This window comes from Aethalodelphis obliquidens, unplaced genomic scaffold (genome assembly GCF_003676395.1).
Source record: "Aethalodelphis obliquidens isolate GAN/ISIS:26980383/991018 unplaced genomic scaffold, ASM367639v1 scaffold100, whole genome shotgun sequence".
Taxonomy (NCBI): domain Eukaryota; kingdom Metazoa; phylum Chordata; class Mammalia; order Artiodactyla; family Delphinidae; genus Aethalodelphis; species Aethalodelphis obliquidens.
This window is the reverse complement of record NW_020838044.1, coordinates 928,899-1,000,987: the sequence shown is the minus strand read 5'-3', so window position 1 is coordinate 1,000,987 and position 72,089 is coordinate 928,899. Positions and strand designations below refer to the sequence as shown.

The following is a 72,089-nucleotide window of genomic DNA, read 5'->3' as shown; positions in this document are numbered from 1 at the left end:
ATCTGGGAAAAGTAAATTGAAAACCTTCTGGAAAGGATTCACCATTCTAGATGCCATTAAGAACATTTGTGATTCATGGAAAGAGGGCAAAATATCAATATTAAGGAGAATTTGGAAGAAGTTCATTCCAACGCTCATGGATAACTTTGAGAGGTCCAAAACTTCAGTGGAGGAAATAACTGCAGATGTGGTGTAAATAGCAAGAGAACTAGAATTAGAAATGGACCCTGAAGATGTGACTGAACTGCTGCAATCTCATGATAAAACTTGAACAGATGAGGAGTTGCTTCCTATGGATGAGCAAAGAAAGTGGTTTCTTGAGAAGGAATCTACTCCTGGTGAAGATGCTGTGAAGATTGTTGAAATGACAACAAAGGATTTAGAATATTATATAAACTTAGTTGTTAAAACAGCAACAGGTATGAGAGGATTGACTCCAGTTTTGAAAGAAGTCCTATTGTGGGTAAAATGATATCAAACAGGCTTGCATGCTACAGAGTAATTGTTCATGAAAGGTGGAGTCAATCTATGTGGCAAACTTCTTTGTTGTCTTATTTTAAGAAATTGTGACAGCCACCTCAGCCTTCAACAAACACCACCCTGATAAGTCAGAAGTCATCAAGATAAGAGGCAAGACCATCTACCAGCAAAAATATTATGACTTGCTGAAGGCACAGATGATGGTTAACATTTTTTTAAGCAATAAAGTATTTTTAATTAAGATATGTACGTTTTTTAAGACATAATGCTACTGCATACTTAATAGACTACAGTATAGTGTAAACATAACTTTTATATGCACTGGAAAACCAAAAGACTTCTGTGACTTGCTTTATTTCAATACTTGTTTTATCATGGTTGTCTGGAACTGAACCCACAATATCTCCAAGGTATGCCTGTAATACCTTAGTCTAAATGCTGAGCATATTCATCTTTGTTAATCATAGTTGAAGGAGATGGAAATTTCTGGATTAGAAGTCCCAGCGGGGTTGGTAGGGGAGGCCAAGGTAACTTTCCAAGCTTCATAGCTCAGGGGAACAACTTAAAATACCTGCCTTTGTATAGTCATATCTCCTCTTCCTCTCAGAAACCAGCTTAGTTTAGGACCCCTGGGCCTCCACACATTCTCTATAGGTTTCCATCACCAGGAAACAAAGTAATCACCTTCCAAGATGCTGCACTCAATTTTAGAAATTTTGGTGTGTGGGAACTTTGTGAGATCTGCCCCTTCAGAGCCTCAGTCCATCAGCATTTTCTGAGCATTCTCTCTTCGCCTCTCCCCCTGGTGTCCTATCTAGTTTCAGTCTTGCTCTCAATAGTTTATTCTACACATAGGGCCCTCTTTTAGAATACAGCATTTCGTGGAGATTTCTGATATCTCCTACTGCTGAGTCCTCTGTTCTTCCCTAGGACATGTGTTACAAACACCTACGCCAACTTCTTAGGGAGCAGCACTCATGCCCATTTTTGAGTTTTCAGATTTTTGCTGTCTCCTATTTCACTGAAATGTATTTAAGGGAATTTATTTCCTCTTTCTTTTCCTCGGGTTTCTAGGAGAAGTAGGACAACTAAAAACTTAGTATCTACCTCATTCCAGTGGAACCCAGAACTCCAAGTAGGACAAAATATATTCAGTTGAACATTTAGACAATTTTTCCTTGTATTTGACATTTGAAATAAAGGAAAAGTAAGCATATTTGTATACATACATAGAATTGTGCAAATGTGATAACAACAGATGCAGAGTAACACAGAGATGTTGCTTTGGCAGCTCAAATACCACAAGCAGTGCTACCATCAGTGACATTATTTTCCAAAATGGTAAACATTGCTTGGTAACATTCTGAAAAACAGAAGTATAATTTTTCCTTAATTTACATGATACTTACATTCTTGAAATGTTTAATGAAAATTATAACTGTAAAAATAGATAATAAACAGGTTTTACTTGAATAGATGGTCAGTGGGACATTTAAAAGTCATATATGCAATATTTTGTGAGAATTGTGCATTGTATTTCAGGACATTTAGCATTCCTGAGTCCTTCCTTGTAAATGTCAGAGCCACCATTACAAACATTATGACAATCAAAAGTGCCACCACAAGTCTGTTAAGACTAAAGGCAAAAGGAACTGCACATGAGCACAATATTATAGTTGATGACAGTTGATTTCCACAGGGGTACAGTTTAACAATTCTGAAAACACTATACATGTATACTGAAATTTAACAGTTAAGTAAATGATGGCAGATGGTGGGAGCCACCTTTGTCACTGTTGGAGTGAGAGATTACAGATAAACAAGGGCAGAAGGCCTTGTACTGTGCAGTAAGGACTACTGCTGGAGACATCAGTAAGAACTCATGTTTATCTTAATATAGATAGAGATAGTTACATATAGGGAGCATTTGTAGTTAGGTGTATTTACACAGGTCAGCATACACATGTATATTTCTTTGCATTGTCAGCTGAAATGGCCTCAAAGAAACAACACCCCAGTAGCAATCAGCACACCATATGCCCAAATCTTGGTTTCTAATACCGTTCTCCAATAAAGAAAACAGGACTCGTGGAATTAACTGATTCTAGGACTGGAGAAATAAATACCTATGATGAGCCTGAAGTGTCTTGTAGTGCCAGAAATTAAAGTGCTCACAAATCCAAATAAAACAAAAAACCCACCCCCACACACACATTGAAGGAGATATGTCAAAGGGGCACAGGAGCCCATAGAAAGTGTTCCAAATCACCAAAACTGGAAAAATTTGAGCAACAAAATGAAGTAGTATTGCATTATAACCCAATATAAGATATTCATGAGTCCATACTAATGTAAATTAATGATTGAATAAATCAATAAATGGAGGAGAATAGACAAACCTCCTTTGCAGGAGAATTCCACATAATTTATGTGGATACTTCTCCCTCAACTCCCCACTCATTAAGTGTGGGCTATGCATAGTGACTTCCAAGGAGAGTAATATGGAAATGGGGAAAAAGTTACTTAGCTTTTTTTTTTTTTTTTTTGCGGTACGCGGGCCTTTCATGTTGTGGCCTCGCCCGTTGCGGAGCACAGGCTCTGGACGCGCAGGCTCAGCGGCCATGGCTCACGGGCCCAGCCGCTCCGCGGCATGTGGGATCTTCCCGGACCGGGGCACGAACCCGTGTCCCCTGCATCGGCAGGCGGACCCTCAACCACTGCGCCACCAGGGAAGCCCCACTGGAGAACTCTGACAAACATTGCCTCAGCCAGGTAATCAAAGTCAATATAGACTAAGTTATATTAATACGATGTACTGCTGATACCATGTGATGAGAACGGCACTTTACCTCTGTGTCTTCCTTCCAAAAATCCCATAATTATGAGAAAAACATCAGAGAAATCCCAATTGAGAGGCAGTTTGCAAAATTCTTGTTTAGTACTCCACAAAACTGTCAAGGTCATCAAAAACAAGGAAAGTCTGAGAACTCTCACAGCTAAGCCAAGAGAAAGTTTAAGGAGACATGATGACTGAATAGAATGTGGTATCTTGGGTGGGATCCTGGAAACTAGAAAGGACATTAGGTTAAAACCTAAAGAAATGTGAATAAAGTATGGGTTTCAGTTGATAGTAATTTATCAGTATTTCTTCTCTGTGACACATGTACCTTACTAATTGCAAATGCTAATAATAGGGGGAAACTGGGCATGGGGTACCTGGGTATTCCCTGTATTATCTTCACAACTTTCCTGTAAATCAAATACTATTCTAAAGTTAATATTTTATTAAAAAATAATTTTAAAATTCTCTCACAAATTTCCAAGTTGCTTCCTACGAGCTGGTGTTACTCTTATTGAACACCTACTGAGTTAGTCCCATACTTTAAGCTCTGATGTCTTCCCTCTCCGTGCTCACTTAGAAAAATTGAAGGTAAGATGGAATGCATACACATTTTTTAAAGGAATAGCTAAGGACACTTTCACTTGCCGTGGGGTTTGTGTGAAATATTTTTACTAGGTAATTTGATTTTCTGCCCAGTACATAATTGTAGTGATGATACTAATTATATTAATAATATTGATGACAGGATATTAATAACAAACTACAGAGTGAGGTAGGGAGCAACTCCTGAATAGCTGAGAGTAATACACTTGGGGTAGGATTCTCAGACCTATTACTGGAAAGACAAGGGAAAACTGTCATTGGTGTGATTTTCCTGTAAGCAGTTAGTGTAGTTGACTTTCCTTGCTGTCTAGAGTAGAAACTGAGCTTTAAGAAAAGTAAAATTGTTCTGTTAGAGTACATACTGATGCCAGCCCCGCAGAGTTTTTTTTCATAGCAAAGGTAGTTGATCTATAATCAGAGAGGAAAAGCCTTAAGGGGAAGGAATGAATTTCTGACCTGACATCTGCTATATCTCCTTTAAAATAATTATAATCACTGAAAATATCAGGAAGGAAAGGATAGAAAAAAGTCCCTTCTATAAAAGCTATGGGTTCTCTGAATGACTAAAAAAAGTCTGGTTAAGCAAGACACAGGGCTGTTTGAAAATGTCAAATTTCACCTTATCACTGGAAAAGTCAAACCAATAGAACACTGGCATAAGAAAGTAGAAGATTATGTCAAGGGAAGGACCATATGAGTGTAATAACCTCATAGTACAGTAGCCACACCAGGGAAGGATAGAATAAGCATACCAAGAAGTAGTGGTGCAGCAGACACACTATGAAGCAGAAGGTTATTAGAGACTTCAGTGGAACAGCTCATACAGGTGATTCTAGAAAGAAAAGCTTACTCTAAATTTTGTGGGTTTCTAAAGTTTTTTTTTTTTTTTTTTTTGTGGTACTCGGGCCTCTCACTGTCGTGGCCTCTCCCGTTGCGGAGCACAGGCTCCGGACACGCAGGCTCAGCGGCCATGGCTCACGGGCCCAGCTGCTCCGCGGCATGTGGGATCTTCCCGGACCGGGGCACGAACCTGCGCCCCCTGCATCGGCAGGAAAGCCAGGAAAGCCCTCTAAAGTTTTTTTAAGGCATTGCGACACTTTAGCCTCCTATAATTTTTCTTTTGCAAAAATATATACTGCTTAATGCTTTTTTTAAAAAATAAAACTTCCTATAGATTTTTGCTTGTAAATTAAGGAGTTAATTTCAGAATACTGAACTATCCAGAGGAAAAATTTTCCTCAGGTTTCTTCATAGTACTGAGTTAGAGATGTCTAGCTGTCCAAAAAGTATGTAATCTCCCCTTCTTCCTTGAAATGCACCTAAAGATTTCTCAGCACCCCTGGTAATTAGGGTGGACATGTGACAAAGTTCTTTCCAATGGAATGTGAGTGGAAATGATGTGTACAATTTCTGGGCCTGAAATTAGATTTCCTGAAACAGCATGGAGGAGAGCTACCTGTGACTGGAACACCTGTGTAGTACTATTATGAGAGTGAGAAATAATTACTTTTAAATTTGGGCAGTTACAGTTTTGGGCCTATTTGTTAATGCAAGGTAGCCTATCAATACACGTTTGTTGTTGAATATTTAGTGAATTAATGAAAGAAAAATCATTTATAGGGCTAATACCCTTTTAAGATGTGGGCATTTTATGTAGGAAATATTCACTTAATGCAAGACAAAGCAGTAAAGGAAGAGAGGAACAAAAAGGACACAAGACAACTAGCAAACAGAAGTGGTAGGTGTAAATTCAGCTCTATCATTAATAACATTAATGTGAATTAAACAATCAAAGCCAGAGAATATTAGACTGAATTTTTAGAAAAGATCCAACTATATACTCACTAAAAGGAGACATGCATTAGATCAAAAGATAACAAATAGGTTGAAAGTAAAATAATGGAAAAAGAGGCATTACATAAATAGCAGTCAAGAAAGCTAAAGTGGTTATACTAATATCAGACAAAATAGACTTTAAAACAACAAATATTAATAGAGATAAAGAGGACCATTTATACTAAATAGGTTAATTTATCAGGATGCTAGAACAATCAAAAACATATATGCACCTAACAACAGAGGCCCAAAAGATATGAAACAAAAATTGTCAGAACTGAAGAGACATAGGCAATTCAACCATAATAGTTGGACACTTTAATGCACACTTTCAATAAAGGATATAAAAACTAAGCAGATCAACAAGGAAACAGAACACTTGAACATTATACACAAACTAGACCTAACATATATAGAACACTCCACTCAAAAACAGCAGAATACACATTCTTTTTTTAAAAAAAATTTACTTATTTTCTTAATTTTTTTGGCTGCATCGGGTCTTAGTTGCAGCATGCTGAATCTTGGTTGAGGCATGCGGGATCTTTCGTTGTGGCGCTCAAGCTTCTCTCTAGTTGTGGCACACGGGCTCCAGGGTGCATGAGCTCTGTAGTTTTGTGGCACAAGGGCTCTCTCGTTGAGGCGTGTGAGCTCAGTAGTTGTGGTGCGCGGGTTTAGTTGCTGCATGGCATGTGGGATCTTAGCTCCCCGACCAGGGATCGAACTTGCATATTCTGCATTGGAAGGTGGATTCTTTACCACTGGATCACCAGGGAAGTCCCAGGATACATATTCTTAAGTGCACATGCACCTTCTCCAGGATAGAGCATATGCTAGGTCATAAAATAGGTCAATAACTTGAAAAGGATTAAAATTATACAAAGTATGTTCTCTGATCTCAGCGGAGTGAAATTCGAAATTTCAATCCATTGTGACCATCCTAGGCTATCCTGAACAATTTTGAAGAACAAAGTACGAGGACTCATACTATATGATTTAAAAACTACTCTAATGCTACAGTGACAAGACAGGGTGGTATTGGCATAAGGATAGATATTCAGATTAATGAAACAAATTAGAGATCCTAGAAATAGACTTACACATGTATGGTCAATTGACTCTTGATAAAGTGCCAAGGTTATTCAATGGGGGAAAGGACAGTCTCCTCAACAAATGGCTCTAGAACAATTGGATATTCATATGGAATAATGTGAACCTCAATGCCCCTACCTTACACGATACACAAAAAGTTAGTTGAAGTAGATGACAGCTTTATGTAAAAGCTAAAACAATGTTACTCAAAGTATTGTGGATTAAAGTAAGACACAGTTTTCACCTCTTTAATTATGGAAGTTTATAATAGTCTAATACCCAGTACTTGCATTTTTTAATTAAATAATCTCATACACTGCCTATGGAAATGTAAATTAGTCCAAACTTACTGAAGGACCATTTGACAATACTTAGCAAAAGCAGAAAAAGCCATAACTGAGGAATTTCATTTCTAGAAATTTATCCTAAGGAAAACATCATGGCTGTTAAAAAAGATTTATCTTTTAGAGTGTTTATATTTTCCACTGTTTATAATAGTGAAGAATTGTAATAATGAATATGTTTAACAAAATATTAGTTTAAATCTCACACAGTACAGTATTAAACAGTTCTTTGAAATAATGATATAGGAGAATGTTAGTGACACGGGAAAATGTCTATACTATATTAACTAGGAAAAGCAGTATTCAAAATAGTATATATAATCTGAGATTATTTTAATAAAAAATGGAACATGCAGGGACTTCCCTGGTGGCACAGTGGTTAAGAATCCACCTGCCAATGCAGGGAACACAGGTTTGAGCCCTGGTTGGGGAAAATCGCACATGCCGCAGAGCAGCTAAGCCCGTGCGCCACAACTACTGAGCCTGCTCTCTAGAGCCCGTGAGCCACAACTACTTAGCCCATGTGCTGCAACTACTGAAGCCCGTGTGCCTACAGCCCACGCTCCTCAACAAGAGAAGCCACTGCAATGAGAATCCCTTACACCACAACAAAGAGTAGCCCCGCTCAACACAACTAGAGAAAGCACACACGCAGCAATGGAGACCCAACGCAACCAAAAATAAATAAATTTATTTTAAAAAATGGAATATGCAATAAAGTAGTTATCCAAAAAAGAAGAGAGAGAGAGAGAGAGAAAGTGAAAGGTTTCACATCTAAATTAAATCTCTGGACAGTGAGATCATGTGTATTTTTTTTCTTCTGTGATTTTCTGTATTTTCCATACAATAAACATGTATCATTTTGTAATCAGAAATCAAAGTGTATAGGTCATTTAAAAATAGCAAAAGAAATTGGTATAAAGGAGAGAATTTTAAGTTGGCTGAAAAAGTTTTAGCATAACATAGGTAGCTAATGAAGCCTTGCGTTTAAGATTAAATGCCTTAATACATTTAAACAGAATAAAAATGTAAGACTAAAATGGGCATATTTTAATACATTTTTAAAAACTTAGTAATTTTATAATAGTTGATTTTCTTAGTCATCCTCTCTTTCTTATGAATAACCTTTGTTTTCCTAGGGAGAGGATGGTAATGCCTCAGTGCAAGTTGAAGTGTTGTTTATAATTTTGTTTAGTTACTCACCCTGTCAGATCACAAAAGGCTACCAGGAAGTCAGTGCAGGATGTTGTGTGGGCAGCAGGAAGTTCTAATGAGGTTTAACAAATTTGGCCAAAGAAAATTCAAATAGGTGCACATAGTGGCCAGCCTTGCTCCACTTCATTCATGTGCAATCTGGATTACTTCAGCCAAGATAATTAGGTTGGTCATGATTTGTATAATCAAAATACATTTTTTGATTCAATGAAACAAATGAAAAGGAATGGTTTCCATTCTCTACTTCTGTTTTTTACTGGTAATGGTGTTATGTGTTTAGATCAATAAATTTATATTTAAAGCAAGCATTTCCATTTTGAAATTTTTTTCAGGGAAGATATAATGACTTTTAGTGTTAGTATATCACAAGCAATTTATGAGTATGATTTATGATCCCCCATATGATTACCTCCAATACAATTCTTCTGTCTGCAGAAGAAGGAACAATAATGTATTGTTTCTCTCCTCTTTGTAGTATATTATCTCATGATTCTTCCAATAACCCTGGAAGAAGGGAGAACAGGCTTTTTTTTTTTTTTTTTTTTTTTTGCGGTACGCGGGCCTCTCACTGTTGTGGCCTCTCCGTTGGGGAGCACAAGCTCCGGACGCGCAGGCTCAGTGGCCATGGCTCACGGGCCTAGCCGCTCCGCGGCATGTGGGATCTTTCCAGACCAGGGATCGAACTCCCATCCCCTGCATTGGCAGGCAGATTCTCAACCACTGCGCCACCAGGGAAGTCCTGGTTTGGTTTGTTGAATTATTTTATTTGTTTGTTTACATTCCACATAAGAGTGAAATCATATGGTATTTGTCTTTCTCTGTCTGACTTATTTCACTTAGCATAATACATCCATGTTGTTGCAACTGGCAAGATTTCATCTTTTTTATGGCTGAGTAGTATTCCACTGTATATATATATACACCACATCTTCTTTATCCGTTCATCCATTGATAGGCATTCAGGTTGTTTCCATATCTTGGCTATTGTAAATAATGCTGCAATGAACATAGGGGTGCATATATCTTTTTGGATTGGTGTTTTTATGTTCTTTGGATAAATACCGAAAAGTGGGATAACTGGGTCATATGGTAGTTCTATTCTTAGTTTTTTTGAGGAATTCCATACTGTTTTCCTTAATGGCTGCACTAGTTTACATTCCCACTAATAGTGCATGAGGGTTCCCTTTTCTCCACACCCTAACCAACACACATTATTCTTGCCTTTTTGATAATAGCCATTCTAACAGGTGTGAGGTGATATTGTTGCTGAGTATTTTATGTATGGAAACAAGCATAACTTGTGGGATGTAATTACCAGGGCTTTGTAACTGTTTCCCAGAGTCACTCTGAACTCATTTTGTGAGGCTGATTCTTCCCTTGTTCTAGATGAAATTCAGGGCAGATTGCACAATTTATCACTTTCAGTTAATGAAAGGTTCTTCAAGGGAGTAATTAGTGTGTTTGGCCCAGTGTAGTCAACAAAACTTCAATCTCTATTTAAAGCTAAAATTTCTTCCTCTACCTCTGCTCAGGCCTGTTGCAGACAAAAGGCCTGTTAGGAAAGAGATGGACACTTTTGGCTTTTCTTTTTTTCCTTCTAGGATTCATTTTCTCTAGTTTGCTAATCCCATCAGAGTCACAATAGAATAGAAAGGAGAGGAAAGGGCCAGTGGGCCAGTTTTTACCTAATACCGTTGTGAGCAGCACTGAGTTTTCTGCCTTGACATCTTGTGAAACTCTTTCTTTCTCTTATCAGGTCTTTTGCAGGTTCTTTGGAGACCCACTCAGTTCCTAGGAAACTCTTTTCTATAGTTTCTTGGTGGATATCATGTATTCTCCCTGGTTGGTCACTTATATCTCCTTCTTCAATCTCTAGACATCTGTTGGTGCCTCCACCATTTTTTCTGCTGAAGCTCATTTATCTCTTCAGACAGCCCTTTAACCCTTTTAGACAGGATCTAGGACAACTCCACCTTGGCTTTTTTTTCACAGCCCACATCTTTTCACAGGGGAAATATTCACATATTCTTTGTTTCAACAAACTCTGAGAGTGTAACTTGCCTAAGGCAGCAGCTTCTCTCTCACTTTACTGTGAGAATGGTTAGCACACATTTCCTAAGCATGCATCAGATACCAGTTCACTGTGTCTTCAAAACCTATGAGATTTATATCAAACTTTTCAGGTAATCTCACTAAAGTTCCTTGCCCTAGGCTGCAGGTGAGGGACAGGTACCCTTTTCCCTGGGTGGGAGGTGGGGCTGAGTCGAAGGGGCACTCAGTACAGCAGCAGCTCTCTCTAAAAATCCTCTTCTAATTGAACCCCTTTTACCCTCAATGTGCGTGACAGGGGTTCAAGGGCCACAAAACTGACTTCTACTACTACTTCCTTTGAAAATTCTGCTTTATGGCCTTGCATTTCATTTTGTCTTAGGATATATGCTGTCTTGGTATCTTAGTTAAATTTCTATTTAACAGCCTGTTAATTCTGCATTACTTTATATAAAATGTATGTTCCTACAAAGTTGCTTATAAATTTGGTGTTTTTTTTTTTTTTTTCTTTTGCGGTACGCGGGCCCCTCACCGCTGTGGCCTCTCCCGCCGCGGAGCCCAGGCTCTGGACGCGCCGGCCCAGCGGCCATGGCTCACGGGCGCAGCCGCTCTGCGGCACGTGGGATCCTCCCGGACCGGGGCACAAACCCGCGTCCCCTGCATCGGCAGGCGGACTCCCAACCACTGCGCCACCAGGGAAGCCCAAAATTTGGTTTTTAATTGAATTCCATTTTGCCATCGACTTAAATAAGTCAGTTTCAGAGATGCTTTATTTTTCTGATTTGTTTTCAAGTGGAACTGACTTTTGAACATTTGACAAATTATATATAATCTGATACACTGAAACCTAAGTCAATTAAATTTAATAAGACAAATCTATTTGTACATCTAGATCCTCTTCCAGAAAATGCACTTCTCCACTTTCTTATTTGTATTCACTGGGAACTGCAATGCATTGACATAATCCTGGGCCCACGGACATTGTAATTTCTCCAGTGGTGAGCACCTAACCTAACCTAAGTCAAGGAGTCCCTCATGAGGATTTAGAGAACTTAGTACCAGAAAGAGCATTACAAACGGCTGTCTCTGGTGCCTGAGGTAGTAAGATATAAAACTGGGAGCTGTTAGTTACAACCATGTTTCCTACTATGTAAGGAAAACTGATCTGCATTGTGGGAGAAGACAGAAGCAGGAGCACAGATGGGGGAGCAGAGACACAACATTCAGAATCTTGAGGCTGTTCCAGTTCATGCTTCTTGTTTTACCTGAGTTCCAGCTGTAGTCCTTCTCTTCTTGCATAAGTTAGCTCAGACTGGGCTTCTGGTAGCTGGAGTCTCCAAACACTTTCTCTTTAGAGCCTACTAAGTTTCCTCAAATATTTTTTTGAAAATAGGAAATATGGAATTAGGGTATAATATGACTAAATTCATGTACACACACATAATATAATGACTTATACAGAGTCAACATCTAGAAGACATTTGAAGACATTAAAGGGGAAGGTTAATTAAAATGAACAACAATAACAAAGAAGAATCAACACTACAACAACTTTAAAAAGCAGTACATTTTGACAACAGAAGGTTTCAAGGTTTACAAAATGAACTTTAACCATCACTTGCCCTTTTTTTTTTTGTAGCACAAAGTTACATTATATACTTCAGGGCTTAAATAGATGATTGAGTCACTGAGAAATCATTCACAGGGATTATAAAGTTCCTGACTCCATATGAAACTTTGATTTTGTTATTGATAGTAGGATGCTGATGCAATAGATTGTGTGTGCAACATAAAAAATAATTTTTAAGATAAATATATTACATTTTTTTTGATTTACTTTTTTTTGATTTACTTTAGTTTTGATTTACTTTAGTCTTATTGGAGAGCATAGTGAGTGAATATGGACAGAGAATATTTGTTTAAAAAGACAAAAATATGTTGTGTTATACCCAGGTTTTAAATAATATTTTAGTTCTGTATATTTTTGAGTATATTTTAGGAATCCATAACTATTATATTGATTACTAAAAAAATAAAGACCCACTAATCTTCCTTCTTTCCTTTGATCTCCTCCTGCCTGCATTTCCCTCTCTGTTTTTACTAGTATTTATCCCAAAGCTATTCTTCATCTTTAAGTTGCAGCACCCTCTACTGAGTTGGTAGCAACATTACATTGTGGCTATTCTTCCAATAGTGGATCCTTTTCCTTCGAAAGGAAAAATAACACTTCGAAAATGTACTAAAAAGATGGACTTCCTGCAAATTGAATTGCTTGCAGACTATTTCAAACTTATTAAAAAGATACAAGTACAGTCACGTTACTACAAAGAAACAAGTGATCATGAGTTTGAAGGTATTATGAAGACACAAGCAAACAATGTAAAAGACATTTAATTTTTGAGTATGTATAGCAATAAGGTATGGATGAAATTAAAAAATCATAAAGTCCCATTTTAAATATGAGTTATGAACACTTTAAAATGAAAAATGTGCATTTGAAATTTCTCTCTGCACAGTAAAACTGTTAAAATGAATGTTAGAGGAGCAAATTTTTATTGTTCTGTAGATTCTTAGTTTTATTGTTATTTACATGGCCCAAATTTCTTCCAGTTACAGTATCCTGGAGGTATAGTTATTTTGTCTCCTCTGACTAAATTGTACGCTCTGTGAGTACAGACACCCCTCTATATTTCTGTATCTAAAAATATTTAAAAACATGAATTCACACCAATACCACTAATTCAAATCCCACACTATAGGGTTCATTCTAGCTTTCCTCTTGGCATATTTGTAACTCACTTCCCTGACAAGAAGCCTAGCTCTCATTATCCTCAGTATATTTATTTATTTGCTCTATCCTCTTGTATGTAACTAGTCTCCCAACCATTAGACTGCCGCCCTGCTCAGCTTCCTTTTTTCCTTAAGCTTTGATCCATGCTGGGCAGCTTTCCTCAAGCCTGCCTAATAGCTTTTAACTGGTGATTCCAGGAGGAAGAGAGGGAGGGAGGGAGGGAAGCAGGGAGGGAGATGGAGGCTTTACATACAAAAACATAAGTATAGAATATTGATACAATTTCCATGATTATTGATTCTTCAATAGATGTGCAACTTTCTTTCCCTGCACTTTCAATCTATTGGTCTTCAGGACAAAATTTACACAAATGTTCACAAACTGAAGATGGTCTGAACACAGTCTTTCACATAATTATTTTCAAAGTGATGAGGTATGTGGTTTTGAATCCAGTTTGAATTTGACACAACTGGTTTGAAATGGGAATTATTTACATGATTCAATAATGATGGCAGTTGTTCAGTAATTAGGTGCCATGTTTTTGTGATTGAGAGTTGTCTGCATTTACCTTTTGGGGGATTGGAGATAGTGGACAGGCTGAGCAAGAGACAGAATTCACCTTCTTATCTGGATTTCGGTCTCCTAAATGCCTTGGAAAACCTGGGGAGAATATCCACTTATCTTAATGTTATAAATGAGTCAAAACTTAAAATGATTATTGTTCCCCTTAAGACTACAAGAACATTCAAATTTAAAACTCATTATATGATAAAATTGTCTTTCCAGTGATGTTTTTACAGTGAGCCAATCAAACTCTTAGCCCACTTTGTGATCACTTAAATTTGAGACAGCAAATGACCAGGATTTTGAAATAGGATCAGGTCTTTGTGGACTAGCTGAGACTTTGGTCTTATTGGAACTAAGTGTTCCAGTAAATAAAAAGGGTAAACTTGTTTACCAGCTAAAACTCTGAAAATCTAGAACGATTATTCAAGCAGATCCCCCTAACTATATGGTATTCAAAGCAGGTGTTGAAAGAGGTCTTTGAAGACCAAAGTAGATGAAATTAAGCTCAAAAGTTGTTCCAGTGGAAGACAGTAGTACTTGAGAAGGCTAAATGCTGGGAAAAATGGAAACAAGCTGAACCCTAGACTTCTGTCCTGACCACGGACATAACTTGGGCTAAGGAAGCGAATGAGTTCAGGGTTTCTGCTCTTGACCTCTGTAGGAACACTGGTCTCTGAGAATTACCAGCATACATGTGGGTAGGGATGCCCTCTCTCATGCAGATGTTTAAATATCTACGTAACATTTTCTTTTCTCATGCTTGAAGTTGCTATTGTTAATTATACCTTTATTAGGTGTGGTAACAGTGTTTTCTTAACTCACTGCAGACAGATACTTTTATTTAAAAAATTAAAAATGAATTATTAGAAAATTGAAATAAAAAGACAAGCCTTGAGGTTTTCTTTTTATGTACTAGATTCAACACATAGGAACTTATCAAACTGCTGTAAAGTTTCTAAATGCCTCCTCTTAATCTCTGGTTTACCTTGTTGTGAACAGGTAACAGCCTGCAGTCTGGCACCAGTGTGCAAACTACACTTTGAGTGGTAGCAGAGCTTCTTAAACCTGAATGTGTGAAAGATCACCTGAGGCTCTTGTGTAAGTGCAACTCTTATTTAGTAGACCTGGGGTGGTGGTGCTGAGATTCTGTATTCCTAACAAGCTCTCAAGTGATACTGATGCTGCTGGTCTGCAACCACGCTTTTCTGTAGCTAGTCTTGAAGTTTATGTACTTCATAAGCTACTTTGATTTTCACAGTGATCTTTTGAGCTAAGAATTCTTATTCCATTTTACTTATGTTTAAGTCAGATTTATTGAGGTATATTTCCAGAGAGTGCACAGTGCCGTGCATTTTAACAAGCTCATACAGTTGCATAAACACCACCATAATCAAAACACAGAACAGTTCCATCACTCCCTCCCTGTCCCTCAGCACCTGACAACCACTGATCTGTTTTCTGTCTCTATAGTTTTGCCTTTTCTAGAATGTCATGTAACGTATGGTTGCATTCATCAGTTCATTCCTTTTTATTGCTGAGTGGTATTCCACTGCATGTATGTAACACAGGTTGCTTATCTATTCACCCATTTAAGAAATTTTGCTTATTTCTGGGTTTTGGAAATTATGAAGAAAACTGCTATAAACATTCTTGTACAAGTTTTTGTGTGAACATAAGTTTTCTCAGTCAAAATTTTGATAGGTAATTCCTCTATTTACTCCAAAGAAAGAAAAGAAAGAAAGAAAGAAAGAAAAGAAGAAGAAAAACATTTAAGTCTGAGATGACCATTTCAAGCAGCTTCTCTAAGTACAGAGTGTTCATAGCAGGGATTGAAAGAGGTTTTTAAAGACGGATAGAAAATCTGATGACGTTTGAAAGCCTTTCCAAAGGAAGAGGATAATTCTTAACAAAACTGGAAATTGTAAGTAAAATATGCAAACAAATTGGTTTCAAGATGATTTTACTCAACAAGCAGTCCTCAGTTTACAAACTCTCGATTTGCATATGTCTTAAATATATAAAATAGTATGAGGGGAAGTAAATTCAAGGTCTGAGTTCCTGGATTTTGTTGGAACTAGTTTTTGTTTAGTGTTTCAGAAAACGTGGGCAGATCCTTATTTATAGTACAAGTACAGATCTGTATCCCCTGCAGGTAACAGGAACACTGTGATAGTTTCTATAAGCAGCTGTGGATGAACAGAGAATTATTACAATTAATATCTCATCTAATTGGCACTTGAGAGTGTTACGATCTTTCACATACAATATACAACCTTGTTGTTATGAGGCAGATATTCATACTCTCATTTTACTGAGGAGAGAGGCTACCCAGGGAGGTTATGCCACATCTCCAAGTTTACACAGCTGAAGGATTAGGACCCTGTCTGGTATTTTCTTTGGAGGTCCACTGTTCCTTTGCTTATCCCATGTTATGCAGTAAGAATTTCTGTCTTTCCTGGGCAATAAACCCCAAGCCTTGTAACTGCATCCATCTTGAGAAGGAGGGGCCTGAGGTTTTCCTAATAAGTGCTGATGGCAGATGCTCCCTAAGATTTATCGGGGCAGATCACACTAACTAAGCTGTAGGGCAAAGTAAACCCTCTTTTTACCACTGCCCACCTGGATGGATGTTGATAATTTCTGCAAAAGACCCTTGAGTGCCCCCCAACCCCGCGCCCAGTTTTGTGGAGCTATAATTATATGATACTGTATTAGTTTTAAGTGTTCCTTTTTGTTTCTTAATTGCTTTCAGATTTAACTCCTCTGCTTCTTAAAGCTTAATTCCCATCCCAAGTGAGCAGCCACCCAACTCTCTCATTTTTTGTAAATAGAAAACAGTCCCACATATATACACTAACAAACATAAAATAGATAGCTAGTGGGAAGCAGCCACATAGCCCAGGGAGATCAGCTCAGTGCTTTGTGACCACCTAGAGGGGTGGGATAGGGAGGGTGGGAGGGAGGGAGACGCAAGAGGGAAGAGATATGGGAATATACGTATATGTATAACTGGTTCACTTTGTTATAAAGCAGAAACTAACACACCATTGTAAAGCAATTATACTCCAATAAAGATGTTAAAAAAAGAAAAGAAAAGAAAACAGTCCCAGAGATGTGTAGTGTCCGTGGAGTTGCACGAAAAATTGCGAGATCTGCGCGAGACAAAGCCCGAGAAGGCCCGGTGTCCCCGCAGAGAGGACTGTTTCTGGGCAGTTCGCCAGGGTACCAAGCCCGATGGGCAGGGAGCTTGAAGTTAAGTAACCTGAGCTTCCAGCTGCTCCCTCAATCCTCCCGTTCACCACCACCACCACCACCACCCCTCCTCCGTCCCCCGTCCCACCTTTAATACCCTGATGCAGAATCCCACAACCTCCCGGGACTGGCTCCTCGGGCCGCACCCCTGACAGCTCCAGTAGGGACGCCGCAGAGCTTACCTCCCAGGTCCCACAGCCCCTCCCGGGCCGCACCCTGCAACCCTTTTACTTCCTGCCCGCTCAAGGCAGTGCCTAGCCCGTCCCCCGCGCCTATCGGGGAGGCCGGCGCCGGGCGAGCTCCTCCCCAGGCAGCAGCGGGAGCGGCCACTCCCCGTGCACCGAGCCGAGCTCGGGTGGGGACTTGGCTCTTTTCAGCTTGTGCGCCGCGGGTCCCTTACAGCCAGGCCGCGGGCCCCTTACAGCCAGGCCTCGCGCCCCTTACAGCCAGGCCTCGCGCCCCTTACAGCCAGGCCTCGCGCCCAAGCAGCCTTCGGCCTCCCTGGCTTCCCTCGGCTGGGCCGGCCCGCGCCTCCGGGACCATGCTGCGCTGGCTGCGGGGCGTCGTGCTGCCTGCGGCGGCCTGCCAGGACGCGGAGCCTCCGACGCGCTACGAGACCCTCTTCCACAAGCTGGACCGCAACGGAGACGGCGTGGTGGACATCTGCGAGCTGCAGGAGGGGCTCAAGAGCCTGGGCATCCCCCTGGGCCAGGACGCCGAGGAGGTGGGTCGCTGCGGGGCCTGAGGGCCGGAAGGGCTGCGGGGACTCTGGGCGCTTCCAGGACGGAGGGCGGCTGCCCGCGGCTCTGCAGGAAGTAACTGGAAGTGCGGCTTCCAACCCGCGAGTGGGTTCAGAAGCTCGGGAATGGGGCCAGGTACCCCGGAACGGATGCGCATCAGGATCTGAAAGGCTACCGGTACTTTTACAGAAAAATTAGGGCAGTGGACCCTCTGACTCACTCTGAGAATTAAAAATCCTGTGCCCAGTACTTTTGGTCTGAATGCATCCCAGGGCTTTTTAAGCCTATGCAAAAATTTAGCCACTTTTTTTCTTTTTTCTTTTTTTTTAGCTCTCACACTTCAGTGAGCCCCAAGTTCTGTAAAAAGTCTCACATTTTGTATCTCTTCGAAGCTACTTTCTTACACCAGCTAGTTTGTCTACTGTTTCAAAACTGTTTGAAAACCAGTGGTATGTTTCCCCCAACCTCCTGTTGAGGAGGAGAGGCAACATTCCATTGTTTAAGACATTCTTAATGCCCTAAGTACATAAGTTGACCTGAAGGGTTGGCCCATCCTACGAGCAATTTCAGCTTCTCTGAGTCATTTTAATTGTGTCCCTGAAGTGCAGCCCCTATCAGCAGAGATATTTGGAACCTCTCCAACCCCACTGAAACGTAGGAGGACACTTTGGCATTCCCTATCCCAAGAGTAAAGTGCTATTAAGCTATAAGAGCCAAAAACTTTTTATAGTAGTTATATTTTAAGCTACTCATTCAATGTCTTTAGTAGTTACAGGCCTCTTCAGGTTACTATTTCTTCTTGAGTCAGATTTAGTAAGTTACAACTTTTAGGAAACTGCACTTTCTGTCCAAGGCTCATAATATTTATATTCACTTGTGATTTTTAAAAAGTTCTGACTGTTCTGTAGTTATGTTCTCTGTTTTATTCCTGATATCTCCCCCCCCCCCCCCTGTTTCCTCTTCAATCTTGCCAAATCTTTTTTTCTTGCCAACCTTTTTTCTTCCCCTTTCAACCTTTGTCTTTTTTATTCATACACTGAAAGAGCCAACTTTTGGTACTTTTTGAAGATTGTCTCCATTTTTAAAATTTTCTTCCATTAACTTTTGTTTATTTCCTTCTACTTTCTTTGGGTTTACTCATTTGTCCCTTTTCTAATTTCTTGAGTTATTAATAAATGCTTGATTTATTAATTTTGAGCTACAATATCACTTTAATCACTTCTTTAGTTGCATCCCGTAAGTTTGTACTTTTGTTGTAATTTAGTTCTAAGTATTTTCTAATTTCCAATATGATTTCATCTTTGACCCATGAATTATTTGTGTGCTTTAAATTTCCAACTATATGCTTTTTTGGTTGGTTCTTTGAAAATATGAATAAAATAGACAAATCTCTGGCAAGACTGATTAATAAAAAGAGAGAGGAACTCAGGAATAAAAAATGTCTTTAATTTTCCAAAATTTATATAAGAACAAATTATAAAATAAGTTGTATAAAACTGTGTGTATGCAAACATATAGAACAGAATGGTGTATATTTGTCACACACACAATATATGTATTCTATACATATACATAAAATATATTTTATACCTACATACATATACATAGTATCACTCTGTGCTCATGCCAGATATTATTAACTATTCCCAGCACTCTTTTTTGATGGGTATATTCTTCAATTAAATGTTAATAATAATTACTTCTGGATGGTAGGAGTTAAATTACCTTGTTACTTTTTTCTTCACAATTTTTGTATTATTTCAATTTTTTAAAATGATCATGCATTATTATTTTTATGATTAGGAAAAAATAGAGTTTTTTTTTTTTTTTAATAAATATCACCTCCTCTGTGATGAGCTTTTCTGGACCACCCCCTATAGAAGAGTTGGTCTCACCCTACTATTTGTAGATCTTTGTCTCCTATATCACTACTGCTATAATTTTCAAAAGGTACTATTTTTATTTATTGACTGTGCCCTCCACTAAGACCAAACATCTTGAAGATGAGGGTCATGTCTCAGTGATCTAAGCACAGTGGTACAAAAAGATTTAAGGCTGTGATTTGAAATACCCTAAACAAGACAGTGGCTCATTTGAAATAATTAAAAGAAAAAAAACCTTAACTGTAAAGCAGTTGTTAGTGCTTTTATTTCCAGCATATGTAGGACAAGAAAACCAAAAATTCTCCTGTTGCTAGATACCTAGAAATGTTGGATAAAATAAGATAAATATATAAAAGACTATTTTTTTAGAGCAGTTTTTTGTTTACAACAGAATTGAGAGGAAGGTACAGAGATTACCTACCCATACACCCTCTGCCTCTAAACATCACATACATAGTCGCCCCCATTGTCAACATCACTCATCAGAATGGTACATTTTTTACCAAAGGTGAACCTACATTCACCTTTGGTAAAAGGTGACACCTCATTATCACTTTAAGTCCATAGTTTACCTTAGGTTTCACTCTTGGTGTTGTATGTTCTATGGGTTTGGACAAATGTATAATGACATGTATCCATTATTATAATATCATATAGAGTATTATTACTGCCCTAAAAGTCCTCTGTGCTCTGCCTATTCATTCCCACATCCCCAACCACTGATCTTTTTATTGATTCTATAGTTTTTCCAGATAAACATCTTTTTACATACATAGATGAGCTTGTAAGAAAAATCTAGTCAAACCACCTGGGTTTATATCTTGGTTCTGCTACTTACTAGTTAACTTTGGGCCATTACAAATATCTTTTTAGCTTCAGTTTTCTCATCTGTGACAGAGGTAACATGAGTACTTATCTCATAGGGTTATTGTGAATAGATGAATTAAAATACGTAAAGTATTTAGAATAATTCATGGTACCTAATAAGCAATCAGTTAGCCTTTAAATTATCTAAAACTGTTACTACTGTCAAAATTTCCTCTATAATTGCACATTTGCTAACTTTCCTTTATAATTCTGTTGATTTTCCCTTTTATTTTAAAAACAGACTATATAATGGACTATACTGCTGGTGTATTCAAATTTAGCATTGTTTTAGCTTCTCGGTGAATTGCTCCTTTCATCATTATGCTTTCTTGCCTACCCTTATAGCATGGTTCCCCCCATATTTTACAAATGCCTGAGTCATTGCACTAGCCAGGTGTTCCCCTTAAACAGGTTGTTTTCCCAGGTCACCGCTGGGAAATCTTCAGCTTTGGGCTCCCACCTTGTACAAAGCATCATCCTTCCCCCATGTTCCACTCCGGGCTCTTTGCCTGCTGGGCAGTGAATGAGCCAGTTCCCAAACCCCATGTTCTTACCTCTTGTCTTGGGCTACTGCTGGTGCTAACTGCGTCATTTCTGGTTCTCCTAGGAGCAGAAACCACGATGGGATTGAGTGTGCAAAAGAAGGGTAAGGGAGAGGAAACAGGAGTGTTCGCCTGTAGAGTGATCTGACCTGGCCTCCACAGGCCACTCCATGGCACCCACAGATGTGCTTCTCAGCATAGGTTTGGGGAGTGCTCCCTTATCGTTCTCAGCCTCTCTTCCTCAGGGAGGACAGTGGGACAAACTACGGTCCCCGTTGCTTCACTTGGTCACAACTGGTACTCATGATTTCCCTTCTTGACTATCTATTTTAAATTCCACTCACATTCAGCTAGAATCTCTGCAGATCTTTGTGACTTACCTGGTTGTGTGACCTAAACTTTCCTTTCTGCAGTATCTGAGCTTCTCAGGCCAATGTTGCTGCATGTGCCCACTCACAGTTATAACTGGGCATCCCTGGAGTCCACATGGATCATCTGAGTTCCGTAAGTATTCCTCTCTGTCTCGGTGGTGTAGAAGCAGCCCTGCTTCCTGCTGATCAGGGCCAATTTACACCTACTAAGAGGGTGACTTCTTTTCTTGCCTGTTGGTCCCTGGACACAAGGAGTTACAAATGTCCAGGTGGAAGCTATAGCTTGTAGTTCAGTGGGACCCTCATTGTGTTCCCTGACAGGAGTGTATCTATCCTGCTTGGGGACCAGAAGCTAACACTGCAGAGCCCAGAGTTGTGGGGATGGGAAGCAAAAAGTTCCCATTGGGTCATTGGGAGTGATAGTAAGTGGGACCACTCCTGCTTCCACCTCTTAGTTCCTGGACTCATGTGTTCTTCCTTTTGGGGGCACAGAGCTACATGGTAGGTCTCTGATTTAGTGTACATAACGGTATCCCGAAGGGTGGCAACCCATTTTTGCCAAATATTGTCTCCTAGGTGGTGCTTCGGCTGTGCTTTCAGTAGGACATTGCAGCATTCTGTGAGGTTGGCTGCTTCCTGATGGTGTGGGGTGTGAAATGGCCAGTGGATCCAGTGGTCTCGGGCCCAGGTGCACACCTCTTACACTATGACGGGATCCCCTGGTCAGATGCTGTGTTCTGTAGGGATTTCACGCCTGTGGATCAGGCATTCCACAAGCCCCCAGATAGTGGTGCTATCTGAACCTTTGTGGGCAGGAAAGGGAAACCCCTACCTTCCTCTGAGGAAGACCCAGTGCCCCTTACACCACAGGAGGCACCCAATATAACTGACTTTCCACCGAGTGACCAGTTGGCCTTCTTGAGGAATAGTGTCATGTCAGGGCCAGGCAAGGGCCAGATCATGAAAGGCATTGAGGACCTGCCAGGTCGTTTGGACTTTTATCAATTGAGTGATGGGAGCACTTGGGAGATTTTAAGCAAGAGGGGACACAGGCAGACTTATGACTTAGGAAGATCACTCTGGTGGCTGTGCAAAAACAGGAGGAAGAGGGGGTGTGGAGGGGAGCCTGGGTGACAGTAGCCAATCACATACTTGGAATTAGGGTTACATGGTCAGTCTTTATGGGGGAGAATTTCAGAGGCATAGGTCAAGGGTTTGTATAATGTCAAGGATTGGGGAGATTACCCACTGGAGTATCTAGAAATGAGAACTATGGGGTGATTCTTCAAGGGAAGGTTTCAAGATAATTTGCATCTAAAACAAATACTCAGCCTAAAGTGAAATCTCTATAAATTTCTGTCTGACTTGATCTCATCTCCATGTTGCCAAGCTTTTGTAACGAATTTGGCAAGTAGAAGAGAGCAAATTTCTATTTAAGTTCCTTTAGGCCTTAAATGGAAAGAATGTGGAACATAATAAGGAATACAATAACTAATTGTTACTAAGTGTTCCAAAAGTATACAGGGAAGGGAAAAGACATCAAGGCAAGTTCTGAGACAAAATTAAGAACCAGCTAGAGGCGAACTCACTATGGTTTCTTCTGATATGAGTGACCCTGGTTTTCCATGTGTTTCTAAATCTCCTCATTATGAAATTAGTGTTTTAGAAGAGATAAAATTCACATTAAGTTCTCCTGTGACTCAGGAATTGAGAGTAGAAGATAGTATGAGGAACAAGGAGATACAGTAGTTATTACTAATTTTCCCGTAAGAATCTAGTAATCCTGTCTGCTTTTTGCATTATTTTCCATCGTTTCCTCCCTCCTCCCTCTTTGCCTCCCCCTCCTCATTGTTTTTCATCAAAGGCCACGTTAGAACATTTTAAAAGGCAATCCCAATGTTTGGATGTCACTTGAGGTACTCTGAGGAAAAAAATTTCAGAACATCAAAGAGCAGAAGAAATAATCTGAATTTTAATTTACTGAAATGGAAATCAGAAAAATAAACTGATGATGAAGAGTCAGCAGTTTTAGCTGGAAGTATGCTTATTTTGGTTCAATTTAGGCTTGGAAGACTTCAGAATAGTGTAGAACCAAAAAAAAAAAAATCTGGATTTAGAATTAAGGCAATAAAATGATGAGATGATCAAGTCTATGTTTTGCTCTCTTCTATCAGTTATATAAAATGCTGTTAGTCTGTTTTCTTTATTCAGAAGTCTGGCTGTGACTTCTATCTTTTCTACTTGGTCTTAAGACTCTTGCGCCTGCCTGGATGTCTGTCTTCCAGGACTCTTTGTGACTACTTGCATTCTCTGCAATGCCCAGGGAAGGATCATTCCCTGTGGACTGTAAAATTCTCTTTTGTTGGAGAATTCCTTGTTGATTGGGCCACAGCATATCTTGTGAAACAACATTAGATGTTTGCCACTGCTCAACAGCTCTGGGGAGAAACGTTTATTGCGAAGCTTGCAGTAGTACTTATGACTAACCATGGCATAATCTCTTCCTGGCAAACGCATGGGTAGTTCAAGGACATGGGATGGTCCTCTTTGTGTTTTCTGTGACATGATGAGTAAATAGAGCAAAAACTGACAGATAACGGCTTGATTAGATTATCTTTATGAATTAAAAAAATTTTATTTTGGGGGAGCAGTTTTATGTTCACAGCAAAATTAAGAGGAAGGTCTAGAGATTAACCATATCTCACCTGCCCCCACGCATGCATAGCCTCCCCCATGATCAACATCTGACACCGAGTGGTAACATTTGTTACAGTTGATGAACCTACATTGACATATCACCCCAAGTCCATAGTTTACCTTAGGTGTTGTATATTCTATCGGTTTGGACAAATGTATGATGACGTGTATCCATCTTTACAGAATCATACAGGGTATTTTTCACTGCACTAAAAATCCTCTCTGCTCTGCCTATTCATCCTTCCACCCATTTCTCCAACTGTCTGGCAACCGCTGATCTTTTTAATGTCTCTATAGTTTTGCCTTTTCCAGAATATGATATTGCTAGAATCATACAGTATGTAACCTTTTCAGGTTGCCTTCTTTCACTTAGTAATATGCACTTAAGATTTCTCCACGTCTTTTCATGGCTTGATAGCTTTTTTCTTTCTCGCACTGAATAATAGTCCGTTGTCTGGATGTACCACAGTTTACTTACCCGTTCACCTACATCTTGGTTGCTTCCAGTTTTGGCAATTATGAATAAAGCTCCTACAAACATTTGTGTTTAGATTTTCATGTGCACCTACATTTTCAGCTCCTTTGGGTAGATACCAAGGAGCATGATTGCTGGATTATATGGTAAAAGTGTGTTTAGTTTTGTAAGAAATTGCCAAGCTGTCTTCTAAAGTGTACCATTTTGCATTCCCACCAGCATGAGAGTTCTTGTTACTCCATATGAATTTTAACATTCAAGTTTTTAAAGAGTACTCCATATTTTTAAAAGTAACTTATGTAAAAAGTGGAATTTTGACTGTGAAACTGTACTTCCACATTTCCAGTGATGCCCGATGAGGGACCAACATGTATGTGTATAGGGAAGCCAGAGCTCTCAGTGGTTACGGAAAGTGGCGATTAAGAAGACGCCATAAACATCGTTTATGAGTATCTCCTGGACCCCAGTTGACTTAAATTCTGCCCATTTTGAGATTATCCTCCCAAGTGTGCTGCCGGAATCTGTGCAGGTGGAGATGGGACTCCTGTTCAGCAGCCTTGCTCTGGAGCCACTGAAGATACTGAGTGAAGATAAGGAACTGGGGGGAGAGGATCACGGAAGGAAAGGCCCACATGGTCAGATTTTCATTCTGGTCCCAAGCTTCATTACAATAATTCCCAAGTGCCTTAACCTTAGAAGAAGAAGTCTTAGGTGTGACCAGACAACTTAAAAAACAAAAAAATGTTGGACCAACACCACCAGTCATTATGGCCCCACAGTCCATGTCTCAAATCTCCCCTACCCACTTTTCTCTAAAAAGAAGTTCTACCTTTAGAGACAGACCTGTGTGGAGGTCTCTCAGGAAGCTTCTGGAGACAAGGCTCCTCCTGGAGTGAGATGGGAAACAGGGAGTCTGATTGGCTGATCTGGGAGTGAGGCCGGAACTCCATGGCCTCACACTCCTGGCCTGGCCTCCAGCACCAACCCCTCCGAGGCTCCCAGCGCATCTCATGCTTCTGCTCTGGAGCCGTGGCGATGAACCGTCCCCTTTCCGTTCTGTACCTGGCCCAGGGGCTTTGGCTTTGGTAGCAGAGAGGCAGCTGCTACCTTAGATCTTTTCCAACTCGGCCTGTGGGGGGCAGAGATCACCATCCTCCCTCTCACTTCCACCTCGGGGAGACTAACGGGGGTCACAGCGTGGACCACCCGAAGCACCTCTGCCGCCAGAGACATCCCAGATGGACGCCTTCGATGAAGAACTGTTTTCATACGTAGACCATAATGAAGATGGGACCCTGGACATCCTTGAACCTCAGGAAGGCCTGCAGGACGTCGGGGTCATTCAGGACAAAGGGAAGGTGGGCTTCAGTGGGGCTGTGGTCAGAGAGATGTTGGGTCTGAGAATTCTGGAGGGGCCTTGGGCAGAGAAGGGTAAAGCCAAATTTACACGTTCCCAAGCTTGATGCTGGGCCCCACTATAGTTTTCGGGTCTGTTACCAGCGTTACTGTATGAAGAATAACAACATTACTAATACTCCTCTCAAGCATTTTTCTCAATTTTCTCCCTGGCTCTAATAACACTTCTAAATTCAAATTGCTCTCAAGATGTTGGCTGCAACCTTGTTTTTGGAGTCACCTTGTTCAGTGTACTCACCTGTTATTAGTAGCCTAGATGTGCATTTAGGCCAAAGATGCTCTCTTCCCACTTTAGGGAACTGGCATAATCACTGTGTGTTTTGGGAGTTGTGTGGTAGTTGGAAATTCTCTAATAGTGTATTTTGGTTTCTGTTCTTGGAAGGAGGGCAATCAGTCTGAGTGGCTTGTACTCTTGGGGTTTCTCCCATGCTGATGTTTCCTCATAAGGTGCCTTTATCATCAGACTGTTTTTTTTTTTGCGGTACACGGGCCTTTCACTGTTGTGGCCTCTCCCATTGCGGAGCAACAGGCTCCGGACGCGCAGGCTCAGCGGCCATGGCTCACGGGCCCAGCTGCTCCGCGGCATGCGGGATCCTCCCTGACCGGGGCACAAACCCGTGTCCCCTTCATCGGCAGGCGGACTCTCAACCACTGCGTCACCAGGGAAGCCCTATCATCAGACTTTTGAAGAATGAGCTTGAGCATTTTTTCCTTTGCAAATCTTTTCCCCAGCAACCTAGATGAGAGGATCCTTCTCAGTATGCCGTGCCTAATGCATATTTCTATCAGTGTATTTCCAAGTTATCTTCTGTTCAGAAGTTATTATTGAGTATAATTATTACTTTCCAGTGATCTTTGCTCTTTGGATGTTTAACCCAATAGATGGAGATCCATGAGAGTTAAAGACTGGCAAATTCATTTAAGATAATTGGCACTTCATGCTCAAAAAACTGTCAAATGAGTCCTGTCGTGTTAAGATTGGTAAAACTCTTCCTATTAGCCATGTGAACTTTGGGAGTCTTTATTTTGTCATTCACTTAGTCATTGATCATTTGTATTTTGAGCACCTTCTATATGCCAAGTACTGTGTCCTGGTTTCCTCATTTGTAACATCAGAGGCCTGGACTGGATGTTGTCCATGGACCAGACCAGTCCAAAATATTATCTCTGTAAAGTTTACTTGGATTTTTAAATTGTGTTTTTCCTTTTAAACCTAAACGTCCTTCATGCTTTTTTAAAGCTACTCTTGTACTTAGATTTTCACATGTGACTTGTATTGATATTTGTTTATTTGATACAAACTAACCTTTCATAAGAAATTCAGGATTATGCCATAAACAAGTTTAATGCTTTAAAACACATTTCTTCTTTATCAAAACAAATTTTTTTTCATATTTGTCTTTTGTTTTTGGTAAGAGGTGGTGTGAGCCATATAAAGGCTTTTTATGACTGATGATGTCTCACATATCAAAACTCTGGCAGTCTCTGCACCAGCCACATAGAACCGTATATTTCAGGGAAACTGATGTGGCTTTTCCTCAGGTGATGGTGGCATCTCTAGGAAGTTTTGATGTGAGTTTTCACCCCCATGTCTCCAGATTCCGTAGTAGAAGTTTATTTATATAGATTGAGAATTCAATTGATTTTTTAAATATAGAAATGGTACTTACATACTGCTAAGAAAGAAAAGATACAACTTTTTATTCTGATAACAGATTTTTTGAATGATATTTGATTTGGTTTGTTTTTTTGCTGTGAAAGGTGAGAGACTGAATATGCAAATAGACAGTGTTAGACCATATTTAAAATTGAACTTTGAATTTCATAATGTGTGCAAATGTCAAATCACTATGTAGTACACCTGAAACTAACTTAATATTGTATATCAACTATATTTCAATTAAAAAAATTTTGAACTTTGACCTAAGACCTACCCAGAAAACTACACCTTGTTTATAATAAAAAATCCAGGAAGCCAACCCGCTGTAAGTCAGACTTACTGGAAGCCAGAATGCTATCTCTAGTGACAGTCCAGGAAGCTAAACAATAACTTGTGTAACAGTCAGCCCCAAATGGCCAGAAATTAATTGATAACTGACATGTTCCCCAATTTTTGTCCCTGCCTCCAACTTAGGACCAACCAGAAAAAGCCAAATATGCCCCCCTAACCAATCACACAGGATGCCCCACTTTTGCTTTAGCCCACCTACAGTTTTCCCAGGCCAACAGTCTCCAATCAGGGCACACCCCAAAACTCCTTTTTTTTTTCTACTATGAAGCTTTCCCACTCTTCTTCCTGCCTTTGAGCCAAAATACAAGTGACAGTGGTTGACTTCCTTGCTATAGTAATCTCAGAATAAACAGCCTTTCCTTTTCTCCTCTGACTGGTCTTTATTTCCACAGAGGGAACAGGCAAGAAAACTCAAAAGTCAGAGTCATTAGACAGTTGTAACTCTGGGAATCTTTATTTACCGTAACAAAGGCTAATGAAATATGGGTAAAAAAATCAGACTGTTCAAAGATAGCGTTAGAGATGTCCTTTAACTTGTAATTTCTAAAATGATAGTTGTTCACTGTTATTTTCATTGACCGAGATATAAACTTCTTAGATGAAACTTCAGTACATAAATGGGGCCCCAGAATGCTGTGACATTTTCTCTTGGATTATGCAAATCTCAGTGTATGTGTGGAGTAATCAGAAAATAATTTCCAGATGAAAATCATCCTCAGTCTAATTTGTAAAAGTAATTAAATAGCAATAATTATTTTTCAGTGACACTACAAATGTATTTGCTTTTAAAACTAAGTAATAATTGATGGCATTTAGGTTGCAGATAAGAGAATCCTAGTCATACTAGTTTAAACAAAAAAGGCTAGAATTCTTTGTAGATACGCTTTATTAGTTTGAGGAAGCACCATTCCTAGTTTGCTCAGAATTTTTAGTCACAAATGATATTGAATCCATCAAATGTTTTTCTGCATTTATTAAGGTAACCACATGACTTTTCTTTTTTATTCTGTTACTGTGGTGAATTACAAGATTAAAAAAAATATGTTAACCCAACCTGGGATTACTGTAATACATTTATCTTGTGTATGTATGTGTGTCCATATATAGTGTTATGTATATATTTATTATGTACATATGTATATATAATATATAGTATTATACATGTACATATGTGTATGTATAATACATATAGTATTATATGTGTATATATATAGTATCAATTTATATATTGTTGTATTCATATAATTATATATATAGTATTATCAATTTTATATATTGTACCCATATATATTATGTATATATATATTATGTGTGTGTATATATCAATACATATATTTGTGTGAAATAATATATTCTTTCTTTCTCAAAAGGAATGATTTTTCTTAATAGAGATAGACAGTTTGATATGACAGCTTTTTATAAGAATAATCTTTAGGAAAAGATTATTTAATTTTGGAAATTAAAGGGAAAAATACTATTTTAAACATTTAAATTTAGGTCAAGATTTTGTCTTCTATCTTGGGATTTATAAAATACAAGTCTTAATAGGAAAACAGCCAATCTGCTTGACATACAAAACATCTAGTATTTTTAACCCATATAAAAATATCTCTAATTTTTTTCTTTTTTGCAGAAAATTTTTACTACTGGTGATGTCAACAAAGATGGAAAGCTGGATTTTGAAGAATTTATGAAGTACCTTAAAGACCATGAGAAACAAATGAAATTGGCATTTAAGAGTTTGGACAAAAATAATGATGGTGTGTCTTTCTTTTCTATTTATCACCAGCTATGAAGAAGCACATCTCATGCTTCCAAAAGTCTAAAACAATGTATATTTAGTCAGTCTATTTTTAGATGATAATTATTGTGTTAATACTTGTTTTTCTTAGTAATGTGATTTTTATATAGAATGTTTTTAGTGAAGAAAAGTTATATGTAGCTTTGCCTAATGAATCATAAACTGTGAGTAGGGCCTTTGTAAAATATTAATTATGGAACCTCACACTGATTTGACTTAAAGCCAAGGGTTAAAAATAATAATTATGTTTTTTTGCTCTCTGAGCAACAGAGTTATTTTTATTCATACTAAGCATGAGTATTATATATTCTAAAATTTAAACAACTTTCAGATTATCTTATATTTGATAGTCTTTTCGAAAGAATTACGTGTGATCAAAGAAGATGCTCTGATTCTGAAAGTTAAAAAAGAAAATAGCAGATAGACGTTTAAATATATACCTTCTGATTGGGATTATAGTTTTTCTATTTAGATTAATAGCTTGGAGTTAGAGTCCCAGTCATGTGGAGCAAGAAGTAAGGGCCACTGTAGGAGAAAGGGAAGAGCTATCAAACCCTTATCACCAGAGGCAACCTTTGATAGGAAGAGGGCATTTATTTTAAAAATGTATAATGCAGGGCTTCCCTGGTGGCACAGTGGTTGGGAGTCCGCCTGCTGATGCAGGGGACACGGGTTCGTGCCCCGGTCCGGGAAGATCCTGTGTGCCGCGAAGCGGCTGGGCCCGTGAGCCGTGGCCGCTGAGCCTGCGCGTCCGGAGCCTGTGCTCCGCAGCGGGAGAGGCCACAACAGTGAGAGGCCCGCGTACCAAAAAAATAAAAAAATTAAAATAAAAAAAAAAATAAAAATGTATAATGCAGCCTCAGACCCCTCCCCACGCATGAGTGGTCAAGGCCATTTCATTCAAGATTTGTTATTCAAGAAACAAGTTAAACAAATAAATTGAGAGAAAATATGGTTCATACCAGGGATAGGCAAACTTTTTTTTTTTGTAGAAGTCCAGATAGTATTTTAGCTTAGTGGGCTGTGTGATCTCAGTTGCAGGTACTCATTTCTGCTGTCACAGTGCAGAAACAGTCATAGATGATATGTAAATGAGTAGGCATGGCTGTGTTCCAATAAAACTTTATTTACAAAAGCAGGCAACTGGCCTTATTTGGCCAGAGGGTTATAGTTTGCTGATCCCTGATTTTTACTGAACATTAACTTCAGTTAGACTCAGGCAAGTTCCTTCAAACAAAGAAACAACTAAACCCTTTGAATGGTTTTGATGATCGTTCAAATCTATGACTTGGCCAGGAAGAGCTGAGTTTGTGGTGGAAAGTAGTACTGTTAGAATATTTGTTATCACCCATAAACCTTACATTGTATGTTCCAAGTCTACCTTAGTCCGATCTTGTAGCAAAATTCAATTCTTACAATCAAATTTATTTCTTCCCACAAACTTTCATCCCACCCTGAACCCTCTAAAGTTCAGCTGCAGAGAAGGGACTGTCTATATAGTGTTAGGGCAGGCAGTAGCGGGAGATGAAGTTACCTCAGGATCATCTCCAGATAAGTAGAGGCTGATTGTTCAGTATGTACAGTATGCGCTATCAATGGTCCATTTCAGAAAATTCTAAATGAACCAGAAGAAATAATTAAAGGTGAAATATTTTTATTTTTTATTGAGGTATAGTTGATTTATAATGTTGTGTTAAAGATGAAATTTGTAGTAAATACAAACAGTTTCCCCTCAGTTTATCTTGTTTTTGTAATTTAAAAACACTTTTTCATTACAGGTTCATACTTTTGTTTATTAGACTTTCTTAAAGCAAAGCATATACAGTCTATCCTCATTATTCATGAATTCTGTATTTGAGAATTTTTCTACTTGCTAAAATTTAACTCCACAAATAACCCCACATCAATACTCACAGTGCTTTTGCAGTCATTCATGGATTTGCGCTGAGCAGCCACAAATTTCATTTTCTTGGTGAGCACATTTCTAAAGCTGAGATAGAAAGAGGCGATGCGCTGCGTTCTTGTTTTAGCTTTTTTATTGTAAACAAGTCCTTCTGCAGTCTACTTGGTGCCATGTGTTTTGCATTTTTATGCTTTTTATTGGTGATTTCACTATTTGCAATGGCTCCCAAGAACAGTGCTGAAATGCTGTCGAGTGTTCCTAAATGTGGGAAGGCTGTGGCGTGCCTTTGGAAGAAAATAGGTGTGTCAGAAAAGCTTCACTCAGGCATGAGTTATAGTGCTGTTGACCATGAGTTCAATGTTTATGAGTCAATAATATATATTAAGCAAGGTGTCTTTAAACAGAAACACACAGAAAACAAGGTTTTGTATTGATTGGTTGATGAGAATATTGTGACCAGAGGCACAGGAGCCTAACCCTGTATTTCCCTTAGGAACAGCGTTTCGGTTCTTTAGTTCTGTGTTCATGGTGACCTTATAGAAAGTAACTACAGTGAATAATGAGAATCAACTGTACTCCTTTGAGAGTGCAGCCATAAAGGAGATTATTCAGAGTGGTATTTGAAAAATTTCATCGCTAACAGGGTGACGCCTCTAACTGCTCTTACATTGTCCAGATTCTCGTGCTGCTCCTTTCTTCTCCCTGGGAGAAGTCTCTCCAAATCCTGTCATTCCTTCAAAGTCCTTCCCTTAAAGGGAGTCTTTCCTTTCACCACTAACAGTAATTTTTGTCTTCCTCTTTTCCTGGAGAACTTTGCTGTTAATCCTGGTTTGGCATCAGACCCTTTGGTTTGTTTACCTGTTCCATGCATCTTAGTCTTAGGATCCTCATGGGTCTGTGGGATGCTTGAGGGAAATGCAATCTTACATTTATTGCTTATGTTTTCTCTTTCTTCTTCTCTTCTGATTCTTCTCCTTTCTACAACATGCTCTAATTGCTCTTATAATAATAATTTTCCTACTTCCATCATCCTACTATCCTGCTTTATTTTTATTGCCAGATTTCTCAAAAGAATATTCCACACTCTTTGGCTTCATTTAGTCATTTTCTACTTTCTTTTAACTCAGTGCCTTACATATTTATGTATAATAAATGCTTAATCATTTATTAAAATGTAGAAATGCATGCTTTAAATTTAATAGATCCTAGCTTAATTGAATTTACCTCAAAGTCAGAGTATCTTGATTTGAATCTCAGTTCTGCTGCTTCTTAATGTCATTTCTTGGTAAGGCCATGTACGCTCTCAGTCTTTTCTTTAGATGGAATGTCACTATTTACCTACAAGGCTGTTATGACTTTTGAGTGAAATAATGTGTGTATATTTGTTTAATGTATTTGTTGAAATTTGAGTTGGTGTTGCAATATGTACTTAAGCAAATCTATAGCTCATCTAAATTCACAATTTTACCTTAATCAGTCCAAGCCTCTCCCTTATAAAGTGAGGGATTTGAAATTCGTGATTTCTAAGGTCCTTATCAGTTCTAAGTTTATAATTTTTATTTTTTAAAGGAAAAATTGAGGCTTCTGAAATTGTCCAGTCTCTCCAGATACTAGGTCTAACTATTTCTAAACAACAAGCAGAGTTGATTCTTCAAAGGTAAGCGCTTCCTCTATTGACAGTTTTTTTTTTTTTTACTTTTAGTATCCTGTATTAGAGATCTGCCTTTGTAAGTGTGGCTTAAAACAAATCCTTGTACCTTACCATTCCTCACTATGTACTTTCAATATCTTTCTCCCCTTTTTCTCGCTTTTCATTTTGTGTGTATACATATACCTAAAGTGTAGGACTGGGAAAACTCTTTCAAGGCCTCCAGGGCTGGTGCAGTAGAAGAAGCTCTGTTTTCCCTTTTACGTGACTCCTTTACCACTCACACAAAACACTTCACTTCTGAAACTTCTGGTCACTGAATATGTGGGGTTTTTTCCCCACAACAAGCAATTCTAGCTGACACTAGCTGGGTGTCCTACAACATAACTCAATGCTAACATTTTCTACCTGGAGGTAGTGTCAGATCCCACAGATTAAGGACTCAGTTTCACAAGACTGCTCTCCACTTCAGATGCCAATCGCAAGTAGTAGGTACCCAGATTACCCACATCTTCTGCCTGACTTGACTACACATCAGAGGTTCCCGTGACGTTCTCCCCCTTGGGTTCAGTTACTTGCTAGAGGAGCTCACAGAACTCAGGGAAACATTTACTTATGCTTACCAGTTTATTACAGGATATTATAAAGGATACAGATGAACAGGCAGACAAAAAGATACGTAAGGAGAGGCCTGGAGGGTCCTGAGCACAGGTGTCTTTGTGGAGTTAGGTGTTTCACTCTGCCAGTGTATGGATGTGTTTTCTAAGCTCCCTAAATCCCGTGCTATTGAGATTTTTATGGAGGCTTCTTCATGTAGGCATGCTCAATTATTAACTCCATTTTCAGTCCCTCTCCCCCTCTGGAGAATTGGGGTGGGATGGGGGTGGGAAGGGGGCTGAAAATTCCAAGCTTCTAATCATGACTTGGTTTTTCTGGTGACCAGCCCTCATCCAGGAGCCATCCAGGAGCCCACCCAGAGTTGCCTCATTAGAACAAAAGATGCCCTAGTGCTCTTATCACTTAGGAAATTACAAGGGCTTTAGGGGCTCTTGCCAGGAACAGGGAACAGAGACCAAGTTATATATTTTCTATTATCTCACAGTGTTTTAAAAGGCAGAATCAGATTGTGTTTTCAGTAGTGGAAATCACGGACCTTCCCTTGAGTGCTCAGCCATCAGTGTGACTCGTAATACCTCCAAATGTCAGCTTCCTTTCTGCCGTTTCACTGTCTCTTAGTATACTCAAAACTGAATTCATGGGAGAGAAGTCTGAAAGGTGCTGATTGAAACAGCTGAGGCTGAGTCATCAGAGTATGAGAATAGGAATCACTTGGTTGAAATACAGCCTCCTAGTTCTACTTTTTCAGTAGACAATATGGGTGGGGAGTAGCTGAAATAGGTAGGCAGTCGCTCCCAAACATGTGTGCTTCATGTATCTTTATCTTCCGCTCTCAAGTAAAATCCATTTTCCATTTAGGCTTTCATATCCATCCCTCTTTCCTCTAATTTTCTTATCTCTAGTTCCCTCTCCACATTTATTGAGGACCTTGTGGCCCTTGTCAAGTAGTCATTTTCTCTTTAAGTCCTAGGAAACTTCAGTATTCGTGCCGGTGACTCCTCTTTCTAGCGTCAGTGTTCCTTGCCTTCCTCAACACACCTGAGACTTTATTCCATTTTGCTTCAGCAGCCCACTCCCTCTCAGGATTGTATCATAACTTGAAGCCACTCCTTGTCTGACTTCAGACTTCAGACTTCACTCCTCGTCTGAAGTCTTAAAAACCTGTATCCTACCTTCTGACCCTTCTTCCTCCAGATTCTACACTGTCTTGCTCCTATGGTACTTGCGTTTTGACTTACAGATCTCTGGCCCCTTCATTTCCACCAGTCCGTCAATCTCCTCTTGATTGATTCCTTCCACCACTCCTACTTACTTTCCCCCAATCCTGAACCACCCTCTCAGTTGTTCTCTTTGCCCCAGCATTTGGGCTATGAAACATTTCTAGAGAAAAATGAAACCATACAGGCCCAAGAATAACCAAGACATTCTTGGAGAACCCTAAGGAGCTGGGGGCCTGCCCTATCAGATATCAAAGAGTTGTTATACACTATAATTAAGACTTAGTGGTATTGCTACACAGATAGACAAGTTGACAAGTGGAACATACCATCCCAGAAACAGACCCATCCGTATTTGGGATTTGTCACATGAGAGAAGTAACTTTGCAAATCCCTGGGAAAAGGAGAGACTATGCAATAAATGGTTTTGGTGTACCTGGTTATCCATGCAGACAGAAATACAGTTGGGTACCTGCCTCACGCCATGCGCAGAAATCACAGACATAGAAAACAAACTTATGGTTACCAAAAGGGAAAGGGAGGGTAGGAAGGATAAATTAGGAGTATGGGATTAACAGATACAAACTACTATACATAAAATAAATAAGCAACAAGGATTTACTGTATAGCACAGGGAACTATATTCAATAACTTGTAATAACCTATAATGGAAAATAATCTGAAAAATTATACATATTACTGAGTCACTTTGCTGTACATCTGAAACTAACATAATACTGTAAAACAACTGTACTTCAATTAAAAAAATCAAACTAAATGTGAAAGTTACACTGCAGTACCTTTAGAGGAAAAAGAAGCAAATGTCTATATCTCAGTATAGGGAAGAATTTATTTTAAAAAAATACAGAAGTCAGTAACCATATATGAAAAGATTGATAAATTCAGCTGTATTATAATTAAGAGCATCTATTCATGGACACTGTAAATAAAATGAAAAGACAAAGAGAAGGTACTTGCTAACTTATAACTTGAAGGATTAAATCAACTATATAAAGAACTATACATATTTAAGAAAAAGACACAACCCATTAGAAAAATGGGCAAAAGATATGAACAAGCATTTCACAAGGGGAAAAACATGAATAGCAGATGAATATGATGAGATGCTCAAATTCGTTAGTAAGTTGAAGAGAAACGCAATTTAAACCCACAGTGACACTATCTTATTTAAGAAGTTTGTCAACACTAAGTGTTCTGTAGCTTTAAGCTGCAGAGTTTGGAATTCATTTATTCATTCAACAAATATTTGCTCTGCGCCAGGCACTGTTCTAGACACTTTGGTCATATCAGTGAATAAAATAAAAAATCCTTGCCTTGTGGAGGATGCTTGCATGTGTGTGGGGGGGGGGTTGAGGGGTAGGGTCAGACAATAAACTATTCATTAAAATAGCAAATAGTGATTAAAAAATAGAGCTATAAATATTTTAACCCAGAAGAATAGTGTCATAAACATCAGTAGTAACTAGGACTCTTATGCAAATATGGAATGTTAACACCTGTGTGCTGGGACAATTGAAAGTTTAAGTGTAATTTCATGTATGCAATCAAAGTTAAAAGTGACACTGGAAAATATCTGAAAATAGCATTTTATCTGACTGCCATCTTTATGCATCACTTTCACACAAGTCATAGAATAAATTCAGAGGAGACACCAAAATTTTTTTTCAGATATATTCATTAATTCAATAAATAAATGAGCACTTTCTTTGTACTGCCCACTTTAGATGCTGGGTCTACAGTAGTGAATAAAACTATCAAAATCCTGGGCAGTTTAAAGTTGCTTTTAGGAAAATAAACAGGTACAAATAACATTATTACCAAGAACCTACTAAAATAAGCAAAAAGTTAATGGCTACAATATGTTAACATATTAATTAATTAACATATGTTAATATGTTAATTTTAAATGTTGAAGATAAGGTACCAGGATTTCTTAAGACTCAGAAGGCCCAATCACCAAGTTTGATTTTATTTTTTACAATCATTGGTAATTTTCTTAGCTTAGAGAAAATTGGAGAAGGAAATTGATAGTGTATTTTGAGTATATTCTGAAGTCACATCCAAATGTTACAATAGAACATTAAGAACTATCTTCTTGAGCCAGTGTAAGAAAAAATGGATCATAAATTCATTCATTGCTACCCCGCAGTTTTATCTTCCAGCATTAGTGTTTGATAGCTCATTGACTTGGAGTTTGACAGAGCACCAAAAGTAGCCTTTAGTGAGACCTGTAATTTGTGGGTCTATTTTTATCTAAATGATTAAAACAGATCATCGAATGCTTGTTGCTCTTTCCAAAAACCTTTTAAGAATATTAAGTTGGAAGAGAAACTGTCATTCTGCAACATGGCCAATAATGTTAGTTTTATTTATACATTTTATTTTGTTCTTTAATCAGCTTCTTTTTATTTTCAGCATCGATGCTGATGGGACAATGACCGTGGACTGGAATGAATGGAGAGACTACTTCTTATTTAACCCTGTTACAGACATTGAGGAAATTATCCGTTTCTGGAAACATTCTACTGTGAGTACGCTTTATGTATTAATTTATACTTATTTGGAGCTGTAAGCAATTGGTGTGGTTATCATCCAAGAGCACTCTGTAACACTTATGGGCCATGGTGCCCGTCTCAGTAGCTCTTTAACTTGTAGAGTTCTACGTATTCTGTTAGGTGTATACTCAGAGTATATTAAAGCTTTTTTTTTAAAATTAATTTTATTTTATTTATTTTTGGCTGTGTTGGGTCTTCGTTACTGCGGGTGGGCTTTCTCTAGTTGCAGCGAGCGGGGGATACTCTTTGTTGAGGTGCGTGGGCTTCTCATTGCAGTGGCTTCTCTCGTGGATAATGGGCTCCAGGCACGCGGGGTTCAGTAGTTGTGGCACATGGGCTCAGAAGTTGTGGCTTGTGGGCTCTAGAGCACAGGCTCAGTAGTTGTGGTGCACGGGCTTAGTTGCTCCGCAGCATGTGGGATCTTCCCAGACCAGGGATCGAACCCATGTCCCCTGCATTGGCAGGAGGATTCTTAACCACTGTGCCACCAGAGAAGTCCTGGGGCTTTTACTTTTTATAGATAATATATTGCCTAAATAATCTCAGTACCTCGTGGTTGATAATGACCAAAGATCCCTTCTGAAACTTGCTTGTTCAGTCAACCACCTACATTTATCTCTGGCTTAAGGCACCTATAATAATAATCATGGAAAGTTAAAATATCTTTGGCTCATCTGCTTAGTATTGCACACCTATCCATCTGTATTCTTCTAAACTTTCAAATTTTAATTAAATTACATTAATATCCTACTGAAATATCCTGGGGTAAATGAAATTCATTTCATTCTGCAATCTGTTCCTGAAAACAGTGGGAACTCTTTGAAGGAATTTTTATTTTTCTAATGGGCTTGACTTCTATAGATTCCTGGATTTCAGTACATTTTATATGCACTAAATGAAGCCTAGAGTTCACATTGTTACTAGTAACAATGCCTAAACTTACCTAGAGCATTGTAGAATTATTGGTGACTAATGCCTTTTCAACTATGAGTATAAAATAATACTATATTTGTAGTTCAGTTGCCTTGATAAATTTTATACTTATGTGAAGTCATATTTACATAATCAAATTCTTATTGTATCTTTGGAGATAGTAATAGTTGAGGCTACAATCATGTATCCATTTTATTGATTGTAAAATGAAGAAATAGAGGGTTACTACTATAGCAAAGCTCCTTACCCTGACAGTCTTACCTGTAAAATCTTTTACACTAGAATCATTTAGATAATAAAGTTGTAAAAATATTATTATAGAATTTTGTTTCTGTCAAGCTATGTTTGTAACCTATAGTAATATTTAGAGAAGATTGGAAGGTAGATCATTTTAAACAATACCTCTCTGTAAGCTAAATTTTATATAGAATCTATCGCATGTTTTAAATGACAAGTCAGATTTATAAAAATATTTACAGACAGTCTATATAGGAAATGAGTTTAGGGGTACTCAAATTACAGTTCTAATTTAATTTTTATTTACATCTTTAGAGCACATATCATGTTATCAAGTGTAATGTGGATATAATTTTGAGATAAAGTGTGTATCTTTGAAGAACTGACAAATTGTTTTCTTTCTGTAGCTAAGGATTCACTACCTCTGATCAAATGCTGCTCTTTCATTCTGACTTAGACCTAGAAGAGAAAAGTTATTCTGAATCTATTAAGAAAAAAGTTGTGATTTTTGGTTTTGTAAATTTGTAATTACTGTTAATTTTCATTTCTTGCGGACCGATACTGTACTTCATTTAGCGTGAATAGGCTACTTATAATTGCCTATATGCTCAGATTGGTTCAGTACAGTACTTTCTAAGGATTGAAGCTGATCTTAATTATAAAATACGTAATTCTTCTTTCAAAGAAGCAAACCTTCTGGAATGATCTGTCTTTAATTGATGGAGCCTGGGGCTCTTTCTTCCATTTTAACAGGGTATTGACATAGGAGATAGTTTAACTATTCCAGATGAATTCACGGAAGATGAAAAGAAGTCGGGGCAGTGGTGGAGGCAGCTTTTGGCAGGAGGTGTTGCTGGTGCCGTCTCTCGAACAAGCACTGCCCCTTTGGATCGTCTGAAAGTCATGATGCAGGTGAGCTTTGCGATCTTCTAAGTTTGCCCAAAATATCCTGAAACAATGAGAAATACGGTGCTTTGAAAAAAGTTTAAAAATTTTGCAGTGATAGTCATACCTTTAAAAAGAAATCTCTCAATTTTATTGCTATTAATCCTAAATTCAGTCCATGTTAAGTATTTCAGTGTTTGACCAAACCTTAAATTGTTGGTACATGTGTGTGATGAACTTTTAATCTTGGCTTTCTGTGACTATTCAAATGTTTAATTAGAAAAGGAAATCTCTAGCCATTATTGTAGGGTTCTCCTTAAATTACTTATATTTTCCTTGTATTTTGTGTTCTTTCTTAAAAGAGGGTTTTTCTGAAATCTAGAATCTTGAAACAAGGATGTAACTTAAAAAATTATTCTAAAGCTGAGGTTGGCAGGAAAGACCTGGTTTTATAAGCTGACTTTCCTATTTACTAGCAGTGTAGGCTTGGCTGGTCAGAGTGAAAAGAAAGAGGGAAAGGAAAGGATTAATATTTATTTGGTGCTCATTATGGTAACCCATTTAATCCTCTAGTAACCCTGCATGGGGGGATTTTATCCTCATATTATCTGTGGGGAACACAAGGCTCAGAGAGTTAAATAACTTTTCCTTTACAACAGATTAGACAAGGAATGGAGTATTTCTGGCTCTAAAGCTCATGGTTCTCACACTGCATGAAACCCCTGAGGCCTCATTTTCCTTCATTCTAGAATGGGAATAGGAATATCTAACAAGGGTGGTTGTAAGAATTAAATAATGTAAGGTATGTGAAAATGCCTGGTAGGCTGGAACACCCTGCTAGAACATACTAGCTGCTTAAAAAAGGGTTTTAAAAGTTGTGTTGTTATACCTATGGTCAGCACTTTTTATATTTGCCGTTAGATTTCTGTACAAAATGATTTCTGACAATATTTTAAACCAGCATCCATTGAGAATGTACCTACATCTCAAAATATGTTTAGGGGTAAAGATACTGCTTTAAAAAAAAAGGAGAGGGAATCGGCCTGTATGTTTTTCTTTAGGAACAATAGTAAATTGACTTTGAGAGAGCTTGAATAAGCATTCATCTTTTCCTTTGTCGTATTTTATTGTGAAGTTTATTTAAAATAAAATGGATATATTTAGACTTCTGTTCCTGAAAGTTCAGGGGTTTCCCCAAACTACCTTCAGATTCATTAATTCACAGAACTCACTGGAAGCTTTTATACTCATGGTTATGGTTTATTACAGTGAAGGATATATATTAAAATCAGCCAAGGAAAGAAGAGCATAGGGCTTCCAGGGAAGTACCAAATGCAGAGTTTCTGTTGTTTTCTCCCCAGAGAGTCAGAATGTATTATTTCCTGACATTGGCGTGTGACAACATGCACAGAGTTGCACACCAACCAAGGAGGCTCACCTGAGTCTTTGGTGTCCAGAGTTTTTATTGTGACTAGATCACATACTGCCCTCATGGCTGACCTTTAGTCTTCAGCCTCTCCCTTCCTCCCTTCTTGGTTTTTTTTTTTTTTAATAGTAGTCACTCATTTTGTGTAAGCAGAAACAATCAGAAGCATAGCTGACTTCTTTAATTACTTTTGGTTTATTAGATTTAATCAGTTTTATATAGAGGCAAGCATAAGGTCTAGTTTATTTAAACAACTATCACATCGGTAGTATGAGCCAGGTAATTCATCAGTATTCACTGGGTTAGGCAGTTGGTACATGAGATTTCGAGATAAGCTGTAGAAGTTACAATTTTTATTTTTGGTGTCAGGCTGTGTGTATTCTATTCTCTATGGCTCTGATAAACATAACATCCAGATTGTGTTGAGTCCCATTTATATTTCAAGTCAGTATTACTTCTCAGGGGGAGGGATAATATATTACATTCAGTATATTTTTCTAATTTTTCTTATACTGAACTTGCTCATGTTCCAAAGGGTGTTCCATAGCCTAATAAATAATAAGTTGGTTCATTTTATCTTACGAACATTGTTCATAATTTTACTTTTGATCATGCCTTCTCTGTTTGCTTTCCCACACTGAGGGTTACGATTTTTCTTAGTTTTAGATTCAGAGTCAGGCTTCTAAAATGATGGTAATAGTTCTTCCCCTTATATATTTTCTCAGCCTTCTATAGTCTATTTTCAAATACATCTTCATGCAGTAATAAATAATACTGAAGAAAAGAGAGTGGATTGTATGGTTACTTTAGAAATAGTAATAATAACATCCCACCAGTATTTCATATCGTTTTGCTTTTGTTTTTAGGTCCATGGTTCAAAATCAGAGAAAATGAACATATATGGCGGCTTTCGACAGATGGTGAAAGAGGGAGGTATCCGCTCACTTTGGAGAGGAAATGGTACAAATGTAATTAAAATTGCTCCTGAGACAGCTGTTAAGTTCTGGGCATATGAACAGGTAATAGTTATCACCTGTGGAATTTGTTATCAAAGGGGAGTTAATAAACTGATTCAATAACAATTATCATACAATGCTTTTTAGATTATTATTTTAATACATGATAATTTTCCACATATACTCCATGAGGAATTTCTCTTATAGGAGATTAGACTAGATAACCTCAGAGATCCCTTATGACTCAATTCTGGGATTCTGAATTTCATATTACTTAAAAAGACTTTTGTGTTCTTTTCTAAGTAGCTCTTAAAGGAAATGTAAGATTTTAGCTTATTCATTTTGAATTCAGAATAGAAGCTGCACACTCACATAAGTTTTTGTGAAAGTATCCCCATCCGGCATCTGGAAGGAAAACTTTTAAGTTGGAGTCCTTTGTGTAATTTGACATTGCTATAAAATTGAGTTGAATTTAGAGTGAAAGCTCCATGAAGGCAGGGGCTTGGCTTCTCCTCCGTGCACTCCAGCATTTAGGCAGAGCCTGGCGTGTGATAAGTGCTCAGTAAGTGTAGAATGAGTGAGTGAATGAGTAAACGAATGAATGCATTTACCTCTGAATCAACTTCTCTGTTGACTTAGATTGTTTAGGATGCTTAGATATTAGGATGCTGCTTCAGCATAACTTGGTGTTAAGAGGAAATACAGTAGTGGATTTTAGAGTTTGGCTTCTCTTTGTCATTAGCAGAATTGTCTAGTTAAGCACGCACAAAATGATTCTTTCCGATACTTCTTCCATCATTGTTAACCATAAGAACCTTGAAATTGAATTCCACCTTATATTTTGTATTATTTCAAATAGATTTTTGATAATTTTGGAGAACATTTTGTTCTTGAGCAACAGAAGACTCTTGAGAAGATTACAAAGTCTAGTGGTGTTTTTTTCTTGGCTTAGGAAATAGAGAAGCAAAGAAAACATTGAAGAAAATGTAGCCTCCATGACTTTAATTACAGCTTATCTTTGGGAAGTATATTTTCCTTCTGTGGATGTTTGAGGATACATATCACAACTAGTGAGGGCTAGCATTTTAGATACCTGTAGGTTATTCTGATCACATACTTGGATTTTATGATAGGAAAACCAGACCCTAAAATAAATAAGTATTCAAGTATAAAACCATTATTCCGTATGCAGGAAGTCAATATTTTTGAAAGTCTGTATTATTGCAAGCAAATGTATGTATTATACTTTATGCTACTTAGCAGATTCTTACCTTGAACACTACCAACAGGCATCCAGCCAGGCTCCTTTCTCAGGCCTCTTCACAATATTTAATTACTGCATGCTAACTTTTCTTAGATATCAAGAGAAAGCTCTCTGCACAGTGTGGTATAGTGTTCTTGTGGTCTCTGGGACCTATGATGCCTGTCCATTTTCTGCCCCCTGCTGAAGGTCCTTTCATCCCTCAGGGTTCTCTTAAGTCCAAAGCCCAGCTTCCCATGAGAAGCATTTCCTAAGCATCCTAACCAAAACTGATGCCTCTCCTGCCTGGTTTCCTTAGAGTACTATTTTACAGAAGATCCAATTTTCCATCGGATATGGAAAACCCATTGTTTTTCCCAGTGAGTTGTAAACTACCTTGGCATAAATGTTATGCCATATATATTCTCAAATTTCCCAGAGTACCTAACTAGCTCACTTCTGTATTCAGGTAGGTCTTGTTCATTGAATAACTAATAGTTTAGAAAACGAAGAAAAGAATATTTTCAGCCTGGTACGTAGCTCTCTTAAACACATCAACATGGGATAAAGCTGCGGTCCATTTGGGTCCTCATTGCCGTAGCAGTTCAATTGGATCAGGAACAGGGTGGCAGTACGGTGTTGTGTTCTCATGGTTTCAGCTGCCATCTGCATTCTAACTGCTTTCCATTCTAACATTTTTCTCTTCATCTCTATACCTGCACATCCACCTGAGCACCGCATATCTGTGCATCTCCGCTTACATATCCCAAGGGTACTTTACAGTCATCCCTCCCCCACCCCCACACACACACCATTCCTCTTCCTATAGGTCATATTGTGGTGAACATCTTTCAAGACTTTGCTCGGGAGTTATTTCCTCCCTTTGTTTCCCTCTGTTAGCACTCTCACACTGAATTCTGATGATCTCAGTACTTATCTCTCTTCTTAAGGAGGCTGTGAGTTTCCTTAGGCAGGATCTGTTTTCAGGTGTGTGTTCCCGGCACCTTGCCCAGTGCCAGTAAATCCTCATTGAATGAGTGTGAGTCTTACGTCCATTAAGATGAAGGGGAAGATGGGTATTTGAGCAGAAGCAGCAGCCTGTGGACAGAAATGTTGGCACAGGAGAGCATCACTCAATAAGGAAGCTGAAGGTGGTCCACTGGGCTTAAGTGTAGTGGAGTGTGTGTCCGGGAAGATGATGATGAAAGCAGGCTGGACAGATAGGCAGGAGCCAGATGTGATAGGAGTCTAGATTTTATCCTGAATGTGGTGAGAGGGTTATTGAAGCATCTTACGTAGGGAAGTGGAATAAGTATATTTACATTTAAGAAAGATCAATGTGGAAAAAGAGTGAAGAGGTATTGGAAGAGAGTGAGGCTGTAGTTGAGGCAGGGAGACTATTTAAGGAAATATTTCAGGAATTCAGGTAAGAAATGAGTACCAGTATAAGGAGACGGCTGTAGTGATTGAAGAAAAACTGAAATGAACTGAAAACTATTTTGGGAAATAGAAACAACAGAACTCACTGAGTGAATGTAGAGGTGAGAAAGAGGAATCAAGGGTGATACTCTGGTTTCTAACTTGAGCAACTAAGTATGTAGAGAACACAATAAGAGGAACAAGAGGAACTGATTTTGAGGGAAGACAACAGGTTGCATTTTGGACATGCTGGGTTTGAGTTGTTTCTGTAATACGTACAAGGAGCTGTCCAGTAGGACAGGGAGGTTGTGATTGAGGTGAAAAGCCTTTGGAATGGAGCCCTCAGGAAGGCTTACAGAATGAGAACAGTTCTGGGGATATGTCCAGGGAGAAGTAGGAGAAACTTGTAGAGGAGACTGAGAAAGAGAAGCCAAAGAGACAGGAGGAAAGCCAGAGAAAGTGACGGCCTACAAGTCAGAGGAAGAAGAGGGTTCCATGAAGGGTCAAATACTGCAGGGTACTAAATACAATAAACAGTTTATCTTTCAGAATTTACCAGCTCCGAGACGGGAAAGCTTGGTATAAATGTTTCAGTGAGGTAATGAGATGATAAACCAATTGAAATGAGCTGAAGTGAACAGGAGGTGAAGAAAACTGGACAGTAGACACCTTTGTTGGGAGCTTGACTTCAGTGAAGGGAAGGAGAAAAGAAGAGGGAGAGAGTGATAGGTTAGAAGCATGTTGGGTTTTGATACGTTTCATTTTGATGACATGCCTATGGCTGAAGGAAGCATGTCAATACAAAGAAGGAGGTTAAAAAATATAAGTGAGAGAGACTGATGACAAGTGCAGCAGGTTTTCAGAGGAAGTATGTGTGTGGACTAGGGAGTGGGGGGTGGAGGGGCTGGGGGAGAAATAGGTACTAACCAGTCTGCTGGCAGGATTAGCCTTTGACTGTGTGGAGGACTGTTCTCATGTCAGCTCGGGAAGAAAAAGATATAAGTGGATGTGGGTGATTTTGTGGGAAGTGGGCAGGAATACCAAGATATCCTTGCTTGGTGGCCTCTCTGTTCTTCCTTGAGTTCCCAAGAAAGGACTTTTTTTGAGAATGAGGGAGGAAGCGGTATTGGAAGCTGGAGGAGAATGGAGAAGGTTGAAATGGTATTCAAACAAATGGAGAGAGAGTTGAGATAGATAGGATGGATGGAAAGAAAGAAAAAGAAAGAAATAAAGAAAATTGTAAGAAAGAAAGGAAGGGAGGGAGGAAAGAAGGAAGAGAAGGAAAGAAAAGAAAAGAAAAAAGAAAAGAAAAGAAGGAAGAAAGAGAGAAAGAAAGAAAGGAAGGAAAAATTAAAATCCTGAAAAGGATTTTAGGCTGGCTTTGAGAGCACAGCTAAGTCATCTTTGAGAAAGTCAAATTCTGTGGCCTTGAGCAAGCCACCTAAAGTCTCTGTGACTGTTACCTCCTTTCTGGGGTAGGAATTAAGCTTGGTGACATAGTGTTAAGCACCTGTCCCTTTGCCTAACCCTGTACAGGCTTTCTGTCCTCAACTCTTACCTTTGTGCATTGTATGTTCTGGGGTGCAGGAGCCCCAAACCCCTACACTTTAAATATTTATTCACCAATCACTAAAGAATACTTTTGATAGGTGCTTTTGGGATGGGGGTACACTATGTAAACGATGTCTCTGAGGTTCCTGTTCATACGCAGGACGGTTTTCAATAAATTATATTTAATGATGGTGATAATCTGACATGCAGGAAAATCAATAGGGCCTACGCAGAAGGGAGTTTTGGTTAACATTCTGATGCAGTTCAGGAAGTGGAGCCTGTGGAAACATTGCTCTTTGGGGGTAAGCAGATATCTGCTATTTGGGGAACTTTGTGAAATCATAATATATTTAATTTTTATCATGAGCAGAGAAACACAGTTTTACTAGGAGGAAGTATTCCTGTGTTTTTGCATTGGGCTCTTTGGATCCCAGGAACAGAGACTGGCTGGCTCAGGGAAGGAGGCTGGAGGTGCCTGCGGCATTAAGGGGAGGAGCCTCAGGAAGTGCAGAAAGTGGAACCTCGCTGACCTGTCCCTTCTCCATGTGTCTGCTTCTCTATTGCTTTATCCATTTCTCCCTCAGGTGTCAGTGCCTAATTATACCTGTAGACCCACCTCACATTTCTAGGAGAAGGAATCTGGTTTACCTGGCTTATAACCACAGTCTGTGTTGGGACAGAGATTTTCTCTCCAAGTTGTAGAAAGACAATATTGAATATATTAGTAATAACAACAACAACAACAATAACATTTACTGAACATTTGCCATTTGCCCAGCACTGTGCTGTGTTCCGTGTATTATCTGATCAAATTCTTTCAACAACCCTGTGAAACTGGGGTTATCACAGATGAGGAAACTGCATGTGGACATGTTCATAAACTTGCTCAGGGCCACATAGACCTAGGGTTCAAGCCCAGGTCTGCCTGACTGTGGAGCCCATGATGTTAACATCCTGCCCTATCGGTATTTCGGCTGCATTTGTGCCAGATTTCCCCCTTTGGCCAGATCAGCCATGTCGGTTGCTTTAGTACTGGTGGGCCAGGCGGGCTCTGGGGTCGAGATGTTAGTATGGTTAAATGTATTACCTACAAAAACTGTTTTTCTAAGTTGTTTTGTTAATATTTGTCACTTATTTATTAGTTTTACTTATACTGGTGAAAATAAACTCATCTTAAAAAAAGGAAAACTATGGGGAAAATATCTAAAAACTATGAACACTTTATTAACCTGTGCATCTGAGGAAGAATGTTGTGATGAATCTGTTTTAGCAAAGGAGCTACTGGGTCCCTTCTGTGATCATCTGTGTTTTGTGGAATTCTAACTTGAAAATCACTGTCCAGTAAACTGAATGTATTAGCATTCAAACCTTGCTTTTCTGTTAGATATTGTTAATGCAGTGCATTAACAATTAATAATTAATGTGCATTTTGAGAAACATCATATTGTCAATTGATTTCTAGGAGCTGATTTGTATTTTTGTATTGTCTTAGCTTGGCCTGCCATAACAAAATACCATATGCTGGATTGTTTAAACAACAGAAGTTTATTTCTCACAGTTCTAGAGCTGGGGAGTCTGTCATCACGGTGCTGACCAATTCAGTTTCCAGTGAGGGCTCTCTCCCTGGCTTGCAGATGGCCACCCTCTCACTGTGTGCTCACATAGCCTTTCCTTGGTGCATACATGTTGGGGGAAGAGAGAGAGAGGGGTGAGGGATAGGGAAGGAAGGAGGGAGAGACTGAGCATGTGTGTGAAAGAAAGAGAGAAAGAGAGAGAGGCCCCACCTCATGATCAAACCATAATTACCTCCCAAAGGCCCCAGCTCCAAATACTATCGCATTGGAGGTTACAGTTTCAACATATGAATTTGTGGGGGGGGACGTCAAAGGGGGGGGAAGAACACAATTCATTCTGTAGCAGGTATTAATGTGCATTTAAAACTTTTTTTACACAGTACAAGAAGTTGCTTACTGAGGAAGGACAAAAAGTAGGAACCTTTGAGAGATTCGTTTCTGGTTCCATGGCTGGAGCAACTGCACAGACACTTATTTATCCTATGGAGGTAAGTACCATTGTGAAGTCTGATTGCATTAACGGTGTTTGTATTATTATCTATTACTGTGTAACAAGTTATCCCAAGATTAACAGTTTAAAACAACAAGTATATATAATCTCACGGTTTCTGTGGATCAGGAACCTGGGTGTAGCTTAGCTGGGTTCCTCTGGCTCAGGGTTTCTCACAGCCTATAGCAGGGTGTCAGCCAGGGCTGCAGTCACTGCAAGGTTCAACTGGGGATGGATCTGTTTTCAAGCTTATTCACGTGTTTGTTGCCAGGTTTTCCTGGCTGTTGGTTGAAGATATCAGTTCCTTATTGCAGGGTCCTCTCCATAGGATGCTTGAGTATCCTCACAACATGGTAGCTGGTTTTTCCAAATCAGTTGTCAAAGAGAGCACCCAAGATAGAAGCTGCAATCTTTGGTCACATCTGCTCTATTCTGTTGGTCACAAAGACCGCGCCTGGTAGAGTGTGGAAGGGGACTACACATGGTGTGAATACCAGGAGGCAGGGATAGTTGGGGGCCATCTTGGAGGCTGGCTCCCATAGTGTTGATAAGAATTATAGCACCCATTCCTCTCCAAAGAGTTTCTGTACCATAAAGTTCGTAATGGAACCTTAGAATTTGGTGGTAATCCTAACTGGACATCCTTTTATTAGAGCATAGGTTAGCAAACCATGGACCTGTGGACTGTTTTGTACAACCCTTGAGCTAAGGATGGTTTTTATATTTTTACCTTTTTAAGGTGGTTTAAAAACAACAACAACAACAAAAAAGCAATACCAAAGAATATGCAACAGAGACCTGGTATTTCAGTCCTGCAAAGACGAAAATATTTACTTTATAGAAAAAGTTTGCCAACTCCTGCTTTAGAGCAAGAATAATATTGTAGATGTGGATATCTTTATTGATATGACAAAGCGTTTTTCAATAACTGATAAGACTTAAGAAATACTGTTAGTTTTCACCTTTGTGGTATGCATATTAATATAGCTTTCCTTGCAGGCATCTTAATATGATTGTTCATATTACTCCACACACCCCTCAAAAAATATCCTAACTCAATATGTAGGCTTCCTCTTATATCCTCCATCTCAGTTAATAGCATCACCTTCCCTCTTCTCTGCTGGCCCCATCCCAAGTTCCAAGCTAGAAACACTGGGATCATCCTTTACACTACCATTTTCTACACCCTCCATATCTAATACATCACAATTTTGTTAAGATGTCAATAGATTATCTTCTATTTCCTCTGCTACTGCCCTAATTCAGATCATCTTTACAGCAAAAGGGATCTTCTTGGCTCTGGTCTTAGACCCTTAAGAGAGATAATTTGTGAGAGAGAACACATCAACAAACTGGACAGTCATTTGAGTGACAATATATGCTAGATATTTGTTCTTTGTAAAGTTACGTCTTTTGAATTCTGTGATGATAGCATTGATGTGAATAATAATATTCATTATATTCTTTCATAACCAGGTTCTGAAAACCAGGCTGGCTGTAGGCAAAACTGGACAATACTCTGGGATGTTTGATTGTGCCAAGAAGATTTTGAAACATGAAGGCATGGGAGCTTTTTACAAAGGTTACGTTCCCAATTTATTAGGCATCATACCTTATGCAGGTATAGATCTTGCTGTGTATGAGGTGAGTTTGTAGCAATCTTTTGAATCTGAAAATGTAGTTAAATAGTTCTCATTGTTAGAATTTGACTTTATATAGAGAGGTACATATGTACCAGGAAACAGTTTGTGACCAAAAGTAGATTCAAGGGTGTGCTCTTTTATCTTTCTTTTCAAGTTCCTTGAATATGAGACCCCATATGCCTGTGGTCACTTTTGTATTAGATTTCCCTGTTAATTATTTTTATTAATGAAGAGAATACTCTCACATTCAGATATAGTTGTTCACTTCTCTAGCACCATATACACAAATTAAATCAAAATAGATTAAAGACCTAAATGTATGACTGGATACTATAAAATTCCTAGAGGAAAACATAGGCAGAACACTCTTTGACATAAATCACAGCAATATTTTTTTGGACCCGTTTCCGAGAGTAATGGAAATAAAAACAAAAATAAACAGGTGGGACCTAATTAAACTTAAAATCTTTTGCACAACAAAGGAAACCATAAACAAAACAAAAAGACAACCTATGGACTGGGATAAAATATTTGCAAATGATGCTACCAACAAGGGATTAATTTCCAAAATACACAAATAGCTTAATATCAAAAGAACAACCCAATCAAAAAATGGGTAGAAGTCCTAAATAGACATTTCTCCAAAGAAGACATACAGATGGCCAACAGGCACATGAAAAGATGCTCGATATCGCTAACTACTAGAGAAGTGCACATCAAAATTATAATGAGGTATCACCTCACACCAGTCAGAATGGCCATCATTAAAAAGTCTACAAATAATAAATGCTGTGGAGAAAAGGAATAATAATGGTGTGGAGAAAAGGGAACCCTTCTGCACTGTTGGTGGGAATGTAAATTGGCACAGCCACTATGGAGAACAGTAGTGAGGTTCCTTGCCAAATTAAAATAGAACTGCCATATGATCCAGAAATCCCACTCCTGGGCGTATATCCGGAGCAAACTCTAATTTGAAAAGATACATGCACCCCAGTGTTCATAGCAGCACTGTTTGCAATACCTAAGACAGGGAAGTTAACCTAAGTGTCCATCAACAGATGAATAGATAAAGAAGGTGTATTTATACACAATGGAATATTACTCAGCCAGAAAAAAGAATGAAATAATGCTATTTACAGCAACATGGATAGAACTAGAGATTATCATATTATGTGAAAGACAGAAAGACAAATATCGTATGATATCACTTATATGTGGAACCTAAAAAAATGATATAAATGAACTTATTTACAAAACAGAAATAGACTCACAGACATAGAAAACAAACTTATAGTTGCCAGAGGGGATAGTGGGAGTGGGAGGGATAAATTAGGAGTTTGGGGTTAACATATACATACCACTATGTATAAAATAGTTAACAACAAGGACCTACTGTATAGCACAGGGAACTATATTCAATGTCTTGTAATAACCTATAATGGAAAAGAATCTGAAAACAAGAATGTATAACTGAATCACTTTGCTGTATACCTGAAGCTAATAAAACATTGTAAATTCACGGTACTTCAATTAAAAAAAAAGGTTATTACAGATACAGTTGTTAAGCTTAGCAGATGATATTAGGGATTTTTTTGAGGAGAGAAAAATAAGCAAAAATAGCACATTTTCTTTGGTTTGTTAAAATTTAACATTGATAAAACCAAGAGACTGATGTGGGTAGTACAGATTCATTCCTTGTACTTGTCAACCTGAAGAAACCTAGGAGGCAATAATCAAACACAAGGCATTTATTTGGGATCAAAGAATTGCAATTCGGTACACACAGATTTGCGTATCAATCTGAACAGTGTCTGTTAGGGAATAAAAGTCAGGGGTTTTCTGGGGGGTTTTTTGATTGTTTGTTTTTTGTTTTTTTGCGGTACGTGGGCCTCTCACCGTTGTGGCCTCTCCCATTGCAGAGCACAGGCTCCAGAGGCGCAGGCTCAGCGGCCATGGCTCACAGGCCCAGCCGCTCTGCGGCATGTGGGATCGTCCTGGACCAGGGCACGAACCCGTGTCCCCTGCATCGGCAGGCGGACTCTCACCCACTGCGCCACCAGGGAAGCCCAAGTCAGGGGTTTTTAATGGTAAAGAAGGGAGGTTTGCATTACAAAGAATTTTAGTTGGAGCTGAAGGCAGAACCTAGTTGACTAAACATGATTGATTGCTAAGGCTATCATTAGAGGGAGGTAAGAGTTCATTACTGTGACAAGTTGCAGGTGTTCTTGCAGAGTTCTTGGACTATCTGTGGTGTGGCCCAGTTCATACGTTTATGGTTCCACCTGGTGAGACAGGCATAAGGTCCACCTCTTGAGTGGCCTTCCAGCTTCATTTTAAAACCCTTTGACATAAGTGACTCCATCTTATGTCACATATCCCCCTTTTGATCAAGATCATTCTCTAAAAGCATTGCCAATCAACTTACAGATTTGCTTTGTCTCACATTGCTGGGATGGACCTGTCCCAGAAAGTCATGTCCCATGTTGGGGGGGAATTTTTAATTTCCGGTGGTTATTTCAAGGAGTCAGTGGCATAGGGTTAGACCATTGGGCAACAGGGAGGCACAGGAAATGACTCCTAGGAGATTTGGTGGCTTGTGAGGCAGTTGTCCTTGTGGCCTGATTAGCCAAGTTATTTCTTTTGGTTTCATCTGAATTTAATTTTGGATGCCCAGGTACCCTAATGATGGCTAGGACAGATGGAAATTGGATCGATTCCAACAATTTATTGACCCAATTTCCATTCTTAATCTGGCTTCCCCCTGAGGTTAAGAATCCTCTTGGTTTCTAAAGCATGCCAAAGTCATCGGTTACCCTAAAGGCAAAGCGACAATCTGTATAGGTATTCACAGTTCTACCTTCTGCTAGGGTGCAATCTCTAGTTAAACCATGGAGTTCTGCCTGCTGGGCTGAAGTAGCGGTCAGCAGTGGAGCTGCCTCAGTTACTTCAAAGGAGCAGATGATTGCATACCCAGTACAATATTTTCCTTTGCCGTTTTTCAAACAAGAACCATCAGTAAGCCATGAAATCTCAATGTTAGCAACAGGCGTTTCTTGTAAGTCAGCTCTAAGGGTTAATAACTGATCAGTCAGGGTCAGACAGTCATGAGGAGTTTTGTCACTAAGTAAAGGGAGAAGGGTTGCAGGGTTGAAGTTGTAGCGGGAAAGGGTTGTGTGAGAAGTCAGTAATGAAATTTCATGCGGGGTAAGACAGCTTGCAGGAAGGTGTTGAGTGTGATGAGAATTGTGCAAGCCTCCTACCGCATGGGGGAACATAGATGGTGAGTGGAGAGCCCGTAACTATTTCCTCAGTTGATGCTGTAAGGGCTGTTGCTGCTGAAATAGCTCTCATGCTGGAGGAAGGCCTCTGGCTACAGGTCTGATTGTTGAGTGTAATATCCAAGGGGTTGGTGTTGACCTCTGTGCCTTTGAGTAAGCGCTCCTAAGCCATGTCTCTTCTTTCGAACATGAAGTGGAAAAGGGGAAGCTAATAATTAGTATGTCCTAAAGCAGGGGACTGCAGAGTCCACTTTTCAGGTTCTGGAGCCCTAAAGACATTTTCTTCCCACTCTAAAGGATCTGGTCTTTAAGCTTTGAGAGGCTGGGCAACTAAAAAATTAAGTATCCAGTTTCTGTAGTATCCAGTCAGCCCGAAATATCTTTAAAGTTGTCTTTTGGTCTGTGGCTATGGGAAATTTAAGACACTTTGAATCCTATTAGGGTCTTAAAGGAGTCCTTAATCCGAGATCAAGGGCCCTAGGTATATGACCTGTGTTTGAATAAGTTGTAATTTCTCTTTAGAGACCTTTATGACCTTTAGTTGCTAACAGCCTGGGGAGATGGATGCTATCTTGCTCACTTGCCCCGTTGGAAGACAAGCAAAGAAGGTCATCAACCTATTGAAAAGGATGGACTCTTACAGAAAAATGATACCTGCTAAATCTGCTTTTAGGATCTGTAAAAAGTAGGAAGGGCTTTTAGTCTAGACTTGTGGCATGACAGTCCAGATGTATTGTCCTTCCCCCATGAAAGCAAATAAAATTTGACTTTCACAATCCACAGAGATGCTGAAAAAGGTGCTACAGAGGTCAGTTATATTGAAAAATTTATTCTCTGTAGGTATTGCCATTAAAAGGGTATGAGGGTTAAGGGCAACTGGATGATGATTGATAACAATGTTATTTTTTTTATTTTTTTTTTATCTTTTACATCTTTATTGGAGTATAATTGTTTTACAATGGTGTGTTAGTTTCTACTTTATAACAAAGTGAATCAGTTATACATATACGTATGTTCCCATATCTCTTCCCTCTTGCGTCTCCCTCCCTCCCACCCTCCCTATCCCACCCCTCCAGGCGGTCACAAAGCACCGAGCTGATCTCCCTGTGCTATGCGGCTGCTTCCCACTAGCTATCTACCTTACGTTTGGTAGTGTATATATGTCCATGCCTCTCTCTCACTTTGTCACAGCTTAAAATTCCCCCTTCCCATATCCTCAAGTCCATTCTCTAGTAGGTCTGTGTCTTTATTCCTGTCTTACCCATAGGTTCTTCATGACTTTTTTTTTCTTAAATTCCATATATATGTGTTAGCATATGGTATTTGTCTTTCTCTTTCTGATTTACTTCACTCTGTATGACAGACTCTAGGTCTATCCACCTCATTACAAATAGCTCAATTTCGTTTCTTTTTATGGGTGAATAATATTCCATTGTATATATGTGCCACATCTTCTTTATCCATTCATCCCATGATGGACGCTTAGGTTGTTGCCATCTCTGGGCTATTGTAAATAGAGCTGCAATGAACGTTTTGGTACATGACTCTTTTTGAATTATAGTTTTCTCAGGGTATATGCCCAGTAGTGGGATTGCTGGGTCATATGGTAGTCCTATTTTTAGTTTTTTAAGGAACCTCCATACTGTTCTCCACAGTGGCTGTATCAATTTACATTCCCACCAACAGTGCAAGAGGGTTCCCTTTTCTCCACACCCTCTCCAGCATTTATTGTTTCTAGATTTTTTGATGATGCCCATTCTGACTGGTGTGAGATGATATCTCATTGTAGTTTTGATTTGCATTTCTCTAATGATTAATGATTTTGAGTATTCTTTCATGTGTTTGTTGGCAGTCTGTATATCTTCTTTGGAGAAATGTCTATTTAGGTCTTCTGCCCATTTTTGAATTGGGTTGTTTGTTTTTATGTTATTGAGCTGCATGAGCTGCTTATAAATTTTGGAGATTAATCCTTTGTCAGTCACTTCATTTGCAAATATTTTCTCCCACTCTGAGGGCTGTCTTGTGGTCTTGTTTATGGTTTCCTTTGCTGTGCAAAAGCTTTGAAGTTTCATTAGGTCCCATTTGTTTATTTTTGGTTTTATTTCCATTTGTCTAGGAGGTGGGTCAAAAAGGATCTTGCTGTGATTTATGTCATAGAGTGTTCTGCCTATGTTTTGCTCTAAGAGTTTGATAATTTCTGGCCTTACATTTAGGTCTTTAATCCATTTTGAGTTTATTTTTGTGTATGGTGTAAGGGAGTGATCTAATCTCATACTTTTACATGTACCTGTCCAGTTTTCCCAACACCACTTATTGAAGAGGCTGTCCTTTCTCCACTGTACATTCCTGCCTCCTTTATCAAAGATAAGGTGACCATAAGTGCGTGGGTTTATCTCTGGGCTTTCTATCCTGTTCCATTGATATAGCTTTCTGTTTTTGTGCCAGTACCATACTGTCTTGATTACTGTAGCTTTGTAGTATAGTCTGAAGTCAGGGAGCCTGATTCCTCCAGCTCCGTTTTTCGTTCTCAAGATTGCTTTGGCTATTCGGGGTCTTTTGTGTTTCCCCACAAATTGTGAGATTTTTTGTTCTAGTTCTGTGAAAAATGCCAGTGGTAGTTTGATAGGGATTGCATTGAATCTGTAGATTGCTTTGGGTAGTAGAGTCATTTTCACAATGTTGATTCTTCCAATGCAAGAACATGGTATATCTCTCCATCTATTGGTATCATCTTTAATTTCTTTCATCAGTGTCTTATAATTCTCTGCATACAGGTCTTTTGTCTCCTTAGGTAGGTTTATTCCTAGGTATTTTATTCTTTTTGTTGCGATGGTAAATGGGAGTGTTTTCTTGATTTCACTTTCAGATTTTTCATCCTTAGTGTATAGGAATGCCAGAGATTTCTGTACATTAATTCTGTATCCTGCTGTTTTACCAAATTCATTGATTAGCTCTAGTAGTTTTCTGGTAGCATCTTTAGGATTCTCTATATATAGTATCATGTCATCTGCAAATGGTGACAGCTTTCCTTCTTCTTTTCCGATTTGGATTCCTTTTATTTCCTTTTCTTCTCTGGTTGCTGTGGCTAAAACTTCCAAAACTATGTTGAATAAGAGTGGTGAGAGTGGGCAACCTTGTCTTCTTCCTGATCTTAGTGGAAATGGTTTCAGTTTTTCACCATTGAGGACGATGTTGGCTGTGGGTTTGTCATATATGGCCTTTATTATGTTGAGGAAAGTTCCCTCTATGCCTACTTTCTGGACAGTTTTTATCATAAATGGGTGTTGAATTTTGTCAAAAGCTTTCTCTGCATCTATTGAGATGATCATATGGTTTTCCTCCTTCAGTTTGTTAATATGGTGTATCATGTTGATTGATTTGCGTATATTGAAGAATCCTTGCATTCCTGGGATAAACCCCACTTGATCATGGTGTATAATCCTTTTAATGTGCTGTTGGATTCTGTTTGCTAGTATTTTGTTGTGGATTTTTGCATCTATGTTCATCAGTGATATTGGCCTGTAGTTTTCTTTCTTTGTGACATCCCTGTCTGGTTTTGGTATCAGGGTGATGGTGGCCTCGTAGAACGAGTTTGGGAGTGTTCCTCCCTCTGCTATATTTTGGAAGAGTTTGAGAAGGATAGGTGTTAGCTCTTCTCTAAATGTTTGATAGAATTCGCGTGTGAAGCCATCTGGTCCTGGGCTTTTGTTTGTTGGAAGATTTTTAATCACAGTTTCAATTTCAGTGCTTGTGATTGGTCTGTTCATATTTTCTATTTCTTCCTGAATCAGTCTTGGCAGGTTGTGCATTTCTAAGAATCTGTCCATTTCTTCCAGGTTGTCCATTTTATTGGCATAGAGTTGCTTGTAGTAATCTCTCATGATCTTTTGTATTTCTGCAGTGTCAGTTGTTACTTCTCCTTTATCATTTCTAATTCTATTGATTTGAGTCTTCTCCCTTTTTTTCTTGATGAGTCTGGCTAATGGTTTATCAATTTTGTTTATCTTCTCAAAGAACCAGCTTTTAGTTTTATTGATCTTTGCTCTCGTTTCCTTCATTTCTTTTTCATTTATTTCTGATCTGATTTTTATGATTTCTTTCCTTCTGCTAACTTTGGGGTTTTTTTGTTCTTCTTTCTCTAATTGCTTTAGGTGCAAGGTTAGGTTGTTTATTTGAGATGTTTCCTGTTTCTTAAGGTAAGATTGTATTGCTATAAACTTCCCCCTTAGAACTGCTTTTGCTGCATCCCATAGGTTTTGGGTCGTTGTGTCTCCATTGTCATTTGTTTCTAGGTATTTTTTGATTCCGTCTTTGATTTCTTCAGTGATCACTTCATTATTAAGTAGTGTATTGTTTTGCCTCCATGTGTTTGTATTTTTTACAGACCTTTTCCTGTAATTGGTATCTAGTCTCATAGCCTTGTGGTCAGAAAAGATACTTGATACAATTTCAATTTTCTTAAATTTACCAAGGCTTGATTTGTGACCCAAGATATGATCTATCCTGGAGAATGTTCCATGAGCACTTGAGAAAAATGTGTATTCTGTTGGTTTTGAATGGAATGTCCTATAAATATCAATTAAGTCCCTCTCGTTTAATGTATCATTTAAAGCTTGTGTTTCCTTATTTATTTTCATTTTGGATGATATGTCCATTGGTGAAAGTGGGGTGTTAAAATCTCTTACTATGAATGTGTTACTGTCGATTTCCCCTTTTATGGCTGTTAGTATTTGCCTTATGTATTGAGGTGCTCCTATGTTGGGTGCATAAGTATTTACAATTGTTATATCTTCTTCTTGGATCGATCCCTTGATCATTATATAGTGTCCTTCTTTGTTTCTTCTAATAGTCTTTATTTTAAAGTCTATTTTGCCTGATATGAGAATTGCTACTCCTGCTTTCTTTTGGTTTCCATTTGCATGGAGTATCTTTTTTCATCCCCTTACTTTCAGTCTGTATGTGTCTTTAGGTCTGAAGTGGGTCTCTTGTAGACAGCATATATATGGGTCTTGTTTTTGTATCCATTCAGCCAATCTGTGTCTTTAGGTGGGAGCATTTAGTCCATTTGCATTTAAGGTAATTTTTGATATGTATGTTGCTATTCCCATTTTCTTAATTGTTTTGGGTTTGTTATTGTAGGTCTTTTCCTTCTCTTGTGTTTCTTGCCTAGAGAAGATCCTTTAGCAGTTGTTGTAAAGCTGTTTTGGTGGTGCTGAACTCTCTCAGCTTTTGCTTGTCTGAAAAGGTTTTAATTTCTCCATCAAATCTGAATGAGATCCTTGCTGGGTAGAGTGATCTGGGTAGCAGGTTTTTCTCCTTCATCACTTTAAATATGTCCTGCCAGTCCCTTCTGGCTTGCAGAATTTCTGCTGAAAGATCAGCTGTTAACCTTGTGGGGATTCCCTTGTGTGTTATTTGTTGTTTTTCCCTTGCTGCTTTTAATATGCTTTCTTTGTATTTAATTTTTGACAGTTTGATTAATATGTGTCTTGGTGCGTTTCTCCTTGGATTTATCCTGTATGGGACTCTCTATGCTTCCTGGACTTGATTAAGTATTTCCTTTCCCATATTAGGGAATTTTTCAACTATAATCTCTTCCAGTGTGTTCTCAGTCCCTTTCTTTTTCTCTTCTTCTTCTGGAACCCCTATAATTCGAATGTTGGTGTGTTTAATGTTGTCCCAGAGGTCTCTGAGACTGTCCTCAGTTCTTTTCATTCTTTTTTCTTTATTCTGCTCTGCAGTAGTTATTTCCACTATTTCATCTTCCAGGTCACTTATCCATTCTTCTGCCTCAGTTATTCTGCTATTGATCCCATCTAGAGTATTTTTAATTTCATTTATTGTGTTGTTCATCATTGTTTGTTTCATCTTTAGTTCTTCTAGGTCCTTGTTAAATGTTTCTTCCATTTTGTCTATTCTGTTTCCAAGCTTTTGGATTATTTTTACTATCATTATTCTGAATTATTTTTCAGGTAGACTGCCTATTTCCTCTTCATTTGTTAGGTCTGGTGCATTTTTATCTTGCTCCTTCATCTGCTGTGTTATTTTCTGTCTTCTCCTTTTGCTTAACTTACTGTGTTTGGGGTCTCCTTTTTGCAGGCTGCAGGTTCGTAGTATCCATTGTTTTTGGTGTCTGTCCCCAGTGGCTAAGGTTGGTTCAGTAGGTTGTGTAGGCTTCCTGGTGGAGGGGACTAGTGCCTATGTTCTGGTGGATGAGGCTGGATCTTGTCTTTCTGGTGGGCAGGTCCATGTCTGGTGGTGTGTTTTGGGGTGTCTGTGGACTTCTTATGATTTTAGGCAGCCTCTCTGCTAATGGGTGGGGTTGTGTTCCTGTCTTGCTAGTTGTTTGTCATAGGATGTCCAGCACTGTTGCTTGCTGGTCGTTGTGTGAAGCTGGGTGCTGGTGTTGAGATGGAGATCTCTGGGAGATTTTCGCCATTTGATATTATGTGCAGCTGGGAGGCCTCTTGTGGACCAGTGTCCTGAAGTTGGCTCTCCCACCTCAGAGGCACAGCACTGACTCCTGGCTGCAGCACAAAGAGCCTTTCATCCACGTGGCTCAGAATAAAAGGGATAAAAAGTAGAAAGAAAGAATTAGTAGAAGTAGAAAGAAAGAAAGAAAGATAGAAAAGAAATAAATAAAGGAGGGAGGGAGGAAGGAAGGAAGGAGGGAAGGAAGGAAAAAAGAAAGAAAGAAGATAAAGTAAAATAAAATAAGATAAAATATAATAAAGTTATTAAAGTAAAAAAATAATTATTAAGACAAAAAAAAAAGAAAAGGGACGGATAGAACCGTAGGACAAATGGTGGAAGCAAAGCTATACAGACAAAATCTCACACAGAAGCATACACATACACACTCACAAAAAAGGAAAAGGGGAGAAAATCATAAATCTTGCTCTAAAAGTCCACCTCCTCAATTTGGGATGATTCATTGTCTAAAGGAGGGAAGTAAGGAAAGAAAGAAAGAAGGAAGATAAAGTAAAATAAAATTATTAAATAAAAAAGTAATTATTAAGAAAAAATTAAAAAAAGAAAAAAAACACGGACGGATAGAACCGTAGGACAAATGGTGGAAGCAAAGCTATACAGACAAAATCTCACACAGAAGCATAAACATACACATTCACAAAAAGAGGAAAAGGGAAAAATTAATAAATCTTGCTCTCAAAGTCCACCTCCTTAATTTGGGATGATTCGTTGTCTATTCATGTATTCCACAGATGCAGGGTACATCAAGTTGATTGTGGAGCTTTAATCTGCTGCTTCGAGAGATTTCCCTTTCTCTTCTTTGTTCGCACAGCTCCCGAGACTCAGCTTTGGATTTGGCCCCGCCTCTGCGTGTAGGTTGCCGGAGGGCGTCTGTTCTTGTCTCAGACAGGACGGGATTAAAGGAGCCGCTGATTGGGGGCTCTGGCTCCCTCAGGCCGTGGGGGAGGGAGAGGCACTGTGTGCGGGGCGGGCCTGCGGCGGCAGAGGCCAGCGTGATGTTGCACCAGCCGGAGGCGTGCCGTGCATTCTCCCGGGGAAGTTGTCCCTGGATCCCGGGACCCTGGCAGTGGCGGGCTGCACAGGCTCCCCGGAAGAGGGGTGTGGATAGTGACCTGTGCTCACACAAGGCTTCTTGGTGGCGGCAGCAGCAGCCTTAGCGTCTCATGCCCGTCTCGGGTCCGCGCTGTTAGCCGTGGCTCGCGCCTGTCTCTGGAATTCCTTTAAGCAGCGCTCTTAATCCCCTCTCCTCGTGCACCAGGAAACAGGGAAGAAAAAGTCTCTTGCCTGTTCGGCAGGTCCAGACTTTTCCCCGGACTCCCTCCCGGGCAGCCGTGGTGCACTAACCCCCTGCAGGTTGTGTTCACGCCGCGAACCCCAGTCCTCTCCCGGCGCTCTGACCGAAGCCCGAGCCTCAACTCCCAGCCCCACCCGCCCCAGCGGGTGAGCAGACAAGCCTCTCCGGCTGGTGAGTGCCGGTCGGCACCGATCCTCTGTGCGGGAATCTCTCTGCTTTGCCCTCCACACCCCTGTTGCTGTGCTCTCCTCCGCGGCCCTGAAGCTTCCCCTTCTGCCACCCGCAGTCTCCACCCGCGAAGGGGCTTCCTAGTGTGTGGAAACCTTTCCTCCTTCACAGCTCCCTCTCACTGGTGCAGGTCCCATCCCTATCCTTTTGTCTCTGTTTATTCTTTTTTCTTTTGCCCTACCCAGGTACGTGGGGGGTTTCTTACCTTTTGGGAGGTCTGCGGTCTTCTGCCAGCGTTCAGTAGGTGTTCTGTAGGAGTTGTTCCACGTGTAGATGTATTTCTGGTGTATCTGTGGGGAGGAAGGTGATCTCCGCGTCTTACTCTTCCGCCATCTTCCCGGAAGCCATGCGACAATGTTATTAATAGCCCTCAAATCTTGGACAAATCTCCATCCTCTTTTGTGGAGGTTCTTAATGAGGAGAATGGGTGTATTACAGAGACTAGTGTAGGGGACTATGAGGTGTTGTGTTTTGTATTCCTCTATGATTGGTTTAATTCCTGCTAAGGTCTCAAGATTTAAAGAATATTGTTTAATGTTAGGAAGAGGCTGACTGCGGTCAATTTGAATTTTAATTGAGGGAGCCAAATGAAGCTGCCCAACGTGGGTTGTGGATTTTGCCGAGTCTCTCAGGGACGTTCTTGAGTTTTAAGTCTATGTTACCTTCCAAGCTTGTCTTAAGGGCAAAAACTGCTGATAGGGTTGAGGAGCTTGGAATGCCATCAGTTGTTGAGGGGTTGAATTAATTTCAAGGGTACTTTCACCTCTTGGGACAAAGGGATACAAGTATTGATCTCTCTTCAAGTCTCTGCTTTCAGTTCCTTTGGGTGTATACCTATCAGTATACAGAATTGCTGGGTCATATGGTAATTCTGTGTTGAGCTTTTTGAGGAACAAACTGTTTTCTATAGAAGCTGCACCATTTTTCATTCCCGCTAACAGTGCGTTTTCATTCATCCTTGTTAATATTTGTTAGTTTCTGGGTTTTGTTTTTTGATAGTGCCCATCCTAACAGGTGTGAGACAATATCTTATTGTGCTTTTGACTTGCATTTCTCTGATAAGTGATGTTGAGCATCTTTTCATATGCTTGTTGTCCATTTATTTATCTTCTTTGGAGAAATGTCTATTCAAGTCCTTTGCCCATTTTTTAATTAGGTTATTTTTTATTGTTTAATTGTAGGAGTTATTTATATCTTTTGGATATTAAATCCTTATCAGATATATGGTTTACAAATATATTCTCCCATTCCGTAGGTCACCTTTTCACTCTATTGGTTGTTTTCTTTGCTTCACAGAAGTTTTTAAGGTGATGAAATCCATTTGTCTATTTTTGCTTTTTTGCCTGTGCTTTTGGGATCATATCCAAGAAATTGTTGCCAAAGCCAAGGTCCTAAAACTTTTATCCTGTGTTTTCTCCTAGGAATTTTATAGTATTAGGTCTTATGTTTCAGCCCTGGATTTATTTTGAGTTAGTTTTTTGTATATATTGTAAGATGAGGATCCAACTTCATTCTTTTGCCTGTGGGTATCCAGTTTTCCCAGCACCATTTTTGTTTATTAATTTTTGGCCCCACTGCACAGCATGTGGGATCTTAGTTCCCTGACCAGGGATCGAACCCGTGCCCCCTGCAGTGGAAGCACAGAGTCTTAACCACTGGACTGCCAGGGAAGTACCCCCAGCACCATTTGTTGAAGAGATTATCCTTTGCCCAATGTGGGGTCTTGTCACCTCTGTTGAAGATCATGCGCCCATGTATTCAAGAATTTATTTCTGAGCTCTCTATTTTGTTCCATTATTCGATGTATCTGTCTTTATGCTAGCACCACATTATCTTGATTGCTGTTGCTTTGTAATATACATTGAAATCAGGAAGTGTGAGGTCTCCAACTTTGTTCTTTTTCAAGGTTATTTTGGTTAGGTAGGGTCCCTTAAGATTCTATTTGAATTTTTTTTCTATTTCTTCAAACAATGTCATTGAAATTTGAATAGGGATTACATTGAATTTGCGGTTTGCTTTGGGTAGTGTATTAGTATGTTTGGGCTACCATAACAAAATACCAGAGACTGGGAGGGTTAAACAAAAGAAATTTACTTTTTCACAGTTCTGGAGGCTAGAAGTCCAAGATCAGGGTTCTGGCTGATTTGGTTTGAGGTGAGGCTCTCTTACTGGCTTGCAGACAGCTCCCTTCTTGCTATGTTCCCAGAGGGAGAGGGAGAGAGAGTTGAGTGAATGAATTCTCTGTTATTTCTTCCTATAAAGACACTAATCCTATTGGATCAGGACCCCACTGTTATGACCTTGATGTTGCCAGAGAACCTTCATAAGGTGATAGAATTTTGAGAATATCTATAAATTGAGGGGTACAAAGCCAATAAAGAGGGGGAGACAAAAATAAATAAAATGAATAAGTAAGAAAAATATAGTGAGATCTGAGAGGCAAGGAATGATAATGGATCCTAGAATGTAGAAGAAAATGATTATGGGACACACAGAGAGGACTTACAGGATCATGTATATTTTATAGGATTTTAAATTAATTGTTTTAAAAGTGCATTTTCCTACCTCCCCCCCCATTCTGGTGTTAATAGTGTAAATAGTTGCTTAGTTTCTAGTGAATCACTTTTCTTTTCTCATGTTTGTAGTTCAGACATGGTTGTCTTTAGCCTTATTGACTTTTTCTTGTCATGTTACAGTACTAAATGGACCTTAAATAAGACACTTAAATATAATCTTTGTTTTCAAATTTATAGAGATTTTCTTGTTATATAATTGTAAGGTCCAAGTATGCAGTTACATTTTATCTTAAAATATTTAAACTAGTATATAATTTCCCCCACATATTAGCATATATTTTAATACTTCAGATATTTTTTATTTAAAAAGTAGATTATACATTTCTCTCAATTAATTGCCTTCTAATGGAAACACAAAGACCTAGGATAATAGGGAAGAAGCATAGCCTGAGGATCCATATACTTGATTCAGCACCCTTGTTTAGAAAACCCCACTGAGACTAATTTTCCTCATTTCTAAAATCAGAAGAATAGCTCCACCTCAGAGCTCTTGTAGAAGGGCTGAATGAAATAACATATGTGTAAAGTACAAAATTAGATGCAGTTTGTAGTATTATATTATTTTCATCGATAAGCACCGTAGGAAATGTTTAGATCCTAGGCTGGTGTGCTGTTGATCTTCACATTTAGTTAGAAGAAGATGAGCACCCAGTCACACCTCTCATGTTTTGAATCCCCTGTGGCTTCCCCACCTCTCTACAGAGCTGCTGCTTCCTACAGTGGCTGTGCCGCCCAATCTTGCAGAAATGTGTCCTGTCTCATAAGGATGAGAGTAGCTGTGAGAACATTCATGTTGAGTGAAAGCAGTTGTAAAGTTAGTTGTTTATTATTTTTCTTCTTTTCTGTTTCTCTGGCAGCTCTTGAAGTCCCATTGGCTAGATAATTTTGCCAAAGACTCTGTAAACCCTGGAGTCGTGGTGCTGCTGGGATGTGGTGCCTTATCCAGCACCTGTGGTCAGCTGGCCAGCTACCCCTTGGCTTTGGTGAGAACACGCATGCAGGCTCAAGGTGAGTTTTGGATAAAAGGATGACACTGATAAAGTAGTGCATCAGTAACGTGCTTTTGGAACTTCAGGTTCCACTGAGACAGCAGAGTGTGGTTTTAAGAGAGTATTTCTCAACGTTTTTGCATTATTGCCTCCTTAAGGAAGCTTTTTAGAAATTCTTTTCCAAATCAGTTCCTCTTCATGAAATTTTAATACCACGGATACTCTGTGCATATATTGTATGTATATCTGTGGTTTATGCACAGAGTAAGATTTTCATGCTCCCGTTGAGAGTGCATGTTTTAAGAGTACAGTTGGCCCTTCATATTCGTGGGCTCTGCATTCATGGATTCAACCAACTGTCGATCGAAAATATTCAGCAAAAAGACTCCCAAACTCCAGAAAGTTCCAAAAAGTAAAACTTGCATTTGCCATGCAGTCCACTCTTTACATTTGTATTTACAGATCATCTACATTGGAAGTACTGGTTAATTAATGATTGACTGCTTGGTTGGGGGAGGGAGGTTGGTACTCGGAAGAGAGATTGGGGTCTCAATGCTCAGGGAGTACTGTTTAAAGAAATGGTAGTGGGTGAGATTGGCCAGGGATAAAGCAGAAAGTGAAAGAAAGGCACAGAATGAATACTACTTTAGCATAGCAATAAAAACCAGCAAATCATAAGAAAAGAGAATACTGAATCAGACGGCAGGAGAGCCAGGAGGGCGCTGTGTAATCAAAGTCCAGGAGACAGTGTCACAGTGGGGAGGAATCACAGTTCAGAAGTTGTAGGTTCCATAATAACAAACAACTCCAGCCACCATTTACTGAGAATTTGACAGATGCCAACTGCTTTACATATGTTGCTACTGATTCTTTCAGTGCTGTGCAGTTTTCATTCCATTTACAGAAGAGAAAGACCATCAGCTTTCAGCTCTCTCACTTGGCTAGCTAAGTGTGTTGAGACAAGTTTCTCTATCTTTCTAAACCTCCGATTTCTTACTTATTAAATGGGTATAATAACACTTACCTTAGAGGATTGGTATATAAAGTAACTAACTCAATATCTAACACAGAGTAATCACTCATATTTGTTATAATCAAGGCATTCACTGTTAGGTGCCATACAGGGAGAATTATTTCTTGGGCCCCTTGGAATAAATTTTATCCTTTTATTCTGTTCTTTCTAGAAAATCATTCAATTGCATAGTCATAATAAAACATGCATGAATATTAAATTAGCCTGGTTTATTTTTTAATTTTCTAGCCATGGTAGAAGGAACCGCACAGCTGAACATGGTTGGGCTCTTTCGACGAATAATTTCTAAGGAAGGAATACCAGGACTTTACAGAGGCATCACCCCAAACTTTATGAAGGTGCTTCCTGCTGTAGGCATCAGTTATGTGGTTTATGAAAATATGAGACAAACTTTAGGAGTAACTCAGAAGTGATATGCTGAATTTTTTGCTTTAGCATAGTTATTGAAACTTTCAACCATCTCCAGAGTGACCTTTTCTCCTAGAGCTGCAACAAGTCCATGGCAAAAAGAAGCTGGATTTTTTTTTCACAAAAGGGAAGAGCAAATCATTGGTAACTTCAAACATTTGGACTCAATTTTATACATTCAGAAATGCTAAAAATCATTGTCTTGATAAGCTCATACAGTCTTGAAAAGGCAATAAAATTATATTTTTTCTTATTAGTCCTTTCTACAAATCTCTGCCTGGAATCCTAAATCTGAAAAAATGTACTTGCTGAACTAAATTTGCTTTGTGTGAATTATAAATCTTTGATCTTTATTTTGGTTGGTTCAAGTTTATGCCAGTTCCTTTATACTTAAATATCTTTTTCTTAAAAACAAAATGGTTGGAAAACCTAGAAACTTAAATTATTTATATATTTTGAATGTCTTCATAAACTACTTAAAATTTCCTTGTAGGACCATTCATGGAGAATCATTGCATGAAAACATAATCTTACAGCAGCCAAATAGGTATAAGGTCTATAATCTTTTTTTAAGCTGAATAAGAATGAACATAAGCGGCAGAACTTCAAGGCATGTGAATACCCTGGTCCACTTATAAGATTTTTGTGTAAGGAAGAGTGATAAAATAATATTTATTTCAGTGTGCACTTCTCCATTTGTCTTGTACTGTTATTTGGTTCCCAGGATGACACACTGATTGTCAGTATATTACTGTTAAATTATCAACACAAGGCAACTTATTTGAAAAATTCTGTTTATTGTCATTGCTTTGAAAAGCACCAGGAAACAAAACCCTTTTACTTGTATCAGTTTCTGAAGAGCATCTCTCTTCTCTTTGTCCTTTGTTTCCTACTTGAGTCAGACTTCCATTTTAATCAGGAAGGCTTCTGGGGACCATTCTTGGTTATCTGAAATTTCTTAATTACATGAAGTAGGTTGATCATGGGTGAATGGCGTTCTCACTTCCCCCTCACTTTTAATTTATTTGACCCTGCAATTCTCAATTTGGGCAGCACAAAGCTAGGAGAATAGTATATATTAATAGTAGTATATATTAATTTTATATATTTGGTACTATGAATGAAAGGCCCAACTTACAAACATGTACATTCATATTTTCTCTTTCCCCCAGCTTAGAAACACATTATGATATAGAAAATTTGATTTATAATATTGATAGCATGTTTTTATTTTACTGAAGCCATTTTTTTTAATCAACTATCTTTTCTGATTTGTGTGATTAGGACTTAGAAAAATATTTATTAATTGAAGTTATTCTTATCATTTTTCAATTTAGTTCTTTTTTTTAAATATCTTTATTGGAGTATATTGGCTTTACAATGGTGTGTTAGTTTCTGTTTTATAACAAAGTTAATCAGCTATACATATATCCCCATATTCAATTGAGTTCTTAAACTCAAGTTTTATTTCTAGTAATTTGTTATAAATTGCCAACATTTTAATGGAAATGTAGTGACATAATAGACATTTACTTTATTTGAAACTACCTCTCATATTTTCCGAACCAGAGAGAAATGTTGGACTTGTGTTTGTGAAACATATCCTAACATATAGTTTTCATTATGTTAATTATACCTGATAAATGTCTCAGTGTTTTTATAATACATATGATAAGAATGGGACTCTTATCTTCAGGGTGTTTGTACTTCTGAATAATACATAAATGACAATATTAAGGAACATGATTAGCTCTTTTTTCACTTGAAAAATTATGAAATGAGTAAAATTTCAGCTACTGAAAAATATTCATTGTTCATTATGAATTTAAATTGTTTGCTCTTTAACATTTGTAAGGAATGAATGTGATTTATCTGTGTATCTTGTATCTTTTGGAAAGAGCCTGGAGTTGAAGATAGTTTATTTCTGGCATTACTGCATATTTACTTTCTGTTTATATTAAAATGTTTTTGAAATGTCTTGTTTCCTCATTTAAAAAAAATAGTGTAACTAAGGCAAAAAAAAATGGCTGTGTCTTGCAGTTTATATCTTTGGCAGCAGTTTGAATAGTCTATAGAATTACTGAATAAGACTCACTGTAGTCTTTCCAAATATTTTGGCCTTTTCTGAACAGCTATAACAGTTATTACCTCTGTCATATATTTTGGTATAAGATGATGTTTTTCGTGATGTCCAGATTCCACATTCACCATTTAGGGTGATACCCCCGGGACTCATAGTGCCAAAGAGAGTCCAAAGTCACGGGGCTCCTTGGCACATCTTGGTGGAGTAGCAGTTTGTCTTGAAGTTGTGGGAAACAAAAGCTAAGTAAGTTTACTGGTAAGTAATTAAAACAATTTTATAATGCAGATTTTACACCTATAAAGATTATAAAATTTGATTAAAAAAAATAAAACAAGACTGCAAAGAAATTCTGCTTTCCAACTTGAATGCTACCCGGCCTCCAGGAAAAACGTATTTGCCCTCCTTGGCTCTCAGGGACCCTTTATTAGAAAAATGTCGCCAATTTGTTTCTTACACGTTTGTCTTGTATCCCCATCCAGAGCGTAAGCTTCACGTGAACAGGCATTGCATTTTATACTATTTTGGTTTTTGAGCTTTACATCAGGTCACATGTATAAAAGTATAGCATAGGTTCCCTATGCCCAAATAAGAATTTTCCCAGCTCTTTTGTTCTCATGGAATTTCTTTGTTTTGAGAAGAGCACCAAACGAGTAATGATATGTGTGAAGAGGAGCAACAAATAACCCTCCTTTTCCTCCTTTGCCATATTCCCTGCTTGGGAGAAACACAGAGCAGACTGAGCTCATCAAATCGCTCTCCGGGAGAGCATGCCCTGCAAAATTCCATCTGCCCTTCTGCTTCCATGTAGGACAGAGCTGTGCAAAGGTCCAAGCTGCCTGGGCCTGGACCTGGACCTGCTGCAGCCCTCTGACCACAGTGCAATTGAAGACACCTGTTCACAGCCTTCTGGTTTTTTTGTTTTTTGCTTGTTTTGTTTGTTTGCAAATTGGACTCCACAAGCCTATACTCAGATGCTCGGCCATAGCCACTGCAGCGTTGTTTGTTGTGAAAGCAGAAGTGCCCCAAGCCTGGGCCACTTGGCATTTATTCTGTAAACATTCACTTGCTCATTGGTTCTTTCAGTGAGAATTTATTAAACACCTACTGTGTGTCAGATACTTTTAGGGGCTGAGGACACAGCCTTGAACAGGACTCCATACTTTTCCTAATGGAGATTATCTAGTGGAGACAGACAACAAACGAAGTAAGTAAAATATGTAATAGGTCAGATGGTGATTAAGTGTAGAAGGCAATGCTGGGGCCGAGGTGGCAATTTTAGGCAGAGAAGACCTTGCTGAGAAGGTGCTGTTTGAATAAAGGGCTGAAGAGGGCACGGGAATAGGCCACACTGGTGTCTGGGAAGGACCTGGACCTGCTGCAGGCACTGGTGTCTGGGAAGGGCATTCTAGGCAGAGGGAATGCAGGTAAAGGCCGTGGGAGGAGGGAACATCGGGGAGGTCAGTGTGCCTGGAGTGGGGTGAGCAAAAAAGAAGGTATTAGGCGATGAAGCCACAGAGAGCTGGAGGGAGGCCTGTCTGCTGAGCACTTCCGGTACTGCAATAGCCACAGTTCCTTGGTAATGTTTCCTAACCAAGATTCAGATGTCTCTCCTCTGGGGGTGGGAGTCTCATTATTGGAAACATCACTGGAAAACCTTGCAGTTTCTGTAACTGTCGTGTCCATCACACACAATGGTTTTCCCTGAAACTGCTGTCCCAACATGATGGCATGTGTATAGGCTACTCTTTGCCTTTCCTTCTCTGGGAAGGGTTTTAATTTTTAAAAAGACAAATTAACTTAGAGACCTTAAAATCTTTCTAGACATTTTCCTAAGAATTAGAGAACTTGAATCTTAGCAAACCAACAAAGCTGTCATTGTGCTCACTTCCTTCTCTGGCCACCTTGTAACTGCCCAGGATTTATTTGTTTATAATTTATACAAATTGTACAATATTGAAAACAATCCTTTTATTTTTTGTTAGTTGATATTGTCTTGCTTTGAATTTACTTCCACCAAGTCAAGATAATAGTAACTGAAGAAGTGATTTGTATTTTGTTACTTTTAAAAGAGGGCCAGGGATTTTAAAGCATTATGAATTACTCTTTCAAACCTAACCTTATCGCAGATCCGTGGTATTTGCTAATCAGGTGTGTTTTCCAAGAGTTTACACTCATCTTTTTACACACCATTCTACAATACAGTCACAACCATGGGTTCAGGATGAATTAGCTTAAATTCCAGAACCTGTAATCAATGTCAGCCACAGATATGCATCACTCAACCCCCAGGGGAGGTCTCCACATGAATCTTAGTGTGCCAACTGGGATGTGCAAAACATGTGACATTTCTGAATTTTCTTTAAATTAGCTTAAATCCAGCTGGAAGCTGCTATACCACTCAGTGTTGTGCAAGTGACCTGGGATCTTGGCCCCTATGGACACTGGTCATGGTCTACCATGACCAGTTGCTGCTAAGGGGCCCTTTGTTGCAGCCTGTGTGGTCCCTTGGACCCCATGGCTGTGCTATGCTTGGCATGGGGGTAGTTGGTAAGACATGGGGCATCTGTACCTGGGGTCTGGCCTTTCCATTCTGCAAGGGTTAGGAGTTGAATGTGAATCTCTCCATATCTTAGGATCCACCAACCTATGTCTCCTTTCCAGGCCCTGGGTTTGTCCCTTTTCCTTTTTGCTCCTAAAGGCACCCATCTGCTCATCCCCTGGGACTCCTGGCATCCTCTCTGCAGGTAACTTAGATGCTTGCAAAAGACAGAAGAGCCTCTGATTGAAAGTGACTTCTGTTTTCCACTTTTAAACATCACTGAGGGAAGGAGATATTAAAGCCCTGCCTCCTTGTCTGAAATGAAATGAAAGGGAACATATAAGGGGAATAAATACAAATTAGTCTTTCACTCAGTTATCTTGCTGTTGGCTCTCAAAAACACCTCCTGCCCCTTGTACTCTGTGTCTCAGGAATGAGCATTATTGTGCCGCAGAGTGGTGGGCTCTGCTCACGTGAAACAACACATCATTCAGCCTACTGAACCTCTAAATCCCCAGAACGTTACTGATATGTGGCAATGTAGCCTCACAGCCAGATGGTTCAGTAAATAGTGTCCTGAGTGAAAAGTCAACAGTATAATTGAGAGCTGACACTTTTCAAGGAGATGGAAGGAGATGGGAAAGAGAGGAGATGGAAAGAAGAGGGTAAAATTAATTGTAATGTGGAAAAGGATGATAAGATTCTTCGGAGTTAGAACTGTTTCTAAATCTGTTTTGTTTTTGGATGATTTAGGGCATATGTGTGTAAGCCCTCAGAAGACATGGGTGATAAGGTGCAAGTGTAGACTTACAGGTAATAAGGACTCGGGTGCTTGAGGCTTTTGCAGTAAAAGAATCTTCAGGCAGACTGAAGGTGAGGAGAAATTTTTAAGTCCATCCGTTTGTGATTTGTTCCTCCTCTGATTTTGTTCCCTTCCCTCTTTACTCTTTATAAAGATGTCCCTTCTGGAGAAAAATGA

The 72,089-nt window shown here is 39.0% G+C and overlaps 1 protein-coding gene across 2 annotated transcripts; it reads left to right on the top strand.

The window, feature by feature from the left end:
* Positions 1 to 17,381: 17,381 nt before the first annotated feature.
* SLC25A24 (solute carrier family 25 member 24) lies at positions 17,382 to 68,462 on the top strand. Of its 2 annotated transcripts, none has more exons than XM_027096326.1 (10): positions 17,382 to 17,795; positions 29,707 to 29,833; positions 33,347 to 33,434; positions 37,697 to 37,808; positions 39,760 to 39,918; positions 42,184 to 42,336; positions 48,438 to 48,545; positions 50,024 to 50,191; positions 64,916 to 65,066; positions 66,309 to 68,462. In XM_027096326.1, exons 1-10 carry the CDS (start codon positions 17,613 to 17,615, stop codon positions 66,491 to 66,493), a joined length of 1,434 nt encoding a protein of 477 aa, XP_026952127.1. In that variant the 5' UTR covers positions 17,382 to 17,612; the 3' UTR covers positions 66,494 to 68,462. The 2 variants fall into 2 exon arrangements, with proteins under 2 accessions (XP_026952127.1, XP_026952128.1); XM_027096327.1 differs by lacking the exon at positions 17,382 to 17,795 and adding an exon at positions 21,499 to 21,607.
* The last annotated feature ends 3,627 nt before the right edge of the window (positions 68,463 to 72,089 follow it).

Bases quoted from the DNA above. Each gene is read 5' to 3' on its own strand.
- SLC25A24 (XM_027096326.1), top strand. From the start codon at position 17,613: ATGCTGCGCTGGCTGCGGGGCGTCGTGCTGCCTGCGGCGGCCTGCCAG. The intron at 17,796-29,706 runs GTGGGTCGCTGC...TCTTTTTTGCAG, and splicing joins TGGGCCAGGACGCCGAGGAG to AAAATTTTTACTACTGGTGA. The intron at 42,337-48,437 runs GTAATAGTTATC...TTTTTTACACAG, and splicing joins AGTTCTGGGCATATGAACAG to TACAAGAAGTTGCTTACTGA.